Source organism: Sturnira hondurensis, unplaced genomic scaffold (assembly GCF_014824575.4).
Source record: "Sturnira hondurensis isolate 20B ecotype Veracruz unplaced genomic scaffold, ASM1482457v3 Scaffold0001074, whole genome shotgun sequence".
NCBI lineage: Eukaryota > Metazoa > Chordata > Mammalia > Chiroptera > Phyllostomidae > Sturnira > Sturnira hondurensis.
In genome coordinates, this window is record NW_028073705.1 from 4,230,889 (window position 1) to 4,302,977 (window position 72,089).

At 41.1% G+C, this 72,089-nt stretch overlaps 1 protein-coding gene across 1 annotated transcript; it reads left to right on the plus strand.

The window, feature by feature from the left end:
- The first annotated feature begins 7,016 nt into the window (after positions 1-7,016).
- OLFM4 (olfactomedin 4) lies at positions 7,017-30,535 on the plus strand. Its single transcript, XM_037060594.1, has 5 exons — positions 7,017-7,306; positions 12,065-12,214; positions 18,655-18,867; positions 21,663-21,822; positions 28,700-30,535. The coding sequence occupies exons 1-5, from the start codon at positions 7,037-7,039 to the stop codon at positions 29,503-29,505; spliced, it is 1,599 nt and encodes a 532-aa protein (XP_036916489.1). The 5' UTR covers positions 7,017-7,036; the 3' UTR covers positions 29,506-30,535.
- The last annotated feature ends 41,554 nt before the right edge of the window (positions 30,536-72,089 follow it).

Below are 72,089 nucleotides of genomic sequence, written 5' to 3' on the forward strand. Positions count from 1 at the left end.
CTTAGCTACTTCCTGCTGGAAAGGTACAGCTCTTTTCAAGTCTCTGTCCTTCCTACCAGTCTTGATATGGCTTCTTCTGTAAATCCTTGGTTATAAGACTTTTCTTAGCTAGTCTTCAGCTGGTTGTTATTTAGGTTGCTTGTTCTATATTTTAGTTGTAATTCCAGTTTGGTTTTGGGAGGAGAGGAGTGTAATATCCACCTACTCTGCTGCCATCTTGAATCCTGACACAACTTCAATTATATTTAAATGATCATAGATAAAGTTGAGTTGATACTTTTGTGATCATGTTTGCATAACTTTCCTGTACATGTTTAGCTGTTGCTTCATTTTATGATTCATGAAATTTTAAAAATTTAAATAGCAGCTTCCAAAATTTTTTTATTGTGTTGAGATTGTTTTCTAAAACTCATAAATCTAAGTTTAGTGTTATAGCATGTAATACTTGGTAACACATTTTAACACTACTGTGCTCTTCTGATAAAAAGGAAAAATGCAATATCTAAATTGCCACATTCTTCTTTTTAAGAAAAATTTCCTTGCTGACTTTTCAAATGTGAAATCTTCAGAATAGTAATTGTATATCTAAAAGATTTATAAAGACTAGACAGGTCACATATATAAGGGAAAGAGACCAGGTATGAATGATAGGGATGAGGCCAGTTGGGAAGTAGGTGTGCAGTTTAAATGGTCAGCTACTTCCCAGCTCTAGCTCACTGATTTGGGAATGTAGGCCCATTGTTATCAGATCTTTCTTTTGTCCCCAAAGGAACTCCAGACATAGAAATTTATGTCAAATCTCTTGATTTTTAAAAATCAATTCATCCAGTGGGTAGCATATAAAAACCTCTTGATTTTTAAAAATCAAGAGATTTGTAGGCTTGCTATGGCTGGTGTGGTTCAGCGGTTTGAGCACTGGCTTGCAGACAGAAAGCTTGCTGGTTCAATTTCCATTCCTGGGTTGTGGGCCGGGAGGCTACTGATCAATGTTTCTCTCATCATTGTTCCTCTCCCTCTTTTCCTGCCTCCTTTCCCCATCTCTAAAAATAAAAATAAGTAAAATAAAAAATAAAAATGTAAGCTCAAATAAAATAGCACCTGACTACTCTTGTAGGAGTAATTTTTAGCATGATTTCTTCACTTCATTCTATATAGCTCTGAAATATTTTCCTTCCTTTTATATGATAAGCTTTTAAAGATAAAGAGTGCATTATCTATAATTTCATTTTAAATCTTTTTTACAGAGAATTTCTGTAACATTTAACACTAACATTTGTAAAGAAATGTTAAATTTGAAATCTAGTGACAGCAACCCACCTGGTTAGCTAATCTCCTGTCAGTGGAAAGAGCAATTTGCTACAATTTCCTATGTTTCAGTAATCTCCAGAAGCTTCTTCTTCATAGCTAACAATGCTGTATGCTTCACTATAGCATTGTATAGTAGAAATATAATGTAAGCCATACATGCAATTAACATTTTTCTAGAAGCCACAATAAAAAACAGATGAAGTTAACTCTAATATTTTATTTAATTCAATATATCTAAAATATTACCATTTCAACATGTGATTGATATTAAAATTACTAATAAAATATTTTACATTCTTTTATTTCATATTAAGTTTTTGAAATCCAGTATGTGTTTTAAGCTTATAACTTATTTTGGTTTGGGCGAATCAAAGTCATACTTCAGCTGTTTAATAAACACATGTGGCTAGTGTCTACTATATTGGAAAACTCGGGTTTTATACACTCTGTTGTGCTTAGGTGCCCAAGGTCCCACAGGTAGGAATTTGGTCTGTCCACCAGTTTTGCTCAGTATTTTTGCCTCTTGCCCTTCTTATTACATTGATTTTTCCCTCAGTGCAGAATTCTGACACTTAGCATGAACTTGGCAATTGTAATGTTTGAGAAGATTCATGCAGAGAAGCAATGGAGATAGAAAAATAAAAGATGTGACTAAATCTAAAAATGCTATAATAGTTGCAGTGGTCACATTTAGAATTTCCAGGTGAAAACTTCCATAGATGCAGAAAACATTTGCCTCTTTCTCTCAGTGAGAGATGTATAAGGCTAGTCATGTGCGAATATCTATGCAAAAAACAGGCCCAGCTGAGAACTGACATTATAACACAGGTGGTTTGAATGTGAGGCAAGCAGAGCTTCTGCAATGGGGCAGATAAAAAAAAAGGGAAGAACCATTTTCACCTCTGGTTGGGAAAACCTACTCAACTGGGCTTTGAGGGATGACTGGGTGACTTACAAAATCCAGTAGGTGTGGAAAACTCAAGTATTGCTCTGGGGATGCAGTGAGAATGTGCCTCAATGCAGTGGTCAGGAGATGACAAGAGGAATTTAGGGGACAGCCTGTGGTTTCTAGGCAGAGACTCCCTGGTAGGATCAGGAGATAAGCCTGAGGCTTGATGTCTTCTGAGTCTCTCTGCCCTTGGTGATAGTGGTAACTTCTGACTCCAAACTTAGGTCCCTGAGGGAAATACTTCTGAGCTCTCTTGTGTCTTATTAGTCCAAATTTTACCTTAGAATATGTAAAGTTTCTCTTTTTTTCCCTAAAAAAATCAGTATATATTACCTCTCAACACTATTTTGTGAGCATTTGCTCAGAAATTTGCACTGGTTTCCATCAATTGTACTTTTCACTAGCTTGGTTCTGCATCTCATTAGTGTTGACAATTTTGCTGCAGGTTGAAAAACAGGCATTTGGTTGAAAATTCTGTATTTTTGGTTTTGAATCTTCTAAACCACAATGGTATGGCTATATCCAGGCAGCTCCAGATATAGAATATGCTTAGGGAACTGGAATGTTGATCTGGGGGTTGGGTCAGGCTGGGGAACACCCCTAGGAACTCTGGTTTGGGGATGAGATGCTAGAGTTGGCTACATGACATTGTAGGGGCATCATCACGACCCTGAAGAGAATTCAAGTTGTTTCAGGGCTTGTACTCATGTAATTTCTCTTGCTTGTAACTTATTCTCTTTCATCCAATGTTAATTTTAAAAATTAGTACATTTACACAATGGAATTCTATGCTGCAGAAAGAAAGAAGGAGCCCCTACCCTTTGCAACATCATGGATGGAACTGGAAAGCATTATGCTGAGCGAAATAAGCCAGGCGGTGAAAGACAAATACCATATGATCTCACCTTTATCAGGAATCTAAACAACAAAACAAACAAGCAAGCAAAATATGACCAATGACACTCAAATATGGAACAGGCTGACAGGGTCCAGAGGGGAGAGGGAAGAGAATCATAGGGGAAAAAAGGATGGACTCACATGAACAAATAAAAAGGACACATGGACAATAACTAAGGTGGGGGGCGGAAATGGGAGGGAGGTGGGAGCACTGGGGGGGCAGGGCTGGGAATATAAGACAGAAAACTGTACTTGAACAAGAACTAAATAAAAATAAAAATTAAAAAAATTAGCAAATTCTCTAATTCTTCTTAAATCAGTTCATTCATTCATTCATTCATTCATATATTAATTAAATATATCCTTTCAGTGTGAAAATGTTTATTTGGCTCCAAGTGCCCAGCACTGATCTCAGTGCTGGAGATTCAAAACCACTGAGGCCTTTGTCTCCATGCTCCATAAATTCACTACTTGGAGAATTCTCATAGCACCTCATCTGGATTGGGCCACCGTAGTCTACTCAGTCATGCTTCAATATTCATGCACCTGGTGTTGTGTTCAATGTGTTGTTTGTATTTCTAGGATAGTGGCCTTCCTCCCTTGAGTAACTAGACATTTTTTTATTATAAAAATTATGCTTCCATTTTTGTTTCTTCATAACTGTTTGTAGAGCCTGACACTTTTCAGAGTTGGGCTCAATCTATATTGCTAACCTTCCTTCCAGGGTGCATGAACTGTGTCAGTTGATAGTTACTTTTACACACAATTACTGGAATGGTTAATAAGAGTGGTTTGGGGGACAGATTCAACAGATGCGAAAAGGATCACTCCAACACAGCCTCTGTGAGTTATTTGCAGACTAAATATGGCCTCTGTTGTCCTTTTATACACCAGATACCTTAAGACACTCTCTTCTGAAAATACCATAGTATGTTTGGTACTGGTTTCTAGTGACAGGGATTAAATGAAGGCCCTGTCTCTCTGGGTATCTCTTCTCTGTTGTTGCAACTGTTTAAGAAGTTCAGTGTCAGAGAATGCCCCTAGTAAAGTGCATAAATAGTGACTTTCTTTCAAGCCATCAGTGAAAAATGCTATTACTCAAGTGAATTTCAGTTACTCCCTTACTTTAGAAGGAACCCAATGTGGGAACAAATTTTTATAAATTATACTCTGTTTACTTTGTCATGTTGATAATTACCTCCTGTCTCTGAGGCTGTCAAATAACCAGGAGGCTCATTGTTTCTTAGGACAAAGGTATTTGCAGAGGAATTGATCAAACTGTTATCACTGATAATCTCATTACTGGGGCATCACCAATGCTATTGTGCATTTGAAGCTACCAAATAGATTAAAATTTTATTCTGAAAATGATGGAGGCATATAGGAACAAAGAAACTTATGAGCAGGGGATTGGAGGCTGGTTGTTATGTGGTCGGGGCACACTTGTGTTTGGGAGAATTGCTGCCTCATTCCTAAAGGAATGCAATCCCTCTTGCAATCCCTCTTGCAGAAGGGGTCTTCTAAAGGTAGTCATCCGTGTGTGTGTGGGATACCATTATTAATGAAGTGGGGTTTTTTTGACAAGGACACTGACATGTTCCTCGAAAAACAAAGGACAAGGAGAGCTCATTACAGCAACAGACATAGGCTACTAGCAAATGAGATGAAATTTTGCCCTTTGCTTTGCTGGGAATCAAGAGGAAGAGAGGGAACCGAGATGAGAGGGAGAAAAAAACTCTCCTCCCTATATCCATGTTCATAGCATTCCACTGCAGGATGACGGATGCAGTGTATCTATATTTCATTCTCACACATGCTTTGCCTGTCTTGGACTGGCTGTCCAAGTGGCTAGAACATTCAACCAAAAAGGACAAGCCTGAATTTCTTCCTATAGGGAAGAGTGAACTTCATAGTCACATCCTGCCCCAGAAGGCTCTGCCCAAGTGGAGCAAGTATGTTCCAAATATTGCATGGGATGTATGCTTGAAAGATGATTTGTAATTTATCTAAAATTCAAATTAGACTGGGCATCCCACATTTTCATTTGCTAAATCTGTTAACCCTACATAGGGCAGAATATGAGAGGTAGAGCCTTCAAAATACTATTCCTTTTATCTTATAAGAGCTAGCCATGGATCACCTGTCCTTGACCTCAGTGTTCACCACAGATTAACTTGGGAGAAGATATGTAGGTAGATCCTGTTTTTTCCAGAGAGCTTCAGGGAGAATGATTCTGTCTTTCCTGGGTTTATTCTAACTACCTCGAACCACCACACCCACCTGAAAATGGGTGTAAGATTGGCATAAGAAGACACCCTGTGTGGCTTGAAGGTGTGTGGAGGCAGCAATGACAGCCTGGATAGCTGGAGAGTGTGGATCTCAACACTGAGGAGACTGATCTAGGTGGGGTGTTTACTTGGTCCTCGGGTCAGGGGCAAAGTGGGGCACTTGACCAGGGATGTAGTCCCAGTGCACCTTGGGTACACCAAAAAGAGAGACTTGTTATTCTCTCTCCCCCTTTCCTCTCTATCTCTTCTCTCACTCTCTCATTCTTTCTCATATTCGTGCCTATTGTTTTCCTGAATAGTTTTCCTGAGTATCTGAATAGTTTTTCAATGATTCAAGACTGTTTCTCACATCAGTAGTATTTATTCTGGGAGTTTATGGAGCCCATCAGGGGAACGAGTCCTTCAAACCAGGTCTTCCAAATGCTCCAGTGGTGGTTGGGGGTGAAGTGGGGCAGGGACCTTCTTTGTCTGTTTTAAACGCAGCAACCTTGCACACAGAACCAAGCCTTAGAAAATTAAAAGCAAAACAACAACAAAAGAGCACAAAAGCCTAACATTTATATAACACTTCAAAACTTATGAGCACTCCCTATATAATATTTTACTTATTCTAACAATTTAGAAATTGTTATAACACTAGAGGGGCTAAAGGACTTGCAAAGGTCACAGAGTGACAGAACTGGTTTTTAATATTCAGGCCAATACCTTTCCTACTCTGCAGGGAGGAAGGCATGGGGCACAAGGGTGTGTGAAAAGTTGAAGAGCTGCAAATGGGGACTAAAGACCACCGCATCTCTCAGTTTGAGGATGAATAAGCATTGAGCTCTTAAACACCTGACCAGCTCACAGGAGAGTGTGGGACAATGGTGGAACACAGACAGAGTCTTCTGGAGAGAGAAGCTGCCCAACGTAAGCCTCCCTGTCTGGGTGTGGGCAGCCTCCTGTTTGGGTTCTTTCTCCTACCTGGTGCCCCCAGTGGTGAGTGCTTGAGGTACAGAGCCCTAACTGAATTTTCAGGGAGCAGAACATGGCTGTTCCCTCCTTCGGCATGAATTATTGAGGGAACTTTGTCTAGAGGCGGACACTGAAATGGGGAGAACCTGGGCAGTAACAACTAAAGAAGGAATCACACCCTGGGAACAAAGTCAGTTTTTAAATGGAGTTCCCTGCCTTTCTCTGGAGAGCAGAGCTCAGTGAAATGGGCCACTAGAAGTGGCTTCTGGGCAAAGGACACGGGTTTTCTTTCTCCTGGGACCTACCTCAAAACTCCGTCTCATCCACAAAGACTACTTTGATACAGTTTCCTTCAAGGAAGTAGCATGTTGGAAATGAGATATTAGGCTTGAAAAAGCACATTTGAATTAATATTTGGCAGGAGATAACCAGATCAAAGGGCAGCTGACAGAGTGGGGGGCTCAGTGATAAGGTGTGGAGGTGACTCAGGTTCCTGGGTGCCCTGACCATCTCAGGGTCATCACGTGCTCCCTGGTGACTTCCTCTTTCCCCACAAACTGGCATGGGGAAATCCCCACTGGGCACTATAAAAATGCCGTGGACTCTGGGCAGAAGCCAGCTGCTCCAGCCAAAGCACAAGATGAGGCCCTGGCTCGCCTTCCTTCAAGCCCTTGTTTTCCTCCTCAGCCCACCTGCAGGGGCTGAAGAGGATTCGGGGCTTCGGGGGACCTTGGCCTCTTACCCCAACCCCAGTGCCTCACCTCTCAGTAATTTCACCCCTAACTCCGTCTCTGGCTCTGGCTCTCGCTCTGGTTCCACATTCAGGGGAGCCGGCGGCAGCAGCTACGGATACGGTTGGAGCTCCGGATCTCATTCCAGCTCTGGATATCGTTCTGGCTCCAGGACCCAGGTAAGTAGGCCTCCAAGTCTGAGAGCTGCAGTCATCCCCTTCCTCTTGCTTTTTGGGGACCTGAATATAATTTCATGGATGGCTAGACCTGATCACTCTAAAAGATTTACGGCTATCTTTGTTAACTGTAGGTGCCAAGAAAATGAATTAAAACCTGGGTGAAATAATTAAATTGTTAGCAAGAGAGATGACATCTCAGTTCAGGAAACAATCTAAGCTTTACAGAGGCTCTCCAGCCTGGCTGCACTTTAGGATGGAGAGAGGTGTGGGAAGGGCACTCTAAAAGCAGAGATGCCCAGGTTTTGTCCTGGATGAGAGCTGTCCAGCAGAGACTCTGAAGATGGTGAAGGATAGCCCTGGAAGGAGTGAGAGCCACAGTGGTCTGGCTGGAGCTCTGACCATCTCCCCAAGCCTGTTTCGGGTGACAGAAGTAAGGGGAGGAGACATTGGTTTCCAGAAAAGTTCTATTACATATACGTATTTCCCTGGAGGAGTAATTGTTCTTTTTCAATCTTCTTTATAGGAAATTTTTAGAGCCATTTCCAGCTCAAAACAACAACACAAGTAGCAACAAACAAACAAATCAACAAAACCAGCCATGTGCTAGAGGCTGCGTTACTAGAACGTGTAGTGAGCCCAGTTCTTTGCAATGAGTCCTGTGGACCTACCTTAAGGGAATAGAAAAAGGCATGGAGACATGAGAGGTTAGGGAACAAGAAGAAGTTCCTCATTCTCTGCCCACATGAGCTCTGGGCCTTTCAGTAGGAGCTTTGCTCTGCAAAGCTTAGGCTTTCCATGCTAAGGGGTGACTTGGGGTGGAGGAGTCTTAAATCCTCCAGAAACTATCCCCCTGCATTTCTATGACCTTTACTCACAAGTCAGGTCTTACATGATCATGTCTGAATGGAAGGGCCAAAAGGAAGAGAGGAGGAAAAGGTTTTGTTTGTTGTTTTTACTACCAAGAATACATAGGCAATAAAAATGTGTTGATTAAAAATAGTTTAGATAGGACCCAGACAAAAATGTCATCAGTGGTGTTCATTGGGTGCCTAATAAATGCCAGGACTTTGTCAAGTACATAGTATGTATCATCTTACTTAACTCTAAGAGGTAGATAAAATTAATGATCCCATTGTAGAGATGTGAAAATCAAGGCTTAGAGAGATAAAGTCATTGACTTAAGGTCATTATAAGCTAGCAAGTTCCACAACTCAAAATGTCTGCCCATAGTCTTCTCCATCTCTCTCTCTGCAGCTTACTGTATTTTCAAGGCAGATAGATGAAAACTGCTTATTTCTAAAAGGAAACTGCTTTGGAAATCATGAATATGTCTAAAGTTTCTTTGTAGCCAGAACTGAGATGCATCATTTTATTTCATTTAAATGCACAATTTTCACAGAGACAATTAGACTTGTTAATATATTTTTTAAATGAGATAGCAACAATAATTTATTTTGAAACTTCATCACCAATCAGAAATCAGTATTTGAGTAAGATGATCAGTTAAAATAAATAGAAAATAAAATGTAGGTCAAGAAACAGAAATCCAAAATGCCTATTGTTCGATAAGGTGATAAATATTTAAAAGTAGATAAGAAATGGTAGTTAAATTGCCCTTGGAGGTTTCAGTCTCTTTCCTGGTTTATGTATCTTCCTCTGGTGAGTCAGTATTACAGCTCCAGCTTCTCTTCTACAGTAGGCTGTAGGGTGTCACTTCCACTGAAACCCAGTTTTCTAGGGCTGGCTGTCAGCTTGATGAGCTCTTTGGAAAGTGGTGGAAAACCCCTTTATAACTGTCATTGAGCAAGTTCCAAATGTATCATTTTCTGTACTTTGAAAATGTTGAGTACCATTATTTTATGCCTTGAATCTTCACAGGCACTTAGACTTGGCTGCTAATTAGAGCCAATTGCCACCTCAAATCACAAATGTGAGTTACACCTTCTGCTGTAGTGCTCAGAGGCTCTACATGCCTCAGATGCTGCTCCCCCCCATCATGAAAAGGCCATTCTCAGCATCCTCATTTCGCAGATGAGAAAATGCTCCATGCTTTGCTCCACACAGTAAGTAGCGGAGTCAGAAATGGAATGAGTCATGTATTTTTTGTCACCAGGCTAAGGGACTTGTTGAAAAAAAAATAGACAACTCTCATCATGAAAATGGGCCTGATTCACGGGGAGGAATCAGTTCTTATCTATCTCCCTACCACCTGAGCCTGGCACATTATAGACACCAGTAAATGTTAATTGAACACATGCCGAGTAAGTGAGCACCTACTAGAGTATGGTGTCTTGTGGGGCACACAGGGTCCTATTTGCCCTCCACAAGGGGAGTCACATACTTCCCAATAACCAAAGGGACAAGTGCTTGCCTTTGTCTTCCATTCCTCATGTTACACACACATGGAGTTTAAGCATTCACCACAGAGAGAGACCCATCACCATTAGCTTCATTGTCTTTGAATGTGAGGAGCAGAAATATCTCTAATGGGAGACACTGATCAAACTTATGGCCCATTTTGATGTCAGCTGAGCACGCTGGACTGATGATAAGCAGGATGGCAGCTGGGGAGTCCACAGCCCTGGGACAGAGATGTTCAATAGAAGCCATGGAATGACTGTCAGCAGGGCTCATAATGATTTGCTTGCCTTTCAGGTGAACTTCAGGACTAAAAGTTGTTAGCTAGTAGTTTCTAGTTGATTGTCTGAGACTGCTTGATGATCTCCAGTGTTCTCTGAGTTGACAGAGCTTTTCAGAGAACTTGAAGAATGGTCCAACCCTGCCTTGTGCAGCTAATTAACCTTCCCTTGTCAAAATGCAATGCAAGACCTTTTTTTGGCAGACACTTATTATAATAAGCTATTTCTTCAAAAGTCCATGATATATTGGCCCATCTGTAAAAACCTTGGCATACTTGAGTTGGAGCCTTTCTACCTTCAGAGGGAATGATAAGGCTGGTTCTAAGGGAAGCTGGCCTCTGTGACAGGTTCCCAGAGTGGCCTGTTCAGTCCTTATTCATGTACCCACCTCCTAGCCCTGGCATTCAGGGTAAAGCTGCTTACTCCTCCTCCTTACTCTTCAGCTCCTGCAGGTGTGGGTGTGATTGGTAAAGAAAACTGAAGCCATTGTCAGGAATTCATCTGGCATAGAGAGTTTGGGGTACAGATCTATATATATATCTGCTCATCTTAAAGAAGATGAGGTTAACTTAACAAACAATTTAGTTGCAAAAGCCAGAGATCACTGATGGAATAAATCTCGATTACAGAAGTATCTAGGTCCAGCTTGCTCAGAAATCAAGGAGGTCAGCAGACATTAAATGCACAGGACACACAACCTTAGCTGCAGCCAGCTGGCCTCCTCAGCTTTGTGGGGTGTAGCTTGAGTCTCTTTCAGACTCTGCAAACCATTGCTCTCCTCTTGTTGGTTTCAGACAGAGATACTTCCTGTCGATGTCCTACAAGTGAGTTTTGGGCTGGCTGTCAGATGAGACCCTTGAAAGGTACAGCCAGTCAGCTGCCAAGAGTTACTCTGTAAAGCAATAATAGTAATCAAAAAATGTTCATTGTGGTGGGATCCCCTTAGAGAAGTTAAAAGGGGGCAAAAGAGAAACAGGATATTTCAAACCTGTCATTTAAAGTATGCAGTTGCATTGAAGTGTGAGCATGAATATTTTAAAGAAACATTATGGGAGTAAAAGACAGAAAACTGTACTTGAACAATAATTAAATAAATTAAAAAAGAAACATTAAATATTTTAAAATAACTTTTCTGAAACTTAAATTTTTTTTTATCTTTGCCTGAGGACATGCTTAGAGAGAGGAGAGTAAGGAGAGAGAGGCAAGAAACATTGATATGAGAGAGAAACATCGATGGGTTCCCTCCCATATGCACACTGACCAGAGACAAACTACAACCTAGATGTGTGCCCTGACTGGGAATTGAACCTGTAACCTTTCAGTCTATGGGATGAGGCTGCAACCAAATGAGCCACACTGGCCAGGGTATAAGCTGAAAAACTTTTTAAAAATTTGCATAAAACCTTCAAACTCATACATTGTTCAGTTTTTAACAAATGGCTAGTTTGTTTCCATTTTGAAGGATGTTAATTATACAATTTCCTTGGTAAGGACAGGATGTGAATTTGCATTGTATATTTGCACTGTAACCCATATCCTTGATGTTTTTCTCATTCCAATGGGGATGAATTGGGTTGGGGTTTGGGTAAAGTGAGGAAAAGAAAATAAGTAAGTAGAAAAAAAAGGACAGTAGCATTTACTGATCACCTACCCTGTGCCAGGAACTTGGTTTACACTATGCAGTTAATCTGGAGGATAACCCTGCAAAATAGGTTATCTTTGACAGGTGGGGAAACTGGAACTTAAAAAGGGTTCATGTTCAGTAAGTGGTAGACTTGGAATTTAAAGTTAGACTCTCATCTGTTCTTTATTTTCCTTTCCTTCCATGGGTACGGTAATAATTTCTTTTAATCCTCCTCAAGAAAGGCATTATCTTTTAGTTAAAGGTGGCTGACACAGTGGTTTAGCTAAACAGGTGAAGATGTGGCTAAAATTCTAAGAGTATTTACTGCCCGTGAAACATGGTGGTTTTAGCTAGTTCCTATGATTCTATTCATTTGTGCATTGGATTCCACTTGCCTCTAAGCACTCTTTTGACAAGCCAATTTCTGTCACCCCAGTTGCCAAAAAGCTCATTTCTCCAACTTGTTACTGATGTTGAACTTATTTTTATTTACAGTCCTCCAATTTCACTGGCTCCCAGGATGCCCATGGGACCTGCCTCTGCTCCGTGGCCCTGCCAGACACTGCCTTTCCAGTGGAGAGGGTGGAACGCTTGGAAAGCACGGCTCTCATTCTCTCCCAGAAGTTTGAGAGAGAGCTTTCTAAAGTAAGCAATTTTCCCTTTTCAGACACTATCTCAATAAGAATGAACAAAACACTTTACAAATTAATTTATTGGGATAACATTGGTTAATAATATCTTGTAATTTTCAGGTGCACATTATAATTCAACATCTGTGTACTCTATTGTGTGCTTACTACCCAAAGTCTAGTTTCCTTCATTTGACCCCCTTTAACCACCTCATTCCTTTCCTCTCTGAAACCACCATTAGGTTGTCTGTATGTCTGTGTTTGTTTTTGTTTGTTTCATTATTTCATTCAGGACTTTCTAAGCAGCTGTTCTTTACTAAATCAAAGACAGCACATTGGCATCCTATGGAGGCTTTAGTGTTTATTCCAGTACAGTAATGGAGTCCTTTCAAGCAGGAAAAATGGGGGCACAGGGAGAAAATGGCTGGAGATTATTCATGCTGTAGATAGATGCCCTTCAGCATGGTGGTGGTACTCATGCAGTTGGAAAGAAGACTTGAGCTCTCCCTGCAAACTCCAACTCTATAATTGTTTTTTTCTTTCTTTTGGTCTTCCCTCTAGCATTGCTTTCTTTTCTCTCCTCTTTCATCTTTATGTCTTATTTTACATTCCTTCTCTTTTACTTTTTCTCCTATTCCTATTCATTTACTCCTCTTTTGTTCTTTATTTCTCCCCTTGCTTCAGTCTTTTCTCTTGTGCATCCTCTTAATCTTTCTTTCCCTTTCTTCTTAAGTTTTTAAAACTCCTTTTGGTTTTCTCTTGCGTTTGGAAGGCTCCTTCTCCTTCTCTTCCTGTTTCTTCTCCTCCTCTACTCCCCCAAATCTTCTGCCTATTATCCCTCTTCTTTCCTTCCTTTTTTTCTTTCTCTTCCTCTTATTTCCTCTTTTCAATTTACTTTCTTTTCCCTAGCCACTGTCTTTTTTGGGTGATTATCATCTATTGTCTCGTGGGAACATTACTTAGACATGTCCAGCATTAGATCAAAACTGAAGGCTTCTCTGGGACTTTGAATCAAAACTAATAGGTCACTCAGCCTTGGCAAATAAAGACCTTGACTCAACCCCCCTGATGAACACTTTCCTCAAGAGGAGCAAGTTCTCCTACAGGGCTTGCCTTTCTCTGATCTGGCTGGAGCAAGGAGACTTTGCATTCCAGTTTGACCCTTTCTACCTTTTAAGCCAAGTTAAAAATCAGTTTGAAAGGCTCCTATTTTCTGCAGAGGTGGAGTTCATGCTAGGCTATAATCACATTATACATTATTTAATAACACTCTATTAATTTTCAGGGAGCACTGGCCTTCCTATAAGATTCAAAGTAAGTTTTCCCGAAATATTTAAGTTTAGCTACCACAATGTCCAGCATAGTTATCTTTAAAAAAATTTTGGTGAGGCTGACACTCTGCTTTCAACCTGAATTGGTAGATAAATATTCTAAATTTAAATGAGTGTCCAGGAAAATGTGTTTGACTACTTTTGGAATCTGGCTTTTTAAGAAATAAATGTCCTTGAATTAATCAGCAGAAAAGGCACAGCACTAAATTATAAATTCCAATCATTAATATTCATAGCCTTATTCCAGCATAATCAAGTGCAGATAAGAAGTTATGCATAAAAACATAACAAGTGAAGTATAATCCTAGGTAAAGATCTTTTCAGTTGGAGTCACTGCTTTGAAATGGTGCAGGCTACTGATTTGCATGTCTTTTCTGCTGGCAGCGGTGTGAAGGGCAGCGTGAAACCCCATGCTGCTTCGGGGAGAGCCTGTATCTTGCCAGGTTTGTGAGTGTGGGGTGTTTAATTCCAGTTCCATGAGTTGGGCAGGTGGTATCTGCCTTGCTAAGAATTGGCAGGGAAGAAGTGCGGAGTAGGTGGAAAAAATTTTGGTTGTGAAAATGTGAGTGGCTGGTCCTAAAAAAACCTGGTGATTGGGGCCTGGGAAAGGAATAGTCCTGACTGTTGAAATTTGCATAATAGATCGGTGTGACAGGGGATAATAACAATAACAGTAACACGTTATGTTTGTGCTTTTCTAAATGCTTCCATTTCTATTCTTCTTTCAAAGCAGATATGTTTGCCTTCTCCTTCTAATTTTAGGGATAGAAAAACTGAAGTTCATAAAGGTAAAGAGACATAAATGTTAAATGTCACTCCTCTCTGGGCAGGTTAGGAATTTGGGTCTTCAGAATTAACCCCGGCTCTCTTTTCTCTCAGCCATACTGACACCATCCTCCAGTGCAGACCCCAGAGGAGAGGCTCTGGGTCACTAATGACTTCAAATCTAAAGTTATCTCTTCAGCTAAGAGCTTCTGAATTTCCAGGTGAATTATTATAGCTGTCTCTAGGTTGCCTTGGAAATCACCGTTTATCTAGAGGCCCCGGGGGAATGCCCATTTGGGCAGGCCAGTAGAAAGGGTTTGACTGCCTTACGTTAATTCACTACCTGCCAGTACACGGAGAAGACTTATGTCTCTGTCTGAGATGCTGAAAGCATTTTACACTTTTCTGTTGTTTATAATATGTCCTCTTGTGACTATTCTTCAGAAGGGGATGACAAAATAGGCAGCTCAGGATTTTATTTTCTCTGGAAGGTTATGGTCTTTGGGGCAAGTTATTTAATATCAAGCATTTGCTAATATATTCTCATGCATGAGAAGATTGAGGCAGCCTGTGAGACATTTAGGTAGCCCGTAAACAAGCAACATTGATGGAACAATGTTTTATGCAGTAAAATATAATAAATTAAAGGTCAGGTTGAAAAAAACCGAAATACTGTTTCTCTAACAATTGCTGTAACTTACATGGTACCCATTATACTAGGCACTAATGTCTATTATCTTTAGTCTTCACAATAATCTTTAAGCTTGATACCATTACCCCCAATTTATAGCAGGAAGCTAAGTTTTAGAGAAAGTTAAGTGCGCAAATGCCCACTAAGTACTGGTCAGTTACAGTTTAGGTAGGTGTAGCTCCAAAGTGCTTCATATGTCATGATGGTCAATTCAAGATGATCTAATACTGTTGCATTTATTTTTGATGATATATTAAAATGAGTATGCTGCAAAGTACATTTACTTATTTCAAATAATCTGGCCATAGTTGCAATCACAGATTTTGGGGGGAATTGGGAGAAACATGAGCCAGACTAATTCTTTAGCTTAATAGCCCGCTGTATTGTACCGTATTTATTGCAGGACCACATTTATTGTGCAGAACAACACAAACGTTCCACAAAAAAGAAACTAAACAAACTTTGATTCTTAGAACGCATCAGTGACATATATGTGTGCAGCAAATATAAGCACGGAAGCTCTGAATGTAAGGCTGTCAATTGAAGGCAAGCAGAGATAAATCTTTAAAGCTCAACTTGTAGTGATGAGGAGCCTTGGGTAGAGATGTTGACACAAGGATGTGCCGCCTTAGGGCTATACCCATATTCTCACTATGCATTCAAGGGCAAGTTGGGTTGCCTCTGCTAAGACTGCAGCCTCGAGAGCAGGGGTGTCTAACTCGTTTTCACCAGGGGCCACATTAGCCTTGCGGTTGCCTTCAAAGGGCCAAATATAATTTTAGGACTGTATAAATGTAACTATTGCTTAACAGTTTATCGAGAGTTCAGTGCTGCTGCTGGGTAAAAACATGATGCCAGGCCAGATAAAACAAGGTGGAGGGCTGGATTCGGACCACGGGCCTTGTGTCTGCCACCTGTATTCTAGAGAGAGCTAGGATGCTCTCAGAATTTTCCATGCCATTTTAGCATTAAAGATCTGTACAATAAGCTTATATTAGTAAAGTTTACATTGTCAAGATTTTCTGGCTTATCCCCAAATTCTCCCGTTTTCCATAACTCCATGGATGATTCCAGGTCTCCCAAACATCACTGAGCTTTCCTTTAAATGTCAGCTGAAAGAACCTAAGCCTTTTCCCAAACAGATATTCAGAGACCTTTCCTTTCATGGCTGAACTAGTACAGGCATACCATGCATTCTCACAGGAAACAAACTCCAAGTTATGCCTTGGTTTTCAGTGAGAGCCACGTTTTATTTAGCAGGGATGACTTTTGAATCACTCATTTTTGTAGAGCAACAGCTGTGATCAATCTGCCACCAAAATGTTCCAGGAAGGCAGAGGGTGTTTCATTTATTACAGGAGGTGGCAAGGCTAAATTCCAACAAAAATATTCATTTTGTAAGCTTCTGTTTCTGCAATGAATTGGGACTTTATTATTATTATTAATTACTATTATATCAAAGGCAAGGTTATATGTCTGATTTTTTTTATTTTAGAAATTGAAATATGTTTGCCTTATATCTGTGTTTGCACTTTTGAGGGAGCTTGTTAGGTTTTATACATATGTATGTATACGATGTCTGTCTAGAAAAAGTCCAGCCATTTTAATATAACAAGAGTGGTTTGTGTGACACTGATGTAACCTGGCAGCCAAGGAGAGTGGACTGGCATGCACATGTGTGAACAATGACAACTTCACTGTACTAGTCAGTGGGGGTGGTAGATGCTGTCGAGTGAGCATGTGTACTGTATGGCTGTCACATGCAAAATGACTGAATGAGTAGAGCAATGAATCTGCATAAAATTTTGCATTAAGCTGGAACATTCCTCCACAGAAACTATTCAGATGATTCAGAAGGCCTCAGCTATGGGCAACTGGTGATTGGCAGCTTCATCATGACAATGTGCCCGCTCATACATTACAACTCATGCATGTTTTTTTTGTGAAACATTAAATCAGCCAAGTGACTTAGCTCCCCTACACCCCAGATTTGGCGCCCTGTTACTTCTGGCTTTTTCCAAAACCAAAATCACCTTTGAAAGGGATTTCAGACTGTCAATGAGATTCAGGAAAATATGATGGGGCAGCTGATCGCAGTTGGGAGAACTATGTGAGGTCCCAAGGTGCCTACTTAGAAGGGGACAGAGCCATCATTGTCCTCTATCCAATGTTTCTTATATCTTGTATCTTCTTCAGTAAATGTCTTTTTTTGTATTACATGGCTGGATACCCTCTGGACAGACTGTGTATACATATATATATATAATTTTTAACCTTCTTATCTGCCAAAATGTCACCAGCTTTATTATCCTCTGAGTGATGACACATCTGATGGCAGTGAGCATCAGTTGCCTGAGGAAATACATCATCAGTGCTAAGGGCTGCATTTTCAACTTTCATTAAAATCCTCTTTGCCTTAAGCTCTGGCCCTTCAGGATTGCGGTCTATGAGTCTACACTAATTTGCACGGTGGGGTTGAGTGGAAGGGCTAAAATGACAAAAGTTAAGGCTGCCTTCAGTAGTAGAAGGATTAGAAACCAACATCTGGCTCTGACTTCATCCAGGTATTGTGGATCAGCTACTTGACATTAACATAGTTTGGGGGAAACTATCACTTGTGTTCAAATGTAAAACAAGTAACTTTTAATGAGCAGGTCTTTTAAAAAGCCGTGGCATTTCTTTTAGAGATCAAACTCAGAAAGAACCACCAACTGTGTTTATTGAAATATCCATTTGGAGATTCCAATTACACAGTAAACCATCAAGGGAATTTTTGTAAGTATTTTAACTTACAAAAATTCATAAGTAATGATCGTAAGTAATGATCAGATATTCAAATGCATGCAACAAATGTGCAATTTAAAGGTCTGATTGCAATAATCAGTTCTTAGAATAAATATGGGTTCACTTAATGAAATGAACATTTCATAGTTGTACATACACTCACATATTGTGTAGTACCTTGGGTCTTTATGCCATTTTGTAAAAGGAAAAGGGTCTCAAAACTCATTGCATATGGTGAACAAGGAAAGAATTCTACTTAGTGTATTTGTCTTTCTTCTAGAAAGTATGTAGAGCAGTGGTTCTAAAGGGTGGAGGTGGTGGTGATTTTTGTCCCCAGGGAACATTAAGGAATCTCTGGGACATTTTTGGTTGTCATGCCTGGGGGGGTGGGGGGGTGGGGGGTGTTACTGGCATGTAGAGGCTAGGGATACTGCTAAACATCCTATAACACACAAGAAAACCTCCCACAAGAAAGAATGATCTAGCACCAAATATCAGTAGTGCTGAGGCTGAGAAACTCTGATGTACAGCATGTGCACTAATGGGAGGAGAGAAGGCAAGAGAATCTGATTCAGACCACTTTAGTCTGTAGAGGTAATATCTTTAAATACTAAATTAGAGGTGAAAATGTACTTGTAAGTGATGATGACTCTGAAGCAAAATTATTTTAGTTTATGCAAGTACAATGTCCATTCTCTCCCCACTGTAGTAATAAGTTCTTTTTAGTTTGTATTTGGCTAGGTTAAAATATATTGTGAAATATATTTTCGATCTATTTCTTAAAAAAATAATCGATAACAATCAAATTGCCCCCAAGGATGTGGTAGTGGAGAAAACTGTATGATATTACTCTGAGAACTGATGAGCTTTTTGACTTCCTTTCAGGTGAAGGAGTATGTCCAATTAATCAGTATCTATGAAAAGAAACTTTCAAACCTAACTGTCCGGGTAGAGATCATGGAAAAAGACACCATTTCTTATACTGAATTGGACTTTGAGCTCATCAGGCTAGAAGTGAAGGAGATGAAGAAACTGATCGTCCAGCTGAAGGGCAGTTTTGTTGGAAGCTCAGATATTGTTGACCAGCTGGAAGTAGAGGTAAGAGGTGAACTTACTTCTCAACGTATTGATAATAAGTGTCTTCAGTTGTCAGTGTTAGTACAAGAATATATGAATCTCTCTCTTCTGACTTCTAAGTCTCTACCCTCTCATGACCGCATGAAATATCCCAGTGTTCTGCCAGAACTGGACACCTGTTTTTGACTAGAATGTTAAACACAATTGGAACATATTGACTGAGGAGCGGATCTCAGCTAATAATCAGGGTCTTGTCCCAGAACCAAATGGCCTTTAAATGTCTCTAGAAAGGAGATGATATGAACAACTTTATGGCCAAGTTAGGTCACGTGCCTTCTCTGTTCTGGATTTATCCTCATGGGATTAGAAAGCCACAATTTACCTCATTTTGGATTTACTAGGTCTGTTTCTCCTTTTGAATGATCACGTAATCTTTCTGAATGGTCCCTTTTGGAACTTCTCTCTACATACTAGCAAACCTTTTTTTGCCCCATTTTTTAAAATATATTTTGTTGATTATGCTATTACAGTTGTCCTATTTCCCCGCTTCACTCCCCTCCACACTGTACACCCCCTCCCACCCACATTCCCCATCTTTAGTTCATGTCCATGTGTCATACATATAAGTTCTTTGGCTTCTACATTTCCTATATTATTCTTATCCTCCCCCTGTCTATTTTCCACCTACCATCAATGTTACTTATTCTCTGTACCTTTCCCCTCTCTCTCCTCCTCCCACTCCCTTGTTGCTAACCCTCCATGTGATCTCTGTTTCTGTGGTTCTGTTCCTGTTCTAGTTGTTTGCTTAGTTTGTTTTTGTTTTTGTTTTAGGTATGGTTGTTAAAAATTGTGAGTTTTCTATTATTTTACTGTTCATATTTTTAATCTTTTTCTTAGATAAACCTCTTTAACATTTCATATAATAAGGGCTTGGTGATGATGAACTCCTTGAACTTGACCATATCTGAGAAGCACTTTATCTGTCCTTCCCTTCTAAATGAAAGCTTTGCTGGATAGAGCAATCTTGGATGTAGGTCCTTGCCTTTCATGAGTTGGAATACTTCTTTCCAGCCCCTTCTTGCCTGCAAGGCCTCTTTTGAGAAATCAGCTGACAGTCTGATGGGAACTCCTTTGTAGGTAACTGTCTCCTTATCTCTTGCTGCTTCTAGGATTTTCTCCTTATTTTTAATATTGGGTAATGTAATTATGATGTGCCTTGGTGTGTTCCTCCTTGGGTCCAACTTCTCTGGGACTTTCTGAGCTTCCTGGACTTCCTGCAAGTTTATTTCCTTTGCCAGATTGGGGAAGTTCTCCTTCACTATTTGTTCAAATAAATTTTCCACTTGTTGCTCTTCCTCTTCTCCTTCTGGCACCCCTATAATTGGGATGTTGGAATGTTTAAAGATGTCCTGGAGGTTCCTAAGCCTTTCCTCATTTTTTCAAATTTTTAAAAAAATTCTGTTCTGATTGGATGTTTCTTTCTTCCTTCTGGTCCGCAATGGATTTGAGTCCTAGTTTCCTTCCCTTCACTGTTGGTTCATTGTACATTTTCCTTTATTTCACTTAGCATAGCCTTCGTTTTTTCATCTAATTTACAATGAAATTCAATCAGTTTTGTGAGCATCCTCATTACCAGTGTTTTGAACTGTGCATCTGATAGGTTGGCTACCTCTTCATTGCTTAGTTGTATTTTTTTCTGGAGCTTTTATCTTTTCTTTCCTTTGGACCATTTTTTCTGTCTTAACACATCTGTTACATAGTGAGAGGTGGAGACTTAGATATTCACCAGGGGAAGTAACCCAAGTTCCTGGGTTGTGATGCTGTTTGTGAGGTAGGGGTCCAAGAGGGAACAATGGCACTTGCTTTGCTCTCTGCCAGATTTCAGTTACTTCTCCAGCTTCCCACCAGCAAATTGGGCCCTTCTGGTGCTATTTCCTATGTGGGTGACTTTGTTTACTCTCTAGAACCCTGTGGATCTCTCCAGTGAACTTTCTTGTGAGGCTGGGAGTTCCCGCTCCCCCTTTGTTTCGCCTAGTTTATCTGCACAAGAATGTGGGACCTCCTGGTCCGACAGCTGCTGCCTTGCTGCCTGTCCTCTCTGCCTGGCTGCCTGACTCCGCCCCTCCTACCAGTCTGGATGAATGTTTCTTCTTTAACTCCTTGGTGGTTGGACTTCCATACAGTTCCCTGTTCTGTCAGTTCTGGTTGTTTTTTGTTTTTAAATTGTCATTGTCCTCCTTTTGGTTGTGTGAGTAGGCACAGTGTGTCTACCTATGTTTCCATCTTGGCCAGAAGTCCTGGCAACCCTTTTTAAATGAGTTTTTTTTTTTTATTGCGTTTTAGGAAGCCTTTTAAACTCTGTAGATAAAGACCATGGCTGGGTAATTTATATCAATGAGAATTTACTAGCAGTCATGGGATGGGCTATAATTGAGAATTCTAGTTATATATTTTATAATTTAAGTTTTCTCTGTTCTTCACCATTCATTAGAAAATTAATTATGATACAACAGGAGTAAATATGAGTTTATTAGAAATGAACTTTAATGGACATTGTGGATGCTTAGACTGAGCCTGTGCTCTATTATTAAAGCTATTAAAATCTTTGCCATTTTCTTCTTGTCATACACATCTACCTGAGATCTGACAGGCATTCACGCTAAACCATAAAATGTATTCTTCCAAATGAAACCATTCAGAAGAATCTTGAATGTATTCTCTAGCAATGTTTCACTAAGGGACAAATTTAGCCCTGGAATGTTTATGAAAGAAATTGCACAATAATATAAAGTCACTCTGAATTTTTATCTCCTTAGATAAAGAATATGACTCTCCTGGTAGAGAAGCTTGAGACACTGGACAAAAACAATGTCCTTACTATTCGCCGAGAAATTGCGATTCTGAAGAAAAAGCTGAAGGAATGTGAGGCCTCTAAAGTCGAAAATGTCCCTGCTGCCCTACCTCGTCCCGTTCCAGGTAAACATGCCATATTTCTACCCCTTGAGCCAGGCCCCCAGAAGCCTAGGTTGGGGTGGGAAGGGATTCAGGATTGTAACCCTGAAACAAGAATGGGTGTTTTGCCGTTCTGAGTATACCCTTCCATCTTCTAAATCTCCTTCTCCAGTAGCTTTACAAACTATCACATTCTGGAGCTCACAGAGGAAAAGCACAGAGAGTTGATTAAAAACAAAATCCACGTGTTATACATATCCCCTTTGCATTTACTAACAGGACAAATATCCCTCTGGCGATGGAGCTGCTGTCAGGGACCTGGCGAAAGCCTCTAGAATCTGCATGGACTCCACACTGCCTGTGGATTGTGAGGGTTGATTGGCTCATTTATATGATGAGCTGGGATAATGACTTGAAGCTTCCTTTCCTTCTCTCTTACCCTCCTTCCCTCTGCCTCTTTATTTTTCCTCTGTGCTTTTTATTTTTCTCCTCTTACAAAATTTTTTAATCTCCACATGAGGATACGTTATTGATTTTAGAGAGAGGATGAAAGAGCAAGAAAGAGAGAGAACAAGGGAGAGAGAAAGAGAAACATCGATGTGAAAGAGAAACAATTATCATTTGCCTCCTGTACATACCCTGACCAGGAGTCAAACCTGCAGTCTTTTGGAGTACAAGATGATGCTCCAGTCAACTGAGCCACGCAGCCAGAGCTCCTTTGTGCTTTTCTTAAATGCATGCTGAGCATCCTGAAATTCCGTGAGGATTTAATGGGTGGTCTCACATGTCCTGTACTTGTGGGTGCCTCCTGTGGTCTCCTCTGGACTGAACTCCTGGAGGGGAGGAATGACATCACACTCTATAATGGATCCCCCTTGGGGTCTAGTATAGCACAGAGGTGGGTGCTCAGTAAGTACCTGGTGAATGCAAATGGAGGGAGTGGGGTGTAGAAGTCAGGAGCATGGCTTTGGGACCCCAAAGACCTGAGCTTCCCACCTATGTGGCCACAGTGAAAAGATCCTTAATCTCTTCACGTATAAAATGGGAGAATAATAGTGCTTGCCTTGCAGGGTTGCTGTGAGAGTAATGAAACAGGCTCGGGAGCTCAGCGCTTTTATGATCGGCACTTACACACTGGCAGTTGTTATTATTACTAACGAGGATAATTGAAGTGAAAACCTTGCTGCGAACAAAGGCAGTGCCAGGTCCTTGTGCGCTTCAGCACATCCCTCCAAGTGAACTAAAGCCAGCCTCTCAGCTGCGGCATTCAGCCCTGTCCCTCAGAGACGCCTTGTCACAGAGAAACAATCGCTACAGGTCGTGAGCATCTCAGCCTGAGTGTGCATTGTATCTTTTCATCACCTAGTCAGTGCTTGTTATTTTCATCAATTCCTATTGTCACAACCTGCTTCCTTTTAGGCCTTGCGTTTCTGGATCCTTGTCAGTGTAGCTGGCTTGTTTAAGGCTTTAATTACATACTGCCATAGTTATCAACCTTCTGGTCCTGTTCAGGGGTCTCTCCCTCCTTCTGCACTTGGGAATCTGTCATAGCCTGACATACCAGAGGAGGTTTAGGACAAAGGCCATGTTCTGTTCTTTGTAACAAAGTGAGGCTAAATTGGGTCTGGGATCAGCGGTGCCAACATGCGTTGTAAATGAGCACTTATCTTGCTGCGCCACCAAGGGCTCCCTGAAGGCAGGAGTTGAAGCAATGACAACCTCTGATAATGCCTGAGTGAGTCTTTCTTTCTTCCTTATTTAACCTCAGCAAGTCTCCCTCATGGAACAGATTTTTCCAGCAGTTTTCTATACATCTCTTAGAATAAGGACATTTTAGAGCAGAATGAACATTCAAGGCCATCTAGCTTAGACCCATCATTTCTCAGAGGGGGGGACTTAGATGGTGAAGATTCTGCTTTTCCTGTCACAGGGAGTGACAGACCTGTGGCTGGCATGCAAGGCCCCTCCCTTCCTGGTCTTCTCAGGACCTATAATGTCAGGTGCCAATAAAATTCACAGACAGTGGTGGGGGAGAAAGAACACTGCTTAGTATCTAAGGAGGAAAACAAGGGAGTCTGTTGGGTTATTTTTATTAGGATATTTTTTCCCTAGAACTTTTCCCTAGGTCCTTACACTTAGACTTTTGTCAGCCCAGCTGTGTTGTTTAAGTGAAGTGGACCAGATTTCTTCTCACTTTCCTAAAACCTTAGCTGTACCTGGATCCTGGCCAAGCCACTTGGCCCTCCTCCAGCTTTGTTCATATTATATTTATGATGTTTATATTAAACTGACTTTTTGTCATGTTTTAAAATCAATTTCTTTCACTTGCTCTCTTTCTGTTTAGGTTGGTTGACAATGCAGAATTGAAAAATCCCCAGGCACTACCAAGTTGTGAGCCTGTGGAGATTTTAATTAAAGTTCCTCACTATTATGGGACTTGAAAATCTGGCCTCTTTGCTTTTAGGACTGCAAAGTTGCATAGAACAAAAAAAGATGGCATGCATGCTTTAGCTATGAAGTAGTTCTGTGCTCTCTTGGACCCTTCCTTGCAGCTGTGGTTTGCTATCCCTGTGATCTTGATCTTTGCTATCCCTCTTGATCTTAGAACCAGGACATGTAGTAAAGGTTCAATAAAGTGCACTTAACACTTGGTTTATGCTGCAAATGCCATCTTTTTCTGCTTCATTTCCTAGAACTTCCTAATCAAAAATAATTGGCCTTCTGCTCATTAAGTTTTTTTCCCTGAAAACAACTGACTCTGTCTCTCCATGGTTTTCCCCTGAATCTAAATGACTGCATAGGCAAAATGTGATAGAAATGCTCAAGGGTTGAGCACCATGTTGCTTGGTAATGCTAGGCTCTGTGCTGACACATGTAAGTGCTCAGGAAATGGTGGTTGACCAGAGCATGGAAGATTTGGGGTGACCTGTCCAAATCCTAAGCTTAGGGAAGAGGAGAGTGTTGGGTAGCATATATCCAATTATTCACCGTCAATTTAGTCTTAATTATTTTATGATTACTACTGTTTTAATTGCCTAATACTCACAAGTCTATATTTCTCCTCTTGGCTCAAAGTTCACTTGCCTAGGTGAGAGAGCATATTGATAGATCTAAGATTAAGTTTCCTCTGCAGACATATAATGTTTGGCTTTAAAGAAAAATGCTAACCATGATATTAAAAAAAACCCAAGTTACAGTATTTTAAAATCTCATCATGTGGCTTCCCAGGATATTTTCAGAATGTCATGGCAATGTCTAATGAATTACATGGTGAAGAGATTGCCAACCAAAGCTACCATTGTGTAAAGATTCCTTGAATTATATTCTGTGAACACCAGGGTTTTCTAAAAATTTAGATATATAGTAGGGTGGAGGGCTGGTGTTTTGTCGGCATGAGTAAGTAAGCTGGGTTTGAGAGATTTGTTTAGTCTTTCATTTCTTTATTCTACAAACACTGTAGTACTGGGGTCACCAGGATGGGTGCAAAGCTACTATCCAGGAAGGGAGACAGTCACATGTACTTTCAATGGTAACATCATGTGAGTGTGTTGCTGCTAGTTACCATTTAGTGAGTTACATGTACTTACTTTCTTTGTGCTTTTCCTAATAGTCTTGCAGAGTAGGTATTATTATTATTTTTTGTAACATGAGGAAACTGAAGTTCAGAAGGTTAAATAACTTGCTCAAGGTTACACAGCTAGTAAGTATTGGAGTCAGGACTGAACTGGAATCTGTGTGGTAATATTTTCACTACACCAGGCTGCCTTGCATAGATGCTCTAACAGAGAGAGGTACATTTGCGATTCCTGGAGTGACAAGAAAGTTCCAACAACTCACCAACCTGATTAATACCAAGATATCTTTTCTTCCTTGCTTGCAAAGGAGCTAAAGTTGTACCTTTTCTCTCAGTTCTATGCTGTGTCCTCTTTCACCAGAAAATGCAAAATGATTAATTGTTTTTACTTGGGTCACGGTGGGGCAATGGGTTGTTATATCAGCGGCAGGGTAGAGTTTGGATGAGATATGTAAGGAGGGGGATGGAGTGTCTCTAACATACCCTTAAAATGAAGGAAGAGACTGGGAAGGGGTGTGAGATAAGGATGTATGGGAAGAAGCTTAGGGTGGATGTGTAGGTAGGGGTAGGGTTTGACACTGTGGCTGGGCTGGATGAGCACTGGACACCGGCTGTCAGTTTTAGTCTTGTTTCCAAGACTGTTTGCTGCCAGGAAGCAGGGAAATCTGCCATAGCTTTTCATTGCTATAGCCACATCTGTAGTATTGGCAGCAATGCTTAGGGTTTTTTTTTTTTTTTTTTGCCTGTATTCACTCCTTTTTTGACCAAAGCCAGCATCCTAAAAATGGCCCAAAGGAGCATTAAGTGAAGATAACAAAAAGAACAGGAGAATATTTAGGAATGGTTAGGAGGTGAGCAAAAGAGATTTAGGGTCATACAGTTTTAATATTTATACCAGGTACAACTTTAATTTCCTTGCCAACATGTAAAATGATAAGCCATTATTACTATTGGTGCTGCTAGTAGCAGTGATTTTAAGGAGAAGATTGTTTTGGTTCATTCATATCTAAGTATTTACACATCTAGGACAGAATAGTTTATTATCTTTAACCCCATGATAATGCTTGAGTTAGTTATATGCATCATAAATTTTCTTTAAATATTTTGTTGCTATTGGCTTGGGATATTTCCTTTTCAGGAAGGCAAGATTCAATTAAACAAACAGTTCCTAAGTCTTCTAACCTTCAAGAAAAAAGTGACTTTCTTTCATTTCCTCAGAGTGAAATGCAGTTGAGTAAATAAGTTCTTGGGAAGATATTTTAACTAGAAAATCTAGTTTGTAGCATATGGAAACTCGAACAGTTTTTGTTATCGTTAAAGTGAACACACTGCTAACTTTATTTTAATAATTCATGCATTGTTTCATAAACAAAAGCAAACAAGCATTCATCTGAGAGATCACTTTTAGGAGAAGAAATAATAATTTATAATTTTATTTATTATTTCTTTAGTGGGAGCAGTCTCTCGGCTGAACACATGTTGCTTTTTTATTTATGAAATGGTGCATGCATTATTAAAATAAACCCATGGCTGTGTTCTGCTTAATGATATGCAAAATTATTTGAGGTTGGGTACAGAATTGTTTCATTTTTCTACCTGTTGTATGGTTGGCTGGCTTTCCCACCAACTGCAGATTTATGAGAGCATTTAAGGAGCATGTATTTAATTCTGGGACCAAAAAGCACCAGCAGATTGGAAAAATAAAAGCAGAATTTCTAGTAATGGTTTCACCTCTGAGCAGTCCCTGAATGAGGCAGGGAGAGGGAGAGATATTTAGCAAGGAAGGAAATGGGTCAGAAACAGAGACTTGGAGGCAAGTTTTACACTCCTTGCCCTTCACAGTGCTAACCTTGCGCAGTTCTTTGGAGCTCTGCTTTTGGGTCCAGCTCACCACACATGCTCTCCATGGCTCCCTGATTCCCTCCAAGCATTTATTTTTGAGATGGGGAAGGGAGGGAGGAAAAGAGGGAGTGAAACATCAATGTATGATTGCCTCTAGCACACCCCATAGTGGGAATATGGCCTGCAACCCAGGTATGTATCCTGACTGGGAATCAAACTGGTGATGCTTTGGTTCGCAGGCCTACACTCAATCCACTGAGCTACACCAGCCAGGGCCCCCTCCAAGTATTTAAAGCCAGAGGCAGAGATTCAGATTCTGCTTTCTCCTCCTTCACCTGCTCTGCTCCAGGTAGCCAGATGAGGGAAAGTGACCTCAAATGTACTTGAAGTTGCATTTATTTGTTATTCAATAAACTGTTTCACCCATTTTAAGGGGATTATTAAGATCCTAGAAAATGTATATTCAACTCTTTGAATTATTAAAAAATAAAAAATTATTTTATTTTTTATAGTTCAGAAATGATTTTGGTTCATAGGCATTTTAGAGGAAATGCAATGGGAAGGGCCAGTTGTCCAGCCTGAGTCATTCACCCAAGTGTTAGAGGGGATGCAGATTTAGTGAGTCTGGTCCCACTTGATTGTACACATTGTGACAACAGTGTCAGAATGGGAATGATGAAGTACTTGCCTGTCATTCTGTGCTGCAGTAGAATACAGATTATAAACAGGAGGATCCACCTCATAACTCTGAAGCAAGATGATCACCAAGTGATCTATGTGATGGGCTATGCTTTGGGCACAGAGCAGGCAATGTTGCCTTAAAATAACTCCTATGGCTTCTCAAGGCTGAAGTCACACCATTATAGTACCATCTTTCTGTATCTTTAAAATCCATATTCAAAACTTCGTCTGTTAACATTAGCTTGGGGGAGCTCTGGCAAATGGTATGGATATGCACTTGGGGTCCCATGGGAGGGCAGAGTCGTGAAGGGAAAAGATAGTTGCACAGGAAAGTCTTCTCCTTCATCATGATTGATTCTCCCTGACCCTGGTGAGTGGCACTTTCTGGCTTTATGGAAGCAAGGTAAGATTCTGGAATGACCCTGCTGTTTTGAAATCTCTATAAGAAAAATGAAATGAAATACTGTTTGAGAAATGCTTCTTGATAGAAAAAATGTATTAAATTTACCAAATCCCCCTTTTCTGAATTTCAGCCACCCCTCTAACCTTGGTGGTTTAATTATCCTCATTTTCTAGACTCAGAGCCAATCCAGGGAAATGTAACGTTCTCTCTAGAGCTGACAGCCAATTTGCACTGAGACAGAAACCAAGAGAGGTTTTGGTTCTTCTCCATCAGAACCACTGTTGTCATTGAACCTTGATGAGAAAAATGTTTGTGGCTTCCTTCAGTTCTTAGGATATTAAACTGTTTGTTTTTTGTTCATTTTGTCTAAGAATGCTCTTTTTATTTTCTTGTTTGTTTAGGGAGCTGTGCTCATCGTGGTGTGGCGAACATCAGCAAACCTGCTGTAGTTCAGCTCAACTGGAGAGGGTTTGCCTTCAAGTATGGTGCCTGGGGTCGGGATTACTCTCCCCAGAACCCAGACAAAGGGCTGTATTGGGTGGCGCCTTTAAATACAGATGGGAAACTCTTGGAATATTACAGACTCTATAATACACTGGATGATCTACTGTTGTATTTAAATGCCCGAGAGTACCGGATTCTCTATGGTCAGGGTGGTGGTACAGTAGTTTACAAAAACAACATGTATGTCAACTGGTACAACTCCCGCACCATTGCCAAAGTTAACCTGACTACCAGCACAGCTGCTGTGACTCAAACTCTCCCTGACGCTGCCTATAATAATCGCTTTTCATATGCTAATGTTGATTGGCAAGATATTGACTTGGCTGTAGATGAGAATGGGTTGTGGGTGATTTATGCAACTGAAGCCAGCACTGGGAACATGGTGATCAGTAAACTCAATGACACCACACTGGCGGTGCTGAACACTTGGTATACCAAGCAGTATAAACCATCTGTGTCTAACGCCTTCATGGTATGTGGGGTTCTGTATGCCACCCGCACTCTGAACACCAGAACAGAAGAGATTTTCTACTACTATGACACGAACACAGGGAAAGAGGGCACACTAAACATTATAATGCACAAGATGCAGGAAACTGTGCAGAGCATTAATTATCACCCTTTTGACCAGAAACTTTATGTCTATAATGATGGCTACCTTCTGAATTATGATCTTGTCTTTGAGCAGGAGGAACCTCAGTAAACCGTTTAGGTGTTAGGGTGAGAGAGAAATAAAATGTTAGTTGAAAAAAAAAAGGTATTCTCCACTTTTTTAGAGACTTGCAGGGGGGATTAAGAGTATATTCACTTAGTACTAATATTTGGGAGCATAATTCTACCACACTAGAGACCTAAGATATTTTCCCTGATTTGATGAGTTTTCTTGAAAGCCGTCTGCCTCCTCAGATGCATTTCCCTAGTGAAATAAGGTCCTCCCAGGGTGTGATTGTCAGGGGTCTAGGGAGATTATGAATCCAAAGAAGCCTTCAGTGAGGTAACATCTGGACATTAAGAAACTTAAAGAGAACTCTGTATGGCTTCTGGGGATACTTTTTACAGGTAAGAGAGCTCAATGACCATTCTCCTTCACATAGCCTGACTAATTCTCCCACACCTGAATAAAACCTGGGCCCCAATTAGGCAGATTAATACCTGAAGTTCCTTGAAGAACAATATCTCTCACTTTGTTTTTTTTGCTAGCATCTGAAATGATGTTTTGTACAGAGCAGATAAGTAAATTTAGTGTGTTTGTATTTTATCTGTAAAATGTACTGAGTTTTTTGGAGAAGGCCCCTTTTATATATTAAACTGTACATTGAAAATCAACCCCATATGGATCTGGAAATGAGGCACTCACTGGATTATTTTTTCCCCATTGTCTACTTATATAAGAATCAGTAGAACCCTCCTATTTTACTACTTTATCCCAAGGAAGCTTAGAAGATTGGAAACAGATTTACCAACCAATTTTCCCTACCTTATTCCTACCTACTGCTTTTTATACAAATTAGCCAGTTTTTCTATGGAACAGATATAAAATAAAGTTACTTTTTTTCTCATCATGAACTTTTACTTACATGACTCTGAGACTATAACAAAAATCAGAGGGCAGTGATAAAATGACAGCATTTCTTGTTATATAACAGAGCCCTTGCAGCATTTGTGACTTGTGTGAGGTCATGCAGTTATTTCATGCAATTTTTGTCTTTGTTTAAGATTGAAACTTGTAATAAGATAAAATAAAATAAAATAAAATAAAATAATAAAATAAAAAATTTTAAGGGAGAAATGTAGAAAACCTGCAGCAGGTACTTCGTAAATCAATGCAGTTTGAACAGCTTGTAGGTGTACGTGCTTCTGTGCTTTTGAAGGCTTTATCATTTGGTCTTGGTCTATTTTCCTTTAATGCTCTTGAATACTGTTCTATAGAGTTGGCTCCTTCAATGCTGTACTCTTCCCCTTTTAATAAATGATTAAGATGTGCTTTGAAAATTTTGTTGTCTGTTGTCTTATTTACTTTTTAAAAATATTTTATTTATTTATTTTTAGAGAGAGGGGAAGGGAGGGAGAAAGAGAGAGAGAAACATCACTGTGTGGTTGCCTCTCATGTGGCCCCCACTGGGGACCTGGCCCACAACCTGGGCATGTGCCCTGACTGGGAATTGAACTGGCAACCCTTTGGTTTGCAGCCCATGCTCAATCCACTGAGCTACACCAGCCAGGGCCTTATTTAGTCTTTTTTTTTTTAAAAAATTAGAAATAAAAACTCTTAATAGAATAGCTCATACCCTGCTGTGAGGTACAGAGAATGGCTACCTCCTAAGTAGCAGTGCCTGGTAGACCATATACACAATGGCAGATAACATTAGTCGCTTTTAAAGGAGTCCAAAGCCAAGCTGGCTTTTTCATTTCCCTTTAAAATCCATTCTTTCTGGCAGTTTTTGTTGTATGAGCCTGCGCTGTTTTCTTTTGGGATATGACCTTATGTACTTATTAATTTGCACAACTGATTTGATTATTTGCAATGTTAGACTATATTTGTATGGCCTATGTTCCTTTTCCAAATGAGCCATTAACATGAGTCAGAAGCCTGCAGATCTTTCTGAAGCAGGAGGTCTGGTACAAAAAGCAAAGGTACTAACTCACCATACTGAGGAGAGAGTACCTTTGTCAAAAAGAATGTGTAGGGGATGGGTGACCCAGAGCTGGAAGGACATGCAGACGAGGCTGGTGTAGTTAGTCTTATTAAATATTAATTTTTAAATCCATGCCAAGCCCTTTGAGGCAGGTGGTAGCTGCAATATTTAGTATTTTAAGCAAGATTTCCCTCTGAATTTCAGAGCTGAGCACAGAGACAGGTATGGCCTTCAAAATGCAACAAGATAGAAGATAAAAACAGGTATGTCATGTGATACAGAAATTAAAAACAGTGATGTTATATTTAATCTGGCTCTGGGCAATTTTTCAGATGAATTTTTCTACTGAATACATAGTGTGACCTCTAAGATTTGGAAAAGGAGGCAGGAAGCCAAGGTAACTCTAGCAATCAGCTTCCTTTGCTTTTCATCAAATCTATTGGGTGACACTGGTTAACAAAATTACACAGGTTTCAGGTGCACAATTCTACAATACATCATTTGTACACTCTATTGTGTGTTCACCACCCCAAGTCAGGTCTCCATCTATCACCATTTATAGCCCCTTATACCCTCCTCCACCTCCCCCTCTTCAGCAATCACCACAGTACTGTCCATGTCCATGAGTTTTTTCTTTTTTGCTTAGTTTCTCCACTGTTCCCACCCAGACCCTCCTCACAACAGCTATCAGCCTGCTCTCTATGAACCTGTCTCTATTTTGCTTGTTAGTTTACTTTGTTTATTAAATTCCACATATGAGTGAAATCATATGGTATTTGTCTTTCTCTGACTGGTTTATTTCACTTAGCATAATGATCTCCAGATCCATCCACGACATTGCAAAGGGTAAGATTCCTTCTTTTTTATTGTTGCATAGTATTCCACTGTGGAAATATTACCACAGCTTTTTTATCTATTCACCTACTGAGGGACACTTGGGCTGCTTCCAAATCTTGGCTATTGTAAATAATGCTGCAATGAACACAGTTGTGCATATATTCTTTTGAATTAGTGTTTTGGATTTCTTTGGATAAATCCAGTGATTCCACTTCTGGGAATCAGCTTCTTATTTAAACTAGTACAGAAGAATTTGCCTGAAAATTCCCTTTAGAATCTTCTTCCCAGTAGATGTGGTAGGTCAGCCAGCAGTGGCTGCCTGCAGGAAATCTCCCCTCTGGGAAGGTTGAACAACTGAGGGATTGATTCAGGTTCCAAGGTTTACTGCAAAAAGTTACACAATAAAAACTTTAGCTCAAGATTTCTTAGCTAGGTTTCTTTGGGGAGAAAAAAAATTGTGTGCATGTATTGAAATCAGCTTCGTTTAGATATAATTTACATGTTATAATATGTCAATTTTAAGTGTATAATCAAATGAGTTTTGATGAATGTATATATTTGTGTCCAGTCTACCATAATTAGCATCTGTAACATTTTTATCATCTCCCCCAGAAGTTTTCTTGTGTCATTTTGCAGTCAACTCTTACCCTCATCTCATACTCACTGGCACCCACTGTTTTGTATCTCTATGGGATCTGCAGCCTTTTGAACCTAGCTTCTGGTTTCCTCTTGAAAAAGAGATCTCGTGAGCTCAGATTACTCCAGGGGGTGACTGAGCATTACCTGGGGCTCTCAGGGTTTCCTACATTTTTATTATTTTTGGAGGAGGTGGGTGGGGGAATTTTGAAGAGGTGTGGTGACCTGCTTGCCTTTATAAGTGTTCCCTAGTGGCCTGAATTGCCAGGGTGGAGGGCATATCTAGCTCTGGGCATCAATCACTCCTACTGGCAGGGCTTTCCAAACCTTGAAAGTAGCCCTGCCACCAGCTTTATTCAACATTTGTTCTCTAATCTCTACCCTGTGCCACAAGTATCTCTACCTAGGTAAGTCCCGATACTAATTAATGCTGCACAGAGGTTAAGAGTGTATGATTTTGAGTAAACCAAACTGTATTTGACCCTTGGTTCAGCTGCTTACAAGTGATATGGTGTTGAGGAGGTTCTTTGATTTTTCTGATACTCTGTGTTGTTTTTTGTATAATGGGATAAAACCTCAGAGTCTTGTTGAGTAAATTAAATAACATTAAGTATACACAGTGTTTAGTGTAGTCTTTGCCACATGCCCTGCCCTCAACAAGAAGTTATTATCCCTATTTCTCATCATGAACTTTAGGTTCAGATTGGTCATTGAGCTGACAGGGTACAAAGCTAATTGGGATCAGAATTTGCATTTTCTCTCCTTTAAGACTTTTTGCAACTAGTGACTCTTTAAGCAGGTGCCATTCTGTTGTGAAAGAGTTCCAAAGGCTAGAATGCCCGCTCTCTGTCTTTGACTGCATGACTGATCCTTGGAGCTTACATTTTTCATGTTGTGACTCCAAAATGAGCAGCAGAAACTGAGACTGCTTTCGCTTTGTTTTGAGCCACTGAAAACCTAAACGAAGCCCAGCTTTCTTCAAGCTCCATAGGGAGAACCAAAACACACGCCCACGTTCTCCTACTTGCTTTGCTGTGGTCAACGGAACATCAATCTTCTCTGCACAACCACAAGTATTTTTTTTCTGCACTGAACTTCTAGTAACATATATTTATCTGTTAAGGTTAGTTTGCACTGCCCGCCATGAGGTTGTTTTCCTTCTCTTCTTGATTGGTGAGCCACTGAAAGGGAAATGGCAAGGGATGATCAGAGGGTGACTGTGTGGCCACCTTCATGATGATGTAGCAGGGTTCTGGGCGTGAGACCCCAGTCTCATGGGACATCTCAAACAGATGTCACACCATTAAGGATGATTGGCCTTCTGTGCTTCATAATGTTCTGGAACAACAGAGGGTGAATCATGACACATCAAAATATAAAAAGAAGGCACATTTCTCAGGCATGCTCCCAGGCAGTGGAATAGACCAGCTGGCCTGGCTCACGGATGAGAGATGCTATTTGAGTTGTCAGTTCAGTTGCCAGGCCTCACATCTGTACGTCAGGATGCTTCCACTCGTCTCTGAGATCTGCATCTGCTCCTGGAATTCATTCAAAGGGAACAGCCCTTGAAATCAAGGTCCATGGCGGAGAAAGGTGGCCTTCAACCTGGGCGGCAGGGAGGCTTCTCCTTGGAAGCCACCCCTGGACGTCTTGGGACCTGCGAACATGGTTTCTTAGGCCTGAAATATAGCAATATATTTTTAAAAAGAGCTTTGGTGTGTTTAAGGGCTTCTAAGTGTTTTTCTGGAGTTCAGTGTATGTGAAGGATAAGGATGGAATGATGAACAGGGGCCAGGGTTTATAAGACATCAAAGGGATTTGGTACTTAAGCCTCCACACAGGAAATGTATACTGACCCCCAAGGCTTTCCAGTCTCCTCTTTTTTTAGTCAGATTCTGCCAGCTCATATGTTCCTTTTGAATATGGCCTCTATTGTGTTTATATCAGTACTTTCAGTGATTTACGGTGAGTTTCACCTTGGTGGCTGTCATCAGAGTTCAGTGTAACAGCAGAAACAACTTCTTTTCACTTGGGTGCTACAAACCTTAGCATTAGGTAAACCTCACTATCCTAGTGACTTAGAAAACAGCAGATTTTTGTTCCTTTCACTTCAGTGGCCACTGTTATTTTCCCATTTGGTTCTTGGTTGTTGCGTCTCTAATATCTTCCCTGACACCTTTTTCTCCCCTCACATGCCAGTTGTGTTTTTGTCTGATGCCACTAGGATGGGTGAGAGCTTCTCTTCTAAGGTGACTCTCTTCCAAACAGAGATCCAGGGACACAGGCTTATTCCATTCCATACTGTGGCCCCACCGTCACCACACCTAGTGCCCAGGTCACTGTGCTTGTCTGTATCAGATAAGTAGAGGGGAGAAAAGCAGGGAGAGTCTTAGGTGGCAGTTGTTTAGCTCAGGTCTGAAGGTCTGTTTCGTTCAACACTCCCACTTAACATCTGTTAGCATGGGGTCACAGCTAACTGCAAATAGGCTGGGAAACGCATTGTTCTAGTTGGTTATGTAGAAGAAAATAAAATGGGGTGGTGAGCAGCCAGCCAGTCTGACTCACCACTCTAGATATTGCAAGGAGAAAGGATTTAATACAGAGAATTAGATGCCTACAAAAAGGCTGAGGAATGACAACAAGAGTCTGCCATTTAACATTTGTCTTTATGGCTACACCCCGGTCATCAACCCAGAAATCCAGAAACTGCATCTGCCACTGCCACTGGCATCATCCCCACACCCTCTAAACTGGTACTGAGACCGTGGAACATGCAATCCATCTGCTCTCAACCCCCCACTGGTGCCCAGTTACCTACTTGCACACCTGGAAAGCCTTCTACCTTACAAGGTTATATCAAGCGGATCTGGTTAATTGAAATTAAAATAAATCAAGAACTGTATTTATCCAGGAGACTGGAAAATGTAGTTTCAATCTTCCCTGTCCTGTGATATAAGAAAGATGATGAAAGTGTTGAAAACTGATGCCAAGGGCCATAGACCATATGTGGCCAGCCACCTCATCATTGGCCACTGCCCTCACCGTTACTATGGCTCCAGCTTATCTCTGGTGACTGCTTCTTTTGGCACCTCCTTCATCCCCTGATGATTCATCACTATTTTTTTCTATGCTCACACCCATTGGTGGCTTTACCTGATGCTACCATAGAAGGGAGAATTTCTCCTCCAAAAATGCTCACTCTGAATGAATTTTTGGAGGTGAGCTGGTTTTTACGATGTTATAGTTCTCCACCAGACTCCATCAGAAATGTTGCAATGGGATCCTGGTGGTGAATTTGTCTCAGGGATCCACCAGTGTCCTAGTAGAGGCTTGGGCACCTCAATTTCCCTTTGAGGTTGAGAATAAAAATCTCTTCTGTTTGTAGAATGATCCATAAACTTCCAGAATTTGAGGTATGCCATGTCTCTCATTTTCCCTCTGTTCATCATCCCTGAAATACTGGTTGATGTGTTTCCTCTGCAGACCTAGGGGGGCCTTTCACCAACAGGCTGCCTTTGGAAGGTGATGTTTTACCCAGAACTCCTGAGGTAATAGTGCAGATAGGGACAGCACTGGGCCTTTAACAGGCTCTGATCTGTTATTTAGGAGAATCCCATCTAGTATGGTAGCATGGGGCTCCTTTCCAGTGACACCACACAGTTTGTCGGTTTTCTCAGAAATATCCTGGGCAGGGCTGCACTGCACAGCCCCACTGACACCATCTGCTGCTTACTGGAGCCCGGGTGACAGGTTTTTATAGCAAAATCTCAGAAGTCACTGAGTGAAGGCAGAACTGCCCTGGAGAGGAGGAATTCTGGCAGCATAAGCTCAGGGAATTAGTATGGGAAAGAAACTTTATAATAACAGTGTTCTAGTTCCTGCTGAATAAAACATTTGGAGAGCTTTTCTTCTCCCAGAAGAAAAATAAAGTACTCTGGTGGCAACAGAATGGTTGTTCTTTTTAAATGTTGTATTTAATAAAAATCAGATGACTGCAATCATTTGACCTCCACACTGCTCTCCCTCCTGATCCTGTAGTGGGCATCCTGTGCGCACACGTGGACCACCATGTCCCAGGGCTCTACTGGGGCTCTGTTATTTAGGCAGACAGGGAAACAGCCATTTGAGTGAATGGGGCATGAGTCCAGAGAAGCTACAACCAGCTGCAAACAGACCAGTAAATATGGTTGTTACACATCTGGTGGGTAGTTCTACAGGGATGCAGCTAATGGAGCTGGTATTTAAGCGGCCATGAGTAGACTCTGGATTTCATGCATCCAATTAAATAGTACCCTGGAAGCTCTTGGTGCTGCTCTGTGGTCATTTGGCTGCAGACCCAGCCAGCAGCAGAGTTCAGGTTTGCATAGCTGTCATCATTGCTTGCAGGGAGATAAAATGCATTTTATCAGCAAGAGAGAGGGGATTCTAAAGTGGGCCCCACAACAGAGGGGTTTCTCAGAGGTGATACTTCTCAGAGGTGATGCTTACCTGGGCCCTCTCCTGTGTGGTTCAGAATGCCAGCCTGGCATGTCATACATTTTTACTGTCTGGCTCTCATTAACCCTGAATCAACAAAACCTAGAGCCTGTTAATCCTAGTAATTCAATATTCTTGATTGCCAGGTTATTCTTTTTAAACCTCTGGCAAAGTGCAAAAGGGGGAGGTGTTTTTTTCTTCTGAAGCCTCACCTATCCAGAGACCTGGGCTGGCTTCTACCAACCTTGCCAACCTCTGCTAAGATCCTGAGGCCCCAGGCTGCTGAGAGATAATGCTTTGCCTTAGGGATTTGTTCATAGTTAAAATGCAAATATCTTTGGCCAAGAGAATTTATTCAAAATGGTGTGTTTATTTTTACACCTTGCTTGAGAAGTTTGAATAATGGAGAGCTTAGAGATTTTGAGGAAGGTGGGGCTCAGAGTAGGTGAGGGACATCTCTGACAGCTTGCAGGACAGGAAAAAGGGGAGACAATGGCAGGAAGACACAGTTCATCTGCCTTTGCTGTACATCGCCCCTCCTGTCCCCTGGGAAAAGCTCTTGCTATTTAAATTCTTCTTTCTTTTAGGTATTATTAAAATAGGCAACACCCCTACCACCACCTCCTAATATGCTACGTGCCACCCCAAAACGGCGACGACATGGACCCTGCTCACTCAGACTTCCAATCCGCCTGCACATCTTGTTGACCCGGGGCCAGGCTGGGTTGTGATTGTCCGGTGTAATTATTAATATGTGTAGTAGCCCTTTCACCCGCAGAAGTTTCCAGTTTGAACAGGCGATTGTATAGTCACCCTGTTTGTAGGTACCTCATAGGCAAATAGCATGTGTTTTGTCTCTTGCATAACCTCTTAATTTTTTTCTGGTTTTGGGGGAACAGAAAAGAGACATGCTTCTACTTTCACACAGCAATTAGTGAAAAGGAAAAATGTGAGTCAATTAGAAAAAACACAAAACGAAACCAAGGCAAGCCTGAAAGAAAACAAGCTACACAAAAATTCAGACTGCAGTGGTACATGGGTCCCTGGTTCACGCTCAGGCCTCTAACACTCACTGGAGTCACTGCTCAGCACCAGAGCTGGGGTGACATCAGGGAGAAGCTTTGGGAAGCTTGTGTGGTGGGCTGGGATCTTGATGACCTTTGACCTGAGTGAAACTTTTCTGGGCATGATGTGCTAATGATGGGGCTATGTGGTAGGAGTAGCATGCGACAGAGCTACTCATTGAAGTAGGTCATAGTCACATCTGCTGCTAGCTCCAGCAGTGAAGGAAAGGCTGGTAACTCAACCTGCTGCCTCAACTGGGGAGAAGGAGTATTGGAATTAGGACAGAAGGGCTGAGCATGGGCTTGGGAATTTTGCTGTGCTGGACAGATGTATCCAAATCCCAGGGTGTATGGAATCTGTATACACACACACACATTCTTTCATCCATAGTATTTACTATAGAACTGGCACACAACATATAGACAGGAGGTGTTAGTGTGGCAGAATGGAAACAGATCTGATTTGGGTGGCAATCCAACTTGATTTCAAATCCTCCTAGTTCCATGATTTACCAGCTGGGTTACCTTGGTCAGTGTGCTTGGACTTTCTGAGACTCAGTCTCCTGAACTATGAAATAAGGTCATTGTGAGGATGAACTAACAAAATATCATCCAGTCCTTAGGTGTGGTCCATAGGATCAGTCCATAAATTACAGTCACCAGTTGTTTCCTCATTCTTACTCCAGCTTTAGTTTTAAGAACCTTTAAGTTGAGCAGGGGAGGCTCACAGAAGAGAAAAACGTACTCTCTCCTGGCTAAGGGAGCATGCCTACAGTCAATCTTTTATTTAGTTACAGATTTTATATTCCTTACTGGCAGCATCTGACCCACTCACCCCACTTCATATATGCTGCGGGGGCCTAGCATAGTCCTGGGCTCTGGCTTCCTAAGTGCATAAGTGTTGTTACTGAAGGAATGAAGTTAGGTCAGGAGCAGGAAGAATGCTTGCTTTACCAGGGGCCATAGAGCTCAGAGTAATGTTTGGTTCTTTGAGGTTCCTGCAAGCAGATCTTGCAGAGATTTAGCATAGGGGTTTGTCTCTCAAAGACACTGCTTAGGGCCACTTTCTCTTTCTGTTTCTTGCTGTCTCCAAACAATAAGAGGGTAACAAGATGTGCCCCCCACCCCGAAAATGGCCTGCCCTGGGCCTGTTTCTGTTGTGCAACACCTGTGTTTGGCCCTGACTCTCCTGTGTTCTGCGTTGTGAGCAGAACCAATATCAATTGGTGTTGGGAAGAAGCAAGCCTGTGCTGTCAGCCCGGGGTGTGCTTGTCAGGGGGAAGTCACGCTATATGCATGGAAAATAACTTCCTTTTCTCATTTTATAAATTAGCTCAGGATCCTTGGGATTATGAACCTTTATTCCCATAGATAGTGTTTTAAAAGGAAAAAGCAAAGCCAACAACAAAGGAATAATAATGCAGCTCTCTTGGGAGCTCTAAAGAGCAAGCAGAGGTAGGAGTGTGATCTGACAAACCCTTCGGGTACCCCGAGTTCTCTCTGCTTCCCGATCCTAATTTTTCTGCTTAGCATCACTCCCACTTTGGCTGCTTTATCACGAAAAGCTTTGAATAAGCCTTGTGATCTCAGTCAGGGCTGCCAGGCTGGGGAGAAGAGGAAGTGCTGCCCTTTCTAGTGGAGAAAGGTCATATAAAATGATGGATTCTTGTGCCTGGTAGTGTACCAGATTTTTCAGAATAAGTTTATCCTTTGTATGATTTTGTTATAGATGCCCTGATAATTGGAGAAAGAAATGGACCAAAACATCATCCAGCCCAACTATGTCCCAGAGCTTAAAAAATTGGGGACCAGAGAAGATAACTCACCCAATGTCTTCACACAGGTGAGCATGACTGTGCTTCCACTTCACTGCTTTGCCTATCAAAGAAACAGACTTAGGGTTCCCAGGAGGAAAATGGGCAGATTTTCCCATTCTATTTTATTCCAGAGTGAAAAACACATTCCTATTTATTCTTAATTTTCTAGTTGTAAACTCTAATGACTAGTTTCAGTGTTAAGTACTTAACATAATTTACTTAACTTGCTAATTGCTAAAAATGAAAAGTACTTTTCTTTGACCTTTTATAATTCATGTCCCTCCCACAGAAATGAAGTTTTAGCCATCAGCAGTTTGGTGAATTATTTGGCTGAAAAACAGAGTCCAATTCCTGAAGGTCATGCTGTTCTCTACTAATCACCCTACACTCCCTTATAAAGTAAAATGTAGAAGGAAAAGGACATTTGGAATTGAAAGCATTACATACACCTGTCTACTCACTGAGCACAGAGGGGAGTTAATACAGTAAATAAGTGCAGGGAGATTAGAGCCTCAGGGGTCTTGCTCCACCCTTTCTTAGCAGGATGACTTTGAGCAAAGAACCCATCTCTAAGGCTCAGTTTTCTCAGCTGTAATATGGGTTTGATTGCTGTGCCTATTTTGTGGAAGTGTTATGAGGAGTAAATGGATTACTGTACATGTAAAGTTTATAATAAAGTATCTGGCACATAGTAAGTCTTTGATAAATATTATATTATTGTTATTAAATAGTTATAAAAATTTTAAAGTTCATAAAAATACGAAGAAGGAAAGTTGCCTCAACTTCATTCCTCAGAGTTTGCTATTTGTCCCATTGTGAAATCCTCATAATTAACATAATGCATGTATAATTTAGTAGGCTGCTTTCATTCACTTAGTATTCTTTTGTGAACATCCTCCCTTCTTCAAATACATGACTTTTAATATCTATAAGTATTTCATAGACATACCATAATTTTTAAAATATTTCCTCATTGTTACAATTTGGTTTTTCTATTTTTTTTACAGACATCTTGGCATATAAATCTTTGTCTGAATTTTTTGTTACTTTCTTAGGATAGATTTCTAGAAGTAAAATTGTTGGGTCAAAACAAAACATAAACATATGTCAGAATCTTGATTCAATCAGCAAGTTGCTTTGCAAAAAGAAGCGGTGTTTTACTTTGTAAAGCTCATTCTCCAAAACGGCACACATCAACATTTTCCAGTGAGCTGGGGTGTGTGTGTGTGTTTCTGTGTGTGCGTGAAAAGGGTAGAGAAATACTTAACTTCTTTGTTCAGTCTTACTGGGCTGCCTTGGAAATGTCCCTGATTTGAGGGTCCTTTAGAATCTCCTCCCAGGAAAGCCCCATGTTCTCTGGTTTTGAGAGTTACCCACATCCAAGCTGACCTCATGACCTCAGCTTGTCTAATTCAGACTTCTGACCAATGGAATGGCATTCTCTGCCATACCGGTCTTTGAAAGCTTCCAGGACAGTTGAACCCATAGGTTCCTTCCTTAGTGTATTACTATATGGAAAATGCCTCTCATTTGAGAATTTACTTGCTTAAGTTTACCCCCAAATCCTTGACCAATTTGGCCTTATTAAACAGGACTCTCCAGGTGTGTGTCTGCTCTCCACAGTGTGTGGGTGGTGACCATACCACAGGGGTGCTTTGTCGGTACCTCTCTGGGTTCAGCATAGGAAATGTTTGCTTCATGGCTTAGATGTTGTTAGGTTTCTCAGGCTTCACTTTGTTAGATCCAGACTCTACCTTTTTTGGGAACCACCCTACTTTCACTACCTCTCCCCCACAGTTCAGGGCTCCAGGATTTTCTGCGTCAGCTATTGTATACTTGGCTAATTGGTCTCTCTGTTGCCAACTTCTTCCTCCTTCAACCCACCCTACACATGGCTGCCAGATTAATGTTTGTTAAACATAGTTTGGGGGCTGTCATCTTCACTGATGACGGGATGAAGCACTCTCAAGGCTATCTGTTGTGTAGACTGTCTCCTGGTTATTCCTTAGCACTTTTCAGCCAAACCCCAATCCTTTCCAAACTCATTGTTGCTTTTTGCCTTTACTGTCCTCTTTTTTCCCATGTCTCTCCTGAAATGTCACCTATCAGCACCCATCCCAAATACGCATAACTGAAGCCTATCATAATGCTCCTTCACTGCGATGAAAATTCACCCTGATGAAAGTTCACCCATAAACATAAAGCACATTACTTTCCTATTATTCTCAGTCTCCCTCATAATACAATGATTTCTGATCTTCCCTTTGTCTCATTCTTGGTAGATAAGAGATTATCTACCTTTATTATCTTCCCTTTGTTCCAGTCTCTGTAGAAAATAAACCTCTGGAAGGTAGGAAAGTGCTTGTCTCCAAGCTGTACCCCTTATATCACCCCAGAGTGCTTTGTACATGGGGTCACGTGTTCTGAAACGGACGTTCTCTGACACAGCCCTCCTTTCATGCTACCAGAGCAGGAGCAGCACAGCTGCCTGGGTTCATTGCTTTTCCTCAGAGAGGCAATTATAACACTTTATTTTTCCTCTTTGGCTTTCAGCCAGTGGCTCTATACCTAGTCTCTAATTTTCTTTTTGTTTAAAGGGATGTTCTCTATACTCTGTCAAAGTAAAATAATAATGAGAATGAGAATTGTTGCTACTTATTGAAATCTTACTATGTGCTAGACACTGCATTACATATGGGATCTCACTTATTAATCTTCATAAAAATCTGTGAAATTAGCTGTTGTTTTCTGACTTTATGAATGAGAAAATTGAAACTCAGAGAGGTTAAAAACATACCAAAAGTCACTCAAGTAGTAGATTAGAGTTGGAGTTGAGTTGAACCCAGATCTGTTGGTCCAAATAATTTTCAGTTTGTTCCACTAGAAAAGGGTGATGTAAGAGTGGGCTGGATGTTAGCCTCTGGCTCACCTTTCCTGGGAGCTAACACACTGAGGCTATTCCCTGGTGGGGGGTGGGGTGGGGGAGTACATACTTCTATTGCAGTTTACTTATGCTAAGCCCCTGGCTCCTCTGTTGCAATGCCTAGGAGAAGACAGGAAAATGGAATGAAACTCCTGCTTGTGTCTAAATGCCCTTGGTGAGCAGCACATAATTTATAGGGCCCCAACATTGCACCCATACTCAGGGCTTCTTCCAGAGCTCTCTATAGCTTCTAGATCTACCACTGCATCAGTGGGAAAAATTTACTCTAGATATTAAGTTATGAGAAACATGACTACTTGCTACATACACTCTCCTGGTCATCTTCTTGCTCAGGAAAAAATAATTTAAAATGGGTACAGTAGTGCTGGACTTCTAGCCAAGATGGAAGTGTAGGTAGATGCATTTTGCCTCCTCACACAACAACAAAAAAAGGGCAACAGCAAATTTAAAACCAAAAAATAAGCAGAACTGCTGGAAAATCAAACTGTTAAAGAAGACCAAGGAGTTAAAAAAGAAACATTCATTCAGACTTGTAGGACAGGTGGAGACAGGCAGCCAGGGTGGAAAGGACTCATGGAAAGATGGTGGCAGGAGGACGAGGTGGTCTCACACTTGCTTGTGAATAAATTGGGAGAACAACTGGGGAGTAAGATAGACTGCGCAACACAGGGTTCCAGTGTGGCAAAATAGTCTCAAAACATCTGACTGAAAAAAACCTGTGAGGGTTGAGGCAACAGGAGAAACTCCCAGACTCACAGGAGAGTCCATTGGAGAGAACTTTCCAACAGGGTCCTAGAATGTACACATAACCACCCACCCAGGCATCAACACCAAAAGGGCTCAATTTGCTTGTGGGTAGCAGAGGAAGTGCCTGAAAGCCTGTTGAGAGCTGAGCAGAGGCATTATTCCCTCTCAGATCCCTCCCCTACATACAATGCCACAACACAGCAACGTGGGTTACCTCACCCTGGCAAATACAGTAAGGCTCTGTTACCACATAACAGGCACACTGAGACAAAAAATGGCCCAAATGAAAGAACAGATCAAAGCTCCAGAAAAAATACAACTAAGCAATGAAGAGATAACCAACCTATCAGATGCAGAGTTCAAAACACTAGTAATCAGGATACTCACCTAAATGGTTGCATATGCTCACAAAATAGAGAGAAAAGTGAAGGCTGTGAACCAACAGTAAAGGGTAGAAAACCATGACTGAAATCAATGGTTTGGAATGGAAGGAAGAAATAAACATTCAACCAGAATAGAGTGAAGAAACAAGAATACAAAAAAAAAAACAACAAAAAAAAAACAAGGAGAGGCTTAGGAACCAGTGGGACAATTTTAAACACTCCAACATTCAAATCACAGGGGTGCCAGTAAGAGAAGAGAAAAAGCTAGAAATTGAAAACTTATTTGAAAACATAATGAAGGAGAACTTCCCCAATCTGGCAAAGGAAATAGATTCCTAGGAAGTCTAGGAAGCTCAGAGAGTCTCCAGAACTTTGGACCCAAGGAAGCACACACCAAGGCACATCATAATTATCCAAGATTAAAGATAAGGAGAGAATTAGACTTCCAGCCAAGATGGAGGCATACACAGATACACACTGTGCCTCCTCACACAACCAAAATGAGAACAACAAAAATTTAGCAATGAAAAAACAACCAGTACTGACAGAAAATTGAGCTATTTGGAAGTCCGACAACAAAGGAGTTAAAATAGACACATTCATCCAGACTGGTAGGAGGAGTAGAGTTGGGCAGCCAGGCGAAGAGGAGTCAGGGCAATAAAAGTGGTGGCTGGCAGACCCCAGATGTAGGGTGGCAGTGGGTGAACCCAGTGAGACAGCGATTTTGTGGAGGGGTGCAGTGCACAAGGTGGCTGGTGGGCCGGGCAGTCCCACATTCATGCTCAGATAAACCAGGTGAAACAGGGGAGTGAGACAGACCATGCAACCCAAGGCTCCAGAGTGGGGAAATAAAGCCTCAACATATTGATTGAAAACACCTGTGGGGGTTGAGGTGCTGGGAGAGAATCCCAGCCTCAGAAGAGAATTTGTTAGAAACCCATAGGGTCCTAGAATGTACACAAGCCCACCCACTGGGGATTCAGCACAAGAAAGGCCCAGTTTGCTTGGGGGAAGTGGTGGAACGGACTGAAATCCAGCAGAGAGAAGCAAGCATCATTGTTCCCTCTCAGACCCCTCCCCCACCAACAGCATTACAATGCAGAGACATGGGTTGCCCTGCCCTGGTAAACACCTAAGGCTCCACCCCTTACTACCTAATAGGTGCATCAAGACAAAAAAAAAAGGGCCCAAACAAAAGAACAGATCAAAACTCCAGAACAGGAACTTCCAGCCAAGATGGAGGTGTAGGTGGAAACACTGTGCCTCCTCGCACAACCAAATTTAAAGACAACAAAGTTTTAGTAACAAAATGCAACAAAACACAGAAAATTGAACTGTATGAAAGTCCGAAAACAACAACGAACCATCCATCCAGACTGGTAGGAGAGGTGGAATCAGCAGCTGGCAGAGTGGGTGGGGCAGGAAAAAGCGGCAGGACTGACCCAAGAGCGCAGGTGGTGGTTGGTTGATCCCAGGTATGGAGTGGCAACAGACAGACCCAGTGAGGGTGCAAGGTGGCTGGCTGCCCAGGGTCACACATTCGTGTGCAGATAAACCAGGTGAAGGAGCGAGCAGTGAGACAGACCACGCAAGTTAGGGCCCCAGCGATGGGAGTTAAAGCCTAAAAGCACCAATTGGAAAAACTTTGGGGGTTGAGGTGCTGGGAGAAGCTCCCAGGCTCACAGAGAGTTTGTTGGAGAGACCCACAGGGTCCCAGAGGGTGCACAGGCCCACATACCTGGGAGCCAGCACCAGAGGAGCCCCGTTTACTTGTGGGATGCAGCAGAGGGGACCAAAATCAGAGAGAGAGTGGAAAAAATGCCATTGCCCCTCTCTGACCTCTCCCCCACATATAGCGTCACAACCCAGTGACCTGGGTCACCCTGCCCTGGTGAACACCTAAGGCTCCGCCCCTCATATGTAACAGGCGAGAACAGCCCAAAACATTATGGCTCAAGAACACCTCAAAGCCCCAGAGCCAATAAATCTAAGCGACCAAGAGATAGCCAACCTATCAGATGTACAGTTCAAAACATTGATGATCAGGATGCTCACAGAACTGGTTGATTTTAATCACAAATGAGGTGAACAAATGAAGATTAAACTAAGTGAAATGAAGGGAAATGCATAGGAAACCAATAGTGATGGAAAGGAAACTAGGACTCAAATCAAGGGAGTGAACCAGAAGGAAGAAAAAATGACCAAACAGAAAAGAATGAAGAAACAAGAATTCAAAAAAGTGAGGAGAGGCTTAGGAACCTTCAGGACATCTTTAAATGTTCCAACATCTGAATTATGGGGGTACTGGAAGGGGAAGAGGAAGAGCAACAAGTGGAAAAGTTATTTGAACAGACAATGAAGGAGAACTTCCCCAATCTGGCAAAGGAAATAGATTCCCAAGAAGTCCAGGAAGCTCAGAGAATCCCAAAGAAGATGGATCCAAGAAGGAACACACCAAGGCACATCATAATTCCGTTAGCCAAGATGAAAATGAAGGAGAGAATCCTAGAAGCAGCAAGAGATAAAGAGACAGTTACCTATAAAGGAGTTCCCATCAGACTGTCAGCTGATTTCTCAAAAGAGACCTTATAGGCAAGAAAGGGCTGGAAAGAAATATTCCAACTCATGAAAGGCAAGGACTTACATCCAAGATTGCCCTATCCAGCAAAACCCTCAAAAACCAAAAATGAAATAAGCAAACAACTAGAACAGTAACAGATTCATGGAAATAGCAATCATATGGAGGGTTATCAGTAGGGAGGGGAAGGGAGGAGGATGGGGGAAAAGGTACAGGGAATAAGAAGCATAAATGGTAGGTACAAAATAAACAGGGGAGGTTAAGAATGGAATGGGAAATGGAGAAGTTAGAACTTACATGTATGGAGAAGTTAGAACTTACATGTATGACCCACAGACATGAATGAAGGTTGGGGAATGATGGTGGGGGCAGGTACAGGGAAGAGGGGAATAAAGGGAAGAAAAAAATGGGACAACTGTAATAGCATAATCAATAAAATATATTTAAAAACAAAGAAAATGGGTGTATTATATGCCAAGATTAAGACGTCATATGCCTTACTTTAGGCATCAAAAATGGGTATGTTGGAATAATTCAGTGCTAATTTTTAAAGTCTGGGAAACAGCTTTCTAGTACAGTGCTTGAAATGAAGTATTTAGTAGATATAAATAATTGGATTAGTGAATGAATGAATAGTATTAAAGTTTTGGTTTTAATAGCAAGCAATAGGAAAAAAGGGATCTTCCAATTATTAGGAGAATGACTTTGGGTAACTCATTCTGAGGCTCAGATTTGTCATGTGTAAAATGATGATGCAAGTACCTGCTGTCAAGAACTATGTAAAGCCTGATGTTTTACCTTACTTCTACTTTACTTGTTAGGTTGCCATAGTTTCAAAGGTGCTGGGAGAAGACTTAGACTTCTGGGTCAGATACAAAGACTTTATCACTCATGGCACAGCAAAACACAAACATCACCATGTTAGTATAAGTTCTCCTTGCAAGAGCTCAGGTGGATGCCTGTACACACAGCCAGCCAGCTATGTTATAGGAGAGGAACTCAAGGCTCGGGGTCATAAATTTATAAAGGGGAGTAAGCATGACTGTCTGCCCTTTCTACTGAAGGGCCATACTATCTCTACCCTTCCAGGCTGTTTGCTAATGTCTCGGAACAAAGGGAGATATTGCTTTGCCTGTAAAACATGCCAATATGCATGAGATCCGTGAAGTATTGTCTCCTAACAAAACCTTGTAAATTTTTTAAAATTAAATAATCTAAAGTACTGTATCAGTCAGGATAATTCAGGTTTTGCTGCAGTAACAGATGACTTTTGAAGTTACAGTGTCTTAAACTTCTGAAGACATATTTCTTAATAATGCCACTGAGTCATGGGGAATTGGATGGGACCCTGTCCCAAGTTATTCTCACTCTTGGTCCTATGCTAAATGAGATTTCATTCTGTGGTTCATTGCCACCACGGAGGAAAAGTGAGGGTGCAAAATAGCATGCTGGCCCTTAAAACTTTATCCCAGAAGTGACATGTATCACTTCTGATTACATTCATTGTCTAAATCACATGGCTAAACCTAGCTTTGAAGAGAAAGGGAGGTATGCCAAGAAGAACTGGAAATATGTATTTGGTAGACTGCACAAAATACTGCAAGTTCCTGTACAAGGCCTGGAACATTAAAAATTGAAGCTTCTCTCTTCCTTATCACTCCTGGAGCAGTTTGGGCAGAGTCAGAAGTATGGGTCTTAGGTTTACAAGAAATTCACAGTGGTCATAGATTCAGCTTGTTCTCTGGTTATCCATGGCTATGGTCAAGAAATTTTTCAGAATTCCCAAGTTATGTGTCCAAGCTTGTAAAGGAAATTAATCAATACTCATCATTAACATGCATTCAATTTCACAACTTTGTTGGTCAACATTAGAAAGAAGGAATATAGAATTTCTCATAATTCCTAGTTATTGCACAGAGATAATAACTAAATTGAGAAAGAAAAGAAGAATGTTCATTTATTTTTACTTATGATAAAATGTAATCATGGATTGAATAGCAAAAATACTTCCTGACTTGAACTGATTTCTCCATCTGACTAGAAAGCATTGAATGCTGTAGAATGAAATAAACATTATGGATCATCATGGCCTCCATTCTTTAGAGTTAAAAAAATGTCAGTCAGGCCTTAATTAATTTGTGATAAATATTCATGGAGACCCCTCTATCTGTCAGGTTCGTGTTAAGGATCTGAGTATAGTGTGGGATGCAAAACAGTCACTGTTCCTGACTCCATGGAGCTTAGAGCCTAAGAGGGAAAAAATCATCATAAAAGCTAACATTTGTTTAATTACTTGCTTACTAGGGTATGGGTGCAGGGCTGTGCAAACATGTTTGCATTTCATAAAAGAGTCAACAGCCTTGGTGCGGTTTGTTACTCATGGTAACCCTGTAGAGGTAGTGAAAACCATAGATTGGAAACACTGTAGTTAAGGCTCAGAAAAGTCATTTAGCATATCTGAGGGTATCAGAGTTGCTAGAAGAGAATCCAGTTAGGTCTCAGAGTTCAGGTAAGTCAGATTATAGATGCACTGACACCTGGACACTTTTGATAACCTGCATCACAAGAACCATTCTTGTCACAAGCTGTGGATTCCCTATCTCCAGGCTGCACCTTCTCTTAGTTAATATTGTCCATCAACGAATGAATTATTCAGAGGACTTACTGCTCATCCATTTGGTATCAGGCACTGTGTACCTACAGTTGTCTTCTATAATTATCTGCAAGGATAGGAACGATGATCATACAAGTGAAAAAATTGAGGATTGGGATGGGAAAAGAGACTTTCTTGTTATTCCAGGACTCCAAATTAGTAGAGGGAGCCAGAATTCAACCCATTATGTCAGAACCAGAGCTCGTCCCATGGGCACGAAGCTGCCCCTCCTAACTGCTGGCAGGCCTGGCCTGTGGGTGCTCCCAGACCTATAACCATGGTTCCTGCCACACATCCCTAAATCCCCCTGCAATAATGTCGGGTTATAAAATCCAGGCAGCTTTAGCAGAAACAGACTCATTTTGGGAGCACTTGCCTCTTCTCACTGCAGCAGTACAGTGGTCACTGCAGCAGTACAACTTGCATCTTTTACTCACCTCTTCTAATGAATTCAACAAACATTGACTGAACAGCTTCCACGTGGCAGGCCCAGGGGACTAACAGGCTGAACACAACATAGCCCTGCTCTGCAAGGCTGAACATGAAGAGCACGAGAGAAGCTCAGAACCACAGCACACAGTAACGCAAGTAGACTTAACTCCAGGTTAGAGCAAATAAAGGGCAACAGGAGAATAGGGAGAGAGGCAGAGGGTGGGGAGAGGCAGAGGGGGAAGAGAGGGAGAGAGAAAGAGAGAGAGAGGGAGAGAGAGGGAGAGAGAGAGAGATGCTCGTACTAGGGAATCTGGAAAGGTTCTGGGGAGAAGTATGATTTGTTCTGGGGAGAAGTATGATTTGTCAGGGCCTTGAAGTAAGGCTCACGTGCTAGATCTGGGGCAATGAGGGGAGTGGAGGGACAGGGTGAGTGTAAAGGAGCTGATTCATGCAGGCAGAAGAAGGTGCTGTTTCTCCCAGAAACTGGTCAGCTGGAGGAGAGGTCCTTTTTCCAGAACTCACAGTCTGGCTACTTTCACAGAGGTCCTGGGGAGGAGTGGCTTGTAGAAGGCAGGTGGAGTCCAAGGGGCTGCCTCATGGGTGAGCTGAGAACACTGTGGACACTTTAAAAGTTATAGGAAAGGGAGACGTCTGGTGCCTAGTACCAAGCAAACTGATTTTTATTTTCTCCAGATTGCTGGACTTTGGTGTTTGGTGTGCTGTTTGGGCATTGTGAGGATGGAGGGGCCCACAGCTCCCTGGGCTGGTAAAGGGCTGCACCCATGCCTAAAACCTGGCTGCTCCCAGCCTTGGCACCTCTGCAGAGAGCAGTCCCTATGGTGAACTGATGGGCAGACAGCTGTCTCCTTAGGAGCCCCTGGGTCTCCAGTGCTTCAGTTTGCCTGTCTCCCTGTGGGAGGAGCATGGGTTTTTAGTGCTGGCCAGTTACATCTGGAAAAAACAATCCAAATGTTAATCCATCTGGAGAGAGAAGGAATCCATGTCTTCTGCTGCCTGCATCCTTCTGTTTTTCATCTCTGGATCTCTAAATCTTGTTATGAAGCTGGAAAGAACCTTCTGCCAGCATGTCTCCTAGCCTTCAGGCAGCCTTTTAAACATTTCTTTATGCTTGGTCTCCTCATGCTCCTCACTGACAGCACTCCTTTCATCTGGATGTGGCATAGCTCTTGAAATAGCTAAACGAAGCCTCGCTACACCCCCATGAGGAAAGAGACAATCATAGCTTGCTTTCCTCCTGCCTGGGAGGAGATGAAGCATGGATAGTAGTGTCTTGGTCAAAGAATTCAGCTCTTCCGGACACCTGAAAAAACAGCACTGGCCACAACATCCTGCCCTTATGTGTTTCTGCAGGAGTGGACTCACATGTTCAAAAAGTATGTTGGTATATTTCTTCCTAAACCTACTCCTACTCCTGCATGCCCTGTTTAGGAAAACCGCATCAAGCCATCACCCAAGGCTGGACTTTCAACTCTCTTATGCTTTAGGGACTTAATGGCTCTCCCAACACGCATGCTTCTCTAATTCTCTCTGACACTCCAAGGCAGCCCACTTGCCTGGATTACTATCACAGCTTGCTCTCCACAGTCCCTGTTCCTATTGTGTTTTCTTCTTAATCCACCCTCTAGGCTGCTGTTGGAACAATCTTTCTGAATTACACAGTTAAGGCATGCCTCTGCTTAAAATCCTTCTCCTACAGGGTCATATTTAAACTCCTTAGCTTGGCATAGAAATCTCATACTCTATGCTCACACCTACATGACCAACTTCATTTTTTTTACCTGTGCTCCTCTGCACTCTTCATAACTGGCCATTTTGAATCACCTTCTGCTCTCTAGACATGATACACAACACCTTTGCATTTGCCCCATGCACTACTCTTACCTACTCTTAGGGAAAGTCCTATCCACCATCAAAGCCTGGATCAAGATCTGTCTCCACTTCAGATGGAACTGACCATTTAGTCCTTTGTGTCACATTATATCCAAGGAGATATAATATGAGATTCAAAATAATGCTTTCCACCAGCTAGTAGCTTGTACTTTTCTCTGTCCCCAATGAGGATACCCACAAGGTGGATAATGTACAACATGATAAAGATGTCTATCTTCATCCAATACTGTGGCATTTGGTGCTTTGATTCTGGACCTGGGGGTTAGGTGGAAAGTACAAGAGGAGACACCTGTGAAGACCCTTCTCTTATTGACTTTCATATGAATGTGTGGTTTTGAGTGGGTACTGAGAATAGTACCTCTCCCTGTGGGCCGGTGTGGGCTCCTCTGATGTAAGTCATTCCCGGTAGTTCATTCACTTGGAGACAAGGTAGTCTTCAGACAGGAAGCAAGAACTTAGAAGGTAGGCTTCAGTCAGGCAGGAAAAGGAATTTTCTGGCTTTCTCAGGGTTCTGACCTCTTTGATAAGGACTTTGAGGAGTGAATTTAGCTTTGATTGACTAGTACTTGATGCCTAGAATACTGAGTCCAATACTGAGTAGGAGTACATACTCAGTTAGGAAGAGTGCTGTGGTTGATTGGTGGTGTCTGCCTGGAGCAGCCTAGGGAAACCATGCACCGTTTCGGCTACACATTGGCCATCTCTGTTGCTGCAGAGATTCACATGATGCTTGAAGGATGACAAGGTCTAAATGTGGCACCAGCACACGGAGGCAGCAGGACAGTCAGGCAGGGGGGCCTCCCCCTAGGGGTCATTTACTCATATGGAGTTTTACATAAACTACATATGTAAAACGATCTGGTTACTTGTTATTTTTTGTTGAATTATCTTTTTTTGATTCCTTGGCCAGTAGTGTAATCTTCCAAAAATACGGCTGAGTCTCTGCTTTGTCTCAAGGGGCTGGTGGAGGATGCATGTCTGGACTGGTGTGTAGAGAAGAACAGAGAAGACCAGGATGCAAGAACAGCGGACTAGCAGTGGGCAGCAGCCTAAGACCCCAGTAATACCTCAGGACCCAGGCCTCTCTCCTCACACGTGGACTTCCTCTCCATAGGTGTGCTGAATTCTAAGTATCTGTGGTCAGAATTTCATTTTTTTTAGCTTCAGTGTTTTTCAGGATTTTGCTAAAGACCATTGTCAAGATAGTTAATCAACCATTTTAATTCTCATTTCCATTAAGAAAAGAAGGGACAACAACATAGAAAAGGAAGGCAACCAATAAAACCTAAACTGAGTGCACACTTACCAAGATATTTGGTATGTTTTATCTTTTTAAACCACTTTATTGAGGTATGGTGAACATATAAAAAACTTTAAATATTTAATGAGTTTGGGGATCAACATACATCTATGAACCCATCATCATCATCTAATCATTACCTTCTAAAGTTTCTTTCCATCCATTGTATTATGATTTTATTATTATTATTTATGGTAAAAATGCTTATTGCACAATTACTCTATGAAGTAAGTATTATTGTCACCATCTAATTGATGATGAAACTGAGGTTCAGATAGGTCCAAGAACAGGCCCCAGGCCTCCCACCCAGGCAAAGGCAGAGCCATGCCCCCAAAGCTGGACATGCCAGTTCATGTCCATGCTCCTAGTGCCATGCTCCTTGCCCAGCTAAGCTCCTCCTCAATAAGGGTCTTGGGGTTTACTTTCCCACACTAAGGAGTGTGGGGCTCAGGAAGGCTGAACAAGGGCAGGGATTGCAGCCCAGGGAGGAGCCTATCAGCTCCACTTTGGGCAGGCAGGAGAGGGCTGGGATATTCCGCGCTCTTTGAGGCCGGGAAGGGAGAAGTTTCCCTGCCAAGAGGGACCTTTGTGAATCAAGGTGCCCATGACATCTGTCAGACTGTCGACTCTGCAGGAGACCTAGAGCTTGAATGACATTGTGCTTAAGGGACTTCTCCAGCTCCATGTCTGGACCTCTGTACTAAAAATGCTCTTAACCACATGATTTGCCCTATGAATTTTTATGAATAAAAATTTCAAAGCACTGCATGAGGTGTTAGTTATGTGACTTTCACTAAGTTCGAATAAGTTTGTATAGCTAAATCATGGAGCAACTTGTCCTTGCCTTCTGGGTGTGTGTGGTGTGTGTGTGTCCTCATGTGGTGGGTGGGTAGGTGGGGTGAGGTGTGTAGACATGATGGTTTGACTGATGTCACTATGAATATTGGTAAAGACCTTATGAATACTCTGTAATTGCATTATCTATACTTTGAGGCTCGAATTACTATTCATTTGACAAAATACTCCCTGTTAATTACAATAGACAAAAGGTTTCATTTCTCTAAAAGAAGGATTCTATAGCTTCTCTTTGCCTAAACCAGCCCAGAATACCTCTCTGGACTTTTTTTTTTTAATGGTTGAGAGAGGCATGCTGAGGATAATTTTTATCACAATTACATCTGTATATCTTGCGAACAAGGAAGTGTATGTTCACACCTTTCTGTCTGAACGTGGTGGCAGAGAGATTAGAAAGGTTTTGTGTGCAAAGTTTAAACTGAAACTTGAATTTTGTGTGACTAAATAGTGAAGCTTGTCCCAGCATTGTTCCCTTTGGGTTTCAGTGTGCTGTGTAAACAGAAGACGGGATTTTTTCTATGAGTTAGTGAGAAAGGAATTGAGATTTGTGATCCCTATTTCACAGATGAGAGGGCCAGAGGGTAGATAAGGCAGAGGGCACCCTGCCTGTCTGTATGGGTTTGAGGACATGAGAGAAGCAGCACTCTAGTCAAAAACTGGCTTTGGCTCTGGTAGAATTTTAGCTCTGCCATCGATATGTGACCTGTAGCAAGTTACGTAGCCTCTCTGAGCCTCATATACAAAATGGAAAGAGTAACGGTACTTTCCCTATAGTGTTGTTGTGGATGAATAGAAAACGCACTTCTTAGCACAGCAGTGATTCAGGGAGTGTTTATACATGGTTGGCTATTATTTTTAAGCTGTGCTCAATAATAATGTGTGAATGAGCGAAGAATATTCGTTCTGGTCACAAGATGTGTCAGACAGTGTTTTCGATTTTAACTTGAGCCAGGAAGAAAGCCTAATGAAGTGCCAGCCTCCCCCAGGAATCTTGTAACTTCTGATTGTCTGCAACAAGGACGACTGCTAATTTTCCTCTTTAACTGTGGTCATCTGCATTTTGCAGTGACAGCAGCCAGTAATTCTTACTGGAGCCAGAGTGGAATTAGGACTGGGCTTACATAGCAGGGCCTGACGGGCTGGTTGGTGCCTCTATAGCTGTATATGAAAATGCTTATTGAACTCTTGCCATGTGACAGGCACTGTTCTAAGTACTGTATGTCAGGACAATTCTACCAATAGGCACTATGGTTATTCCCACTTTACAGGTGATAAGCCTGGGATAGAGAGGTTCATTTAGGTAGTTTCTTCTTTTTTTTTAAGGAGAGTTGTTTTTTTAAAAGACTTTATTTATTTATTTTTTAGAGGGGAAAGGAAGGAGAGAGGGAGAGAAGTATCAATGTATGGTTGCCTCTCATGCATCCCCTGCTGGGAACTGGCCTGCGACCCCGGCATGTGCCCTGACTGGGAATCGAACTGTGATTGTCTGGTTCACAGGCCCACGCTCAATCCACTGAGCTACACCAGCCAGGGCGAATTAGGTAGTTTCTTGAAGACCCACAGCTTGTAAGTGACAGAATGGGATCTGAGTCCAGGCAGCCTGGCTCCAGCTTCCACTGACCACTGTGCTCTCTAGCCTCCCTCGAGCCTATAAATGTGAGGCTGTGTAAATATGATTTATGTGGTGAGTCAGGATGCAAATTGGGAACAGGACTTTCTTTCTCTGATCTACCAAAATCCTGCTGAAAAATGTACCCAGGGTAGATCACCCAGCCAGGTACCCGGAGTTGGCCTGGCTTAAATCTTTTACAGGTGTATGCGTGTGTACACACGCACACACACACACACACACACACCTGTTCATGGGTCTTTTGAAGCATTTCATGAAGCTCAGACAGGCAGGTGAGAAATAGTCTAAGAATCACAAATGGACACTGTAAAAACTGACTATGGAATTTGGAAGAGAAGAGAAGAAATGGATTTCCAAATATTTTGTACTTGCTGGAGGGCTCTCACAGATTCATTTTATTTCCAAATGGCTAAATACCCTTAGACGTTTTTTAGGGTTTCCTATGTGGGCAGAAGATAAAGTCATTGTCCTTCTTAATGTGTCCACATCCCCTAGGAATGAATGCTCTTCCTGCTCTAGGTGAGGACAGGTGACAGTCACAGAGTTGATCCTGGCAGACAGATTCTAACACGTGTTCTGGTCTATGCCCTCCCACTGGTCCTCTCCAGGGAGTGCAGGGCTATGTAAATCAGCTGGCAGGAGGGCTTAGCAATTAAAGAGCTTGACACCTAGGTGATTGCTTCATTCCCAGGGGTCTCCAAAGCCTTTTGAGCCATGAGTGTCTATTCAATAAAAAGCCTGCCTGAACACCTAGGGTGTGAGGCAGCTTAAAGTAGAGGGGTCCTGGTGTAAGCCAGGGGTCCCAGAACCCTGCTGCCTTTGCCATGATGAGACTCTGGTGTAGAGGAAAGCATTTTGAAAGCCCCAGTGAACAACATTCAGTTCCCCTTTAGAAGTCTAAAGACCAGCTTGTCCCTCTTTTGTCCTTTTCCAGATTTTCTGGGTTCCCGGGATCCACTAGAATGCAAACAATCAAAAGGCAATTTTGAGGGGTCAGACTTAATAACCATTCTGTTCTATGCTTCCCTAAAAAATGAACAATGGTGGTGATGAAAAGTTAATGAATGGTAGACTAGTTTAGAGGTGGGGAACATGGATTGTAGAGTCACAGTGCCTGGGTTCAAAGCTCTGTTTTTCTACCTACTAGCTGTGTGACTGTGGCAAGTTCCTTAGCCTCTCTGTGCCCTAATTTTCTCATCTATAAAATGGGGACTAAATAATAGCCAACTATGTCATTGGGTGGTTGTGAGACTTAACTGGATTAATATGTATGACACACTTAGAAAAGATCCTAGCACATAGTAAGTGCTCAAAATTATTAGCAATCATGATTTAAATAATTTTTCTCTTGTTCCACAGATAAATTCCAATGTGTGCTAAAATGCAAGTGACAGATTTTCTGACATGCAGCCTTTTTATTTTTATTTTTTTGTTTTGGATGGGAAGGAAGAGCAAAGCAGTACTGGAAGGAAGAGAAAGGGGTATTGTGGAGGGCAGAGGAGACACAGAAAGGAAATCCCACAGTGTGTAGAAGGCAATGGCACTACCCTCACCCCCCACTACCCCAGGCACTCAATACAGAATCTTGAGCAGTTTAAGAAATGGGGCTGTACCTTGTATGAACCTAAGGAAGCAAAAAGCCTCATTGGAATTTTATACAACAGTTTTGTTTTATGAACCAGCACTACCTCACCCAACCATTTTATAGTAAGTCATTTTCTTTTCTTTCTTTCTCTCTTGGACACCCTTTCATTATGTGAGATGCTGAGCTATTTCAGGCCTTGTACCTCTGCTCCAGGTGCTGGGCCAGGAGAGCAGCACACATTCCATCCAGAGGACTTCTTGAGGGGCTGGAGAAGGCTGCAGGGCAGAAATGCCAGGCGACTCTGGAAATCAGCAGTCTGCTATATATAGTGGGTGATCATGCAGTTATTCCATTGATTTTTTTTTCTAATCACAGTTTACCAGAGGCCTTACCCTTTAGAATTCTTAATAGCAGGAAGGCTGCAAAAGCTGTTCTCGTGTCCTCTCGCAATAAATATCTTTGAAGAATAATTAAGGCAATGCATTGTTACCTTGGTTTCACAGAACCAAGCCTGGAGTGTAACTACTTGGTATCCAGAGCCAGGAATCAAGAAATAAACAGATTACAGTTGTGCTGAAGCAAGGACAAGGGGAGGCCCAGAAACCTGGAGTCCAGCCCTGGGAGCATCACAGATACAAGGGTATCCTGAGTTACAGGATACCATCCATGAATTCTCCAATTTTTGAAAGGCTGAGAGCAATAAGAGATAAGCCCAACATAAATATAACTGGATATAAGGTAAGAATAAAAAGAAACATTGAATATGTATATGTATATGTATTGAATATGTATAATCATAGGACATACATAATCATGCATAGGGCAATTATAAGACAAATAAATACAGGTCATCATGGCAATCATGATGGATGGAGTGACAAATAACCTGCATGGAAAGTGTCATGGTCTAAAGACATGTTTCTCTCCTGTTCCTCACAATTTTGACAGTACTTGGATTCCAGAGTCTGGTGGTCAAATATTTTAGTTTGGTGAGGTCTTGGTGGAGGGCAGGAATGGGGTGCCACCACAGCTAACCATATAGTTTTGTTGACCTGACTGTGGTGGTGATTTTGGTCCTGGACTTGCAGAGGAGAGATGTTGGGTCAAGTTCATTCAGAGTCAGTGATGAGCTCCCAGAAAAACAAGGGAATAGGTCAGATACTCTGTCTCTGTTGAAAGAGAGGATATAAAAAGAGAATAACCCTCTCCCCAACACTTTGGGGTCAGTGGGGAAGAGCAGGATAGTTTGGAAGGAGCTCATGCTCTAAGTTTCTCTTGAAAACTCCTAGTTAATAATTTTTATTTTTTAATTTAGCAAATATTCATTGATATGCCCAGTACTATTTTGAGTATTGCCAGATGGGGAGTGGGGAAACAAAACTAAATAGATATTTGAAAGGATGCTCAATGTCACTAACCATCAGAGAGAGGCAAATTAAAACCACAATGAGACACTGTTACAGAACAGACCTGGGGTAGGAGGGTGAATGATGTACTATTACTGAATGGATCCACCCCTGTGCTCCAGGGGCCCCCCTCCCCCGTACTAGGTTTGCCTTGCCTGCTGTCAGGGAAAGATGTCTCTCATGTCAGACACTGGTGAAAAGGAAAGGGATTGTTTATTTAAAGAGTTATACAAACTTAAGAGTAATGACTCAATGTCTTTGTTGAGATCCCAAAGTCCTTTAGAATACCCCCAAAACGCTGTCCTTTCTTTTCCCTCTGCCCAGTTTGGGGTACCGTATCTCAGAAAAAGAAATAAAAGTCCACGTGGTTCTTCTCTACCCAAGCTGCATGGTCCCAAAAAGACCCCACATGGCTGCTGTGCCTGGGTTTAAATCCCTGCGCCAATCTTCCTCTGCCACACCATTTCTGACTCCGCCCACAATTGGCCACAGCTGCCAGCATTCCCATATTTTTTCCAGCTTTACCGCACTGCCATAGTAAGTCAGGGCAGGTGTGGCCCTGTGGTGTGGAGCCAATCATCTCCAAGTTCTTATGCAGGCTCTGTAACCAGGGGGAGTTGCCTCCCAGTTACATCATGGGTGGAAGTCACTCCCATCCCCCTGGCTCAAAGCATGGCCACAGCTGTTCAACATACCTATGAAACCAGTCAAAGGTTATGGATATGTTAAATGACTGTCATAGAGGTTATCTGGAAAACTTGCTATGCAAAACAGCTCTCAATGGCCCTGCTTCATGTGTCCTATCCCCCAGCTCAGACTTTTGGGGGCTAGGACATCCTATATTATATATATTCTAATGTTTCCTGCATGCCCTGAGTTCTGGATCCCATTACAAATCCCTATTTGGGGGCGCCCTTGGCTGCACCCTGTTACAATACCACTTCGCACCTGTCAGAATGGCCACTATCAACAAATCAACAAACAACAAATGTTGGCAAGGATATGGAGAAAAGGGAACCCTAGTGCACTGTTGGTGGGAATGCAGACTGGTGTAGCCACTGTGGAAAGCAGTATGGAGTTTTCTCAAAAAATTAAAAATGGAACTGTCTTATGATCCAGTGATTCCACTTCTGGGAATATGTCTGAAGAAATCTGAAACACTAATTTGAAAGTATATATGCTCCCATTATGTTCATTGCAATGTTATTTACGATAGCCAAGCTTTGGAAGCACCCCAAGTGCCCATCAGCAGATGAGTAGATAAAAAAGAAATGGTACATTTACATAATGGAATACTATTTGACCACATAAAAGAAGAAAAGCTGACATTTTGTGAGCACATGGATGGACCTGGAGGTATTATGCTAAGTAAGGCAGTCAGAGAAAGACTAGTACCATATGATTTTACTTTAATGTGGAATATAATAGACAAAATAAACTAACAAACAAAATGGAAATAGACTCATAGATACAGTGAATAGACTGATAGCTATCAGAGGAGGGGGGTAGGGAGCTGTGTGAAAAAGGTGAATGGCTTAAGCAAAATGGTGATTACCAGATGAAAAGTGAATGGGGAAGGTAGAAGAAAGTCAAAGAGGAATAAGTGGTGATGGAAAGAGACTTGGGGTGGTGAACACACAATATAATATACAGATGATACATTATGGAATTGTACACCTGAAACCTATTTAATTTATTAACCAATGTCACCCCCCAATATTCAATAAAAAATAGACACATTCCCTGACCTTAGTTTAAACCTAATGAGCAATATGGTAGGTATGTACACAAATAACACAAAACAGCACTGGGGCACCTGGGCTTATTTTGAAATTATCTAACTCTGTGTTTCCCAATTAAAGAACTGGAGATGGTTACCTTTCCAAAATCTTATTGTGGCCACATGGCCTTTGTTGTCCTGTTCGCCCTGTCTTAGGGCAGAGGACAGAATGACAAAGGGACTGCTATTAAACCTCATCTTCTTTTTTCAGTGTGGGAAATGCTACTTGGGTCTGGGGGACTTTAATCTTTGTAATAATACATTCTATTTTGGGCTACAGTGCCTGAAAAAATGAACTTGTCAGCATCTTTATCCTTATCCCTTTGGGGAAGAGAGCTGGAGAAGAGCAGAAGGGCAATCAGAAGCCTGACTGCCCATTTAGTGCCCTCAGCATTTGTTCCTGAGTGAAAGCGGCTGGGTCGGGCAATTAGAGTCTGAGTCCTGATAGAGGTACTTTGTTCAAAGTTCAGTTGCAGGCTGGGATGGAGAGCTCTGCATGGCCACTTCCCTTGTTAATAGCTTTGCTGACCTTCTCCAGAGAAAAAGTCATTAGAATATTGAGTTATGATCTGTTTCTTATAGAATCACATCAGTCCTCCATTAATAGCTCTGTATTTCAACCAATTCTAATTACTTCTTAGAATGTACTTCTCCTAGCCCTTGGAGAACATTTCAAATCCTGATCCAAGCAATCAAACATACTGCTTGGTTTGAAAGCTGATTGTGACATGATGCACACAAATCTCAATAAGAGTCTCCTCCCCTTTCTAACCAGCCATATGCTAATTTTCGGGTCTCTCCAGCACTCCAAAGATCCAGTGTCTGTTCGTTTTTTAACTTTAGTTTTTTAACCAAACAGAGGATGTTGAGTGTCAGAGAGCTAATGAGGAAGAACAAAAATTTCTTGTGTCTTTTGCAATCATATTCTGCGTCTCTCCAGGAAAGTTCTTTCCTTCCTTTTCATTACTGAACATCATTTGAAGACTGACCATCTTCCTTATCCACATCTGGAGAGTAGTCTGGTTTGGTTCAGAGTCCATTATGGGGTCCCAGGAAATGGAGTTCTTGCATCTCTTGTGCTTTATTTCTATAAAATACCTGCAAGGTAAAAAAAATCCCCTTTGGCTTATGAAGTCAAGAGCTTTCTGGTATATCTTGAACTTGGCTGTCCAAAGGATTTTCTCCCTCACCTATTTCTTTCATATATTACCCTCTATCATTTCAGACAATTCAAGTGACTCAGATTTTCAGAGGTCTCTGTTCCTTTCATGATCTGAATGGGACTAAAATCCATCCCCCGCAACTGCTAAAACATTTTTATAGACTTTCTAAATCTCCCTGCTGCCTAGAAGAACTTTTTTAAAAAATAATTTCTTTTGACTCTTTCTAATCACTTTTTCCTTCTAACGGGACTAAAACACCATGAGAAATGGTACTTTTTTATGGCAAGGGCTCGTCTGCCCATAAAGAACACTGAGTACAAAAGCAAAATAAAAAAAATAAAACAAAAAACAAAAATCAACCCAACCCTATGCTTAGAAAGACCATTAGAAATGATTTGACATTTATTGAACAACAGATGGCGATTAAAAGCATGAAAGCTAGATTGCCTTGCTAGAAACAAAGGGTAGTTCTACTGAGGAAGTCTAATGTTTCAATTAAAATACCTCTCAATGTCAATTAAATCATATGAAGATAAGACTAAAAGTGGTTTCTAGCTGCAGTATAATCAATAGTGCAGTTAAAATTCTCATCAAGAAGCACCCAAGTTTTTCGTTTGATAGTTTGCTAAAGATTAGCCAAAGCTTCACGAAACCAATTCCTTCAATGCAGGGTTCAAAAGGTAAACATTTAACCAGGAGTGCTTCATATATGTTAAACAGATTTATTTCAATGATGAGAAAGAAGCCTCACTGCCTTTGCTTTGTTTCAAATCTCACCCATTTTCAGTATGGATTAGGCATTAGTGAGCGGTGGAAAAATAACCCCATTATTTTCACAGCAAGGATCTTGCTTTAGTGATGGTTATATTCTTTTGGGAAGTTTGTTAGTGAGGCAGACCTTGGTTTGAGTTGCAGCCCAGTCATGTTGGGCAAGTATCATTAATGATCAGAATCTGTTTTCTTATTTGTAAAGTTGTCATCACAGTATCAACTTTTCTGGATTGCCTGGTGTATTTTAGGGTCTCAGTGAAAAGGGCCCCTATTTTTAGCCATCTATTGGCAGACCCTCACTATAAATAATTGATTCTAGTAGATTTTACTAAAACTGTGTTTATTTTTAAATTTTTATTTTATTTTATATTTTAACTACATTTTATTGATTATGCTATTACAGTTGTCCCAATTGTTTTCTCCCCTATATCCCCTTCCTCTGTGCATCACTGCCCCACACACAGTTCATGTCAATGAGTTATACATATAACTTCTTTGGCTTCTCCATTTCCTATACTATTCTTAACCCTCCCCTGTCTATTTTATGCCTACCTATTACATTTCTTATTCCCTGAACATTTTCCCCCATTCTCCCCCTTCCCTTACCCACTGATAACCCTCCATGTGATCTCCATTTCTGTGATTCTGTTCCTGATCTAGTTGTTTGCTTAGTTTTTATTTTTTAGATTCAGTTGTTGATATTTGTGAGTTTGCTGTCATTTTACTCTTCATAGTTTTTGATCTATTTCTTAGATAAGTCCTTTTAACATTTCATGTAATAAGGGCTTGGTGATAATGAGCTTCTTTAACTTGACCTTATCTGGGAAGCACTTTATCTGCCCTTCCATTTTAAATGATAGCTTTGCTGGAGAGAGTAATCTTGGATGTAGGTCCTTGCCTTTCATGGCTTCAAATACTTCTTCCTAGCCCCTTCATGCCTGTAAGGTTTCTTTTGAGAAATCATCTGGTAGTCTTATGGGGACTCCTTTGTAGGTAACTCTCTCCTTTCCTCTTTCTGCTTTTAAGATCCTCTCTTTATCTTTAATCTTAGGTAACTTAATTATGATGTGTCTTGGTGTGCTCCTCCTTGGGTCCTGTTTTGTTGGGAATCTTTGGGCTTCCTAGACCTTCTGGAAGTCTATTTCCTTTACCAGATTTGGGAAATTTTTCACCATTATTTTTTCAAATAAGTTTTCAATATCTTTCTCTTCCTCTTCTTCTGGCACTCCCATGATTCAGATGTTGGAACATTTAAAGTTGTCCTGAAGATTCCTAAGCCTCTCCTTATTTTTTTTTTTTAATTCTTGTTTCTTCATTCTGTTCCAATTAGATGCTTAATTTTTCTTTTTGTTCCAAATTGTTGTTTTGAGTCCTGGTTTCCTTCCATTCACCATTGGTTCCCTATATATTTTCCTTTATTTCACTTTGTGTAGCCTTCATTTCTTCCTTCATTTTGTGATCAAGCTCAATCAATTCTGTGAGCATCCTGATTACTAGCGTTTTGAACTCTGCACCAGACAGGTTGTCTATCTTCTCATTGCTTAGTTCTATTTTTGGAGTTTTGATTTGTTCTTTCATTTGTACCATATTTCTTTGTCTTGGTGTACCACCTGGATGAATGTTTCTTTAACTCTTTGGTTGTTGGACTTCCATGAAGATATTTTTCTAGCAGTTCTGATTGTTCTGTTTTTAAGTTGGTTGTTAGCCTTCTTTGGTTCATGTGAGGAAGGGAAGCATTTCTGCCTATGCCTCCATCTTGGCCGAAACTCTCAATTATTATTTTTCCAAAACTATGTTTCTTAGAATACCAGTTCTCCTACATATTCAGTAGAAAAAGGTTAGTGTGTGTTATGGGTTGAATTGTGTCCCCCTAAAGTTAATATTTTGAAGACCTAATCCCTGGCATCTCAGAATGTGACTTTGTTTGGAAATACTATTTTTGCAGATGTAATGAGTTTAATTAAGATGAGGTCATGCTATAGTAGGGTGAACCTTAATCCAATATGACTAGTGTCCTTACAAAAGGCAGAAACATGGAGACTCACCTCCACACAAGGAGGACACCAGGTGAACTTAGAGGCAGAGATTAGGGTGATTCTGTGAGCCAAGGGACATCAAATATTCCTGAAACTACTCCAAGCTAGGGAAAGGCTTGGAACAGATTCTCCCTCACAGCTGTCAGAAGAAGCCAACCCTGCTGACAATTTGACAACTTGATGTTGAACTTCTAGCCTCTGAAACTTTGAGACAATACATTTCTGTTGATTAAGCCACTCTATTTGTGATACTTTGCTATAGCAGCCTTAGAAACTAATATATTTCTGTTGTAAAGATTGGTACAGCATCCTGATTTTGAAGATTCATAAAGCAGTTTAGCAAAGTAAAGTTTCTGAGAAACTATACTTCTAAAATTATCAGAAGTATAATTATTATACTTCTTTAGAAATTATTATACTTCTAAAAACTATCATATTTTGTTCAATGTTTCCAAAACATTGGCCATGGAAGATTTCCCATTCTCCTCTGTATAAAGACCTATTTCCACACTTTGAAACTACTTTGGGAAAGAATGCTCTGAAATGTTTTGCCTTTAACCCCATTTCCTAACTTGCATCACCCCCAGGGCTTTCCTCCAGTTTTATTGCCTCACCAGTAATAACCAGTCCCTTAACCATGTGCTCTGTAGCACCACAGGGTGACAGCAGCCTTTTAGTCACCTCTGTACCCCTAGAAAATCTTCCCTGGTGCTCACCCCTTTTCTCCATGCCTACTCTTGGGTGTCAGGTGTTGCTTGAGAAACTAATAAAAGTCAGTCAAATGATGAATTTGGATCCATTGCAGTGAGATATAGTGCATTTCAAGCTGAGTCTTTACTGCTGTTCAACAAGCCATATTTTCTTGAACGGTTTGCCATTGCTTCCATGCCTTCCTGCATGCTCACCCATTCATCATCTAGTCAGTGGCCCACTATGAGCCAATTCTTATATTTATCACTGGGTGGGTAGGTGAGCAGGGGTGGGTACTCAAATTCTGATGGTCTAGCAGACACTAATTCTATGAGAGAAGAAAAACATTCATAGAAGTACTATCATATTAAGCAGAAAAGGGAATAGTGAATAAGGGTTTGCCAGCCACAGGTGGGGGAGTATATTTCATGCAGAAGGAATAGCAGATGCCTTCAGAAAATTTCAAGTTCTGGGTCAGATATTAGGTTACTAGTTGAGGGAGAATAAGATGTAAATCTATAAAGGAGACAGGAATAAAAATATTATATGCTAAGGCATTTGCAGTTTCTCTTGTAGGGAAAGGGAAGCCGTTGATGTCTGTATATAGCGGTCAGGTTTTCACTGAAGGAAGCTAACTGTGGGATTATAAGGGATTTTAATTCTCTTTTTTGTTCTTTTTTTGGTATTTTTAAAATCTCTGCCTGCTTTAGTTTTGAAAATATTAGGTGTTGTGTAAATATATCTTTATTAAAAGGATTAAAAAACTCAGCCATATACAGAGAAGATCATGGCTTTCTCACCACTTTCCCTATTGATGTATTTAATTCTTTCCAGTAAGTTTGGTTTGTTTTTAAGGCCCTCATTTATCTTTCTATGCATTTGTATGTATGATAAAAGCATACAAACATACATATGTGCATGCATATATGTATGTACATGAACACATATAGAGGTGCCTCAAGTTTCTTAGTTAAAAACCATAAATACAGCCATCTATGCTTATTTTTAGTGACATATATTTTCCCCGTTTTCATTTTCCTGGAACTCGTTCTAAACATGAGTTCATCTCATTCTTTATTGTGGTCCCATAGTATTTCATAGAATAGATATAATTTATTTTAACCTTGGTTTTATTGACAGAATTGCTATTATAAGTACTACATCAAGGGTATTTTGTAAATAAATTTTGTGCACATGTGTATTTCGTTAAGACTCCTAGAATTATTGTATAAAACAATATACCCTCTGATATTTTGAAAAATGTTTAAAATGACTTCCAAAATGGCCTCAGTAATTCATTCCCCTACTATGTTTTCCAATTAAAAACTTATTAACATTTTAAATTTCTTCCAACTTGGGGGGCCAAAAATTTTATTTTAAAATATTCATTATCCTTATTACTAATGAAGCTAAGGATCTTTTCATACATATATTACCTATTTATATTTATTATTCTATAAGTTGCCTGTTTTTATTTTTTGTCCATTTTTAAATTTGGGACTCATCTTTATCTTCTTTTTTTCCCCTTTTGTTTCATAACAGTCATCCAGAGGTGAGGCTCCAGAACCAGAATGTGTAAGGGCCCCTAGCATTTCCTTCTTCTTTTTTTAAATGTATTTTATTGATTATGCCATTACAGTTGTCCCATGTTCCCCCTTCATTCCCCTCCACCCTGCACACTCCTACCCCAGCATCCCCCCCTTTAATTTATGTCCATGTGACACAAGTTCTTTAGATTCTATTTCCCATACTATTCCTGCCCTCCCCCCTATTTTCTACCTACCATCTATGCTACTTATTCTCTGTACCTTCTCCCCACTTCTCCTCCTTCCACTCCCCTGTTGCTATCCCTCCATGTGATCTCCATTTCTATGGTTCTACTCCTGATCTAGCTGTCCTCTTAGTTTGCTTTTGTTTTAGGTGTGGTTGTTAATAACTTGAGCTTGCTGTCCTTTCACTGTTCATATTTTTTATCTTCTTTTTCTTATATAAGTCCCTTTAACATTTCATATAATAAGGGCTTGGTGATGATGAACTCCTTCAACTTGACCTTATCTGAGAAGCACTTTATCTGTCCTTCCATTCTAAATGAAAGTTTTGTTGGATAGAGCAATCTTGGATGTAAGTCTTTGGATTTCATGACTTGGAATACTTCTTTCCAGCCCCTTCTTGCCTGTAAGGTCTCTTTGGAGAAATTAGCTGACAGTCTGACGGGAACTCCTTTGTGGATGACTGTCTCCTTATCTCTTGCTGCTTCTAGGATTCTCTCCTTCATTTTAGTCTTGGCTAATGTAATTATGATGTGCCTTGATGTCCAAAGATGGTCCTTCTGTTGCTGGTTCCTGAGTGTGTGGGCTTGTGCACCCTCCAGGACCCTGTGGGTCTCTCCAATGAACTCTCTGCAAGCCTGGGAGCCTCTCCCAGCACCTCGATCCCCGAAAGTCTTTCCAATTGGTGCTTTTAAGCTTTAATTCTTGGGGCTGGGGCCCTGGTTCGCATGGTCTATCTCGCTTCTCATTTTGTTTTTTTTTGCCTGGTTTATCTGCATGCGAATGTGTGATCACGGTCAGCCAGCGGCCTTGCATCCTCGCTGGGTCTTCCCATTGCCACAGGTGGGGGATCTGCCAACCATGCCAGGGATCTGCTAACCTCCGCCTGCATGCCTGAGTTGGTCTGGCCTCTTTTTCCTGAGCAACCCTTCTCCACCAGCTGTCGACTCTGCCCCTCTTACCAGTCTGGTTGAATGGTTCATTATTGTCAGACTTTCATACAGTTCAATTTTCTGTTTGTTTTGGTTGTGTTTTTGTTACTAAATCTTTGTTGTCTTTAAACTTGGTTGTTCGAGGAGGCACAGTATTTCCACCTACGCCTCCGTCTTGGCTGGAAGTCCCATCTTTATCTTCTTAATTTGTAGTAGTTTTTTATATAATTTAGGCATTAATTCTTTGTAATTTTAATATTAAAAAATTTCTTTCAATCTGACACTTGTCTTCTAACTTTTTTTTACTTTGACTTACTAAAGACTTAAAATTTATATAAAGTAAGATCTGATCATTTATTTTTCTGTCTTCCAGCTGTTGAGTCTTGCATAGGAAAGATTTTTTTTATACTGGACTAATTTTAAAATAATGTCTTTTTTTGTGCTCTCATCATTTCTAGACTGGAAGAGTTTATTTTTTGTACACACTGTGACACTGAAGTCTAAGTTAATTATTTTTTTCAAAAAGGCCAACCAATGTCTCAGCACCATTTACTGAATAATGAAATACTATTTTAATAAGAAATAAAAATCTTTAAAATATATATATTTATTTGGTGTCACTGTAAAATTTGGATTGAAAGGGATTAGGGAGAATAATGAGATAAAAGGAATGCAGCCTTACTTGTTAAAATACAAGTCACAGTCTTCAAGGTTTGTTAGTAGAAAAAAATTCAGGTAAAGTGGTCTGATAGATTAACTTAAGGAACTGGCTTTGGCATAGAGGTGATTGAGAGAAGAAGGCATAAAATTAAGAGATCTTTGGGAATGGGACAGACAGGGATCTGCAACTCACTGACTGAGAGAGGGATCCTGTGTGACCTAGGTATCCAATAACCTTGGTAATGTAAGTACCAAGGAATTTCCTGGACAAGATACTAGACTGAACACAATAAAATATGATTCCAATGCAAGTTAATAAAAATACTGGATAAAACACTTAAAATTTTAAAAAGATACACCTAAAAGCAAGAAAGAGGCTATCTAAAAACAGAAAGGGAACCCAAAGTGAATAGCAGGAGGCAAAACGACTTGCTCAGTGTTGCCTGGAGCCCACAGAAGAGACATTAGTGGCTGAGTTTCAAACATCATCTTGGGGACGGAGTTAAGTCCTCAAATCCTGGGTTGGTGTGGGAGCCCCAGAAATCAAATGTCCTGTGTGAGGCTTTGGGCTGGAGATGTGCTTTGCCTCCTTGTATAAGGAAAAAGTCACTGTCCACTGCACAGAAGCTGCATCCTGAAACAAGTACTGCCTCAGAGTAGGGTGGAAACTGTCTAACCTGGTCACCGTCCCAGCACTGTGTGTCACATGCAGACATAGGGGCCAAATTTATAAAACCTGTGTGGAGCAAAGACCTAAGAGCAGAAACTAACTTAAAACTGGTTTGGGACTGTTGAACCCATAGTGCCTGGATGAAGAAATTGTAAAATTGTCCAGTCGGGAAGTTAAGAAGTAGAAAAAAACCAGATAGATGGATAGATAGATAGATGAATTTTACACCTAGACCTTAACAGTGCAAATGCAGAATATTATGTATAATGAGAAATCCTAAAAGCCAGTGGAGGGGAAGAATGATTAACTACAATCTCTAAGTAGTAAGATTGACAGTGGGATATACTTTCAGTGTCCTAAAAACAAATAATTTGGGATTTGGAAATCCATAATGATTTTTATAACCTATCATTTAGAAGTGAGGATACTTTGTACTTTATAAATTTGTAATATCAGGTGCTTCTTTAACCTATGCAAAAAATTAAAGAGAAGAGTGAAGGTAAGGTAAAGCCATTTTAGGCCTACTAGGGTTTAGGAAGTTCACTCCACAGTAACACAAACAGATCACACTCGACAAAGTGAATAGTGCACTTCAGACTGAAGAAAAATGCATTTAAAGGAAAAAGTGGTTCAAATACGTTTTCCACTCGTGGCTGTTTCTTTCCCCCTTCTGGTACCCCTATAATCCGGATGTTGGAACGTTTAAAGATGTCCTGGAGGTTCCTAAGCCTCTCCTCATTTTTTTGAATTCTCATTTCTTCATTCCTTTCTGGTCGGATGTTTTGTTCTTCCTTATGGTCCATTCCATTGATTTGTGTCCCCGTTTCCTTTCCATCACTATTGGTTTCCTGTGCATCTCCCTTCATTTCAATTAGTTTAGCTTTCATATGTTCCTCTAATTTGTGACTTTGTTCCTCTAATTTGTGACTATAATCTACCAGTTCTGTGAGCATCCTGATAAATAGTGTCCTGAATTGTGCTTCTGAGAGGCTGGCAATTTCTCGGTGGCTTAGAGTTATTGGCTCTGGGACTTTGAGTTCTTCTTGCGCCATCTTTCAGGTTGTTCGTGCTTGTTCCATATCAGGATCAGAGCCCTAAAGTGTTCACTAGAACAGGGCAACTAAGTTGCTGGGTTGTGACGCTGCATGTGGGGGCGGGGTCAAAGAGGGACTATGGCGCCCTGTCCGCCTCCTGCCGCCACGGCCCTCACTGGTGCCGTAGTTGCTGCCATCACCGGGCCCACGCGTTTCGTCCCACTGCACGCGAGTGTGCCACCGCCGTCAGCCCTCGCCCCCTGGGGCCTGCGTGGTCTGTCTCACTGTGCGCGAATATGCACCCGCGGTCTGCCCCGCACCCCAACTGGTTCCGGTCTGCCTGCGTGCCTGGGTCGGGAGCCCGGTCCTGCCCGTCCCTGCTTGCTGCTGGCTCCGCCCCTCTTACCGTCCTTGTTGAACGGTTAGATGAAGTCGGACTTCCATATAATTCAATTTTTTGTCCTTTGGTTGTGTCTTTGTTTTTCCAAACCTTTGTTGTATTCAAACTTGGTTGTGGGAGAAGGCACAGTGTTTCCACCTATGCCTCCATCTTGGCCAAAGAAGTTGGACCCAAGAAGGAACACACCAAGGCACATCATAATTACATTAGCCAAGACTAAAATGAAGGAGAGAATCCTAGAAGCAGCAAGGTATAAGGGGACAGTCACCTACAAAGGAGTACCCATCAGACTGTCAGTGGATTTCTCAAAAGAGACCTTACAGGCAAGAAGGGGCTGGAAAGAAGTATTCCAAGTCATGAAATCCAAAGACCTACAGCCAAGATTGCTTTATCCAGCAAAACTTTCATTTAGAATGGAAGGACAGATAAAGTGCTTCTCAGATAAGGTCAAGTTCAAGGAGTTCATCATCACCAAGCCCTTATTATATGAAATGCTAAAGGGACTTATATAAGAAAAAGAAGATGAAAAATATGAACAGTGAAAGGACAGCAAACACACAGTTATTAACAACCACACCTAAAACAAAAGCAAACCAAGAGGACAGCTAGATCAGGAGTGGAACCATAGAAATGAAGAACACATGGAGGGTTAGAAACAGGGGGGTGGGAGAAGGAGAAGGGGGAAGAAGGCACAGAAAATAGCATAGATGGTAGGTAGAAAATAGATAGGGGGGAGGGCAAGAATAGTGGGGGAAATATAGAATCCAAAGAAGTTGAGACACGTGGTTATAAACTAAGGGGGGGAGAATGGTGGGGGAGGGAGTGTGCGGGTGGAGGGGATTGAAGGGGGCCAATAGAACAACTCTAATGGTATAATCAATAAAATATATTTTAAAAAAAGGAAAAAGTGGGATGCAAGTTGCAAAGGGAACACATAAATTATGGTGGTAAATCTAAAATCAATGGGAATAATAATATCATTTTATTATGTGCTTTATAAAAGAATGAAAATATCAAAAAAACAAACAAAATAAAAAAACAATAGTGCAATAGCAGAGGATTTGAAGGGGAGAATGAAAATATGCAAAGGTTCTAGTTTATTTTGGAAGGAAGACAAATAAGTGCATTAACATTAAATGCCTTTAATAGAAAAATTTAAATTTAACTATATATGAAAACATTAGTATAATTATTAAAGAAGCACACACAGATTGTATAATATTAAATGGGAAGTAAAGTAAAGGAAGGGAATATGATTAAGTAACAGAAATTAAGATAAGAAAATAAACAAAGTAGAGGGAAAACCCAGCAAATAGAAAGCACCAGAAGAATTTATAAGTAGATGAGAGGAAGAACTTAGAGGCCTCAGAGAATCACTTAGGCATGGAATTTGGTTTGTTAACTGAAGGGACATCAAAATCAGCAGGGGAAAACATATCCTATAAATTCATGGTGTTGAGACAACTGAGTTTCTGCAAGGAAAGCTAATGAA

Excerpts from the sequence above, each read along its gene's own strand:
- OLFM4 (XM_037060594.1), top strand. The coding sequence starts at position 7,037 with ATGAGGCCCTGGCTCGCCTTCCTTCAAGCCCTTGTTTTCCTCCTCAGC. Across the intron at positions 7,307-12,064 it reads GTTCTGGCTCCAGGACCCAG|TCCTCCAATTTCACTGGCTC; the intron begins GTAAGTAGGCCT and ends TTTTATTTACAG. Across the intron at positions 12,215-18,654 it reads TTGAGAGAGAGCTTTCTAAA|GTGAAGGAGTATGTCCAATT; the intron begins GTAAGCAATTTT and ends ACTTCCTTTCAG.